This window comes from Myotis nattereri, assembly GCF_964212035.1.
Source record: "Myotis nattereri genome assembly, chromosome: 1".
NCBI lineage: Eukaryota > Metazoa > Chordata > Mammalia > Chiroptera > Vespertilionidae > Myotis > Myotis nattereri.
In genome coordinates, this window is record NC_138075.1 from 9796159 (window position 1) to 9857106 (window position 60948).

Below are 60948 nucleotides of genomic sequence, written 5' to 3' on the forward strand. Positions count from 1 at the left end.
AAACTCACAAAATGCAGGCTCCTCTTGGGGCCTTTGCATGTGCTGTTCCTGCTGCCACAATGCTCTTCCTGCAGATTTCCTTCGGAGGACCCAGCTCTGATGTCACCTCCTCCGAGAGGCCCGCCTTGGTCATCCCAGCCAAAGCAGCCCCTAATTTCCACCACTCTTTACTGTATGTTCCTATGTCATTCCCTTCAGGGCATGGGATATTATTTGACTATTGTTAGAAAACGAAACAAAATTCAGTTGAGTAAATGTTAAGACCTTATTGGCTTTATTCGGTGATTCACCAGTTGTGCAGCATCCAATCTAGTAGATAGAAAGGAGCTCCAAGAAGCTGTAGAAAATGAAGGAGTTTTACAGCTGCAACGGAGCAGACCAAGAAGTCACACCAGGCAAAAAGCGCGTAGGCTGCTGCAAGGTCAATTTCCCCGTAGAGGATGTCAGGGGCCTATCAGGCTGGTGACCTGCTAGTGCTGATCAGGCGATTCCTGATCAACAGGGTGGCAACTGCATTCTGGAAGAGCCAAAACAGTAGTTAAGTCTCGGTGTAGTGATGTGGGGCTTAGCATGCGCGACTCCAGTCCGGGCTTATTGTCTTGCTTTTAAGAATGCGGTGCAATATCTCTTACTTACATGTTGCCATCTGCCCCATTAGGATGTGAGCGCCTGAGGGTGGCTCTTTGTCTTGTTCTGCTGCTGTCCAGGTCTAGCACACAGATGCCCAATAAATGACCATCCTAGGAGCGTGGTGCTCATGTCTGCAGAGTCTCCTTATTGCAGGCTCCTCGATGGCCTCTTGCAAAAGTGGGTTCAAGGTGCTCACATCCACAGCCTTCAGTCTGGACTTGCTTCCCTCCGTTCGCATCAAGAATGTCCCGACTCATCATCATCATCATCATCAGCAGCAGCAGCAGCAGCTGCACTCCCATGGACTCACCTAACTGCTCCCCGAACAGAACCTGAGCAGCAGCCCAAGATGTGGAACAGGTGACCAGGAAGGTAATCTGGCTGAAGTGGGGGAAGGAGAGCAGGGTCCCCTCACCCTTTGGCCCCCTGGCTCCTAGTGTGGTCCCTCAGGCACCTGCAGAGATGTCGGGTTTTCAGCACCTGATTTTCCCCTGAGGACCCCACCCCCCATCCCCCTCACCAATTCTCAGGCAGGGATTCCATCCACCAGACCTGGCCAATCTGCCCGTGCCACACCCTAGCCCAGTGGTCAGCAAGCTCATTAGTCAGCAGAGCCAAATACCAACAGTACAACGATTGAAATTTCTTTGGAGAGCCAAATTTTTTAAACTTAAACTATATAGGTAGGTACATTGTTATTAACTTAACTAGAGGCCCGGTGCACAAATTTGTGCATGGGTGGAGTCCCTCGGCCTGGCTGGCAATTGGGGCCAATCAGGGCTGATGGCCAGGGGGAGGGACCGCGGGAGGTTGGCAGGCCATGGGAGGTTGGCTGTGGGGGCGCCCTGAGCACCAGGGGGCAGCTCCTGTGCTGAGCGTCTGCCTGGTGGTAGGTGCACATCATAGCGACCATCGATCAGTCGTTCAGTCTCTTTGGTTTTTATATATAGAGATTAGGGTCCTCCTAAGCTGGCCTTCGCTAAAAAATCCTCATTTTATAATAATAAAGCCACCAGCACAAAATAATTACAATTCTTAAATGATGACAAAAATACCTGTAGGATTTGCAGCTGGTTGGAAAAATACAGGTAACTTTATGCTTCGAGTAGGTACTTTTGTCACCTGCGCACGCACACACCCGCGCACAATTTGCGGACGCGACTAGCACTAACCACTGCACAATGAGACTGCTGACTGACTGGCTCACTCAACTCCTGCATGAATCACGAGCGCCTCCCCCACGCTGCGTAACCCGCGGCCCGCCTGCGCCGCATCTCCCGTCGCCCGACCGGCTGACACCCCCCACTTCTTCTAACACCACTTCTTCAAAATGGACTCGCCCAGGCCAAAAACCGACTTCTGGCATGGGCCACGAAGCTTCCATCGCACTGTACATGCGCGCCCGCACGTGCTATTTTGTGGAAGAGCCACACTCAAGGGGCCAAAGAGCCGCATGTGGCTCGCGAGCCGCAGACCGCCGACCCCTGTCCTAGACACACTGAATAGAAGTCTGCTCTTGGTGCTGGGGTTGCTGGGCAGGGTGAGTGTGAGCCAGGATCTGTGGGCATCTGCCGGGGAGAGCCTTCCCCGTAACAAAGCCGAACAGGACACAGGCTCAAGAGATGGAGAGGAAGTGAGCAAGTTCGAGTGACCTTGTTTGGACGCCTGTACCGGCCAACCCTGGGCTTCATGGTTACCTGAGCCAATGGTTCCCACTTTGCTTAACCCTGTTTGAACTGAGCTTTCTCTCACTTACAACGGAAAGAATCCCGACTGCTTCATTAGGGCCCATGGAACATGATTTAAGAACCGCTGTTCTATGGCATCAATAAAGCCAGGCAGCGTGCATTTGACGCGTTAATTCTTCCAGCTTGTTTTCATGGGTAATTAATAACTATAATAGAAACGGCAGAAATGCCTCTGCAAGAGTTTCCAGGTGTGACAAACATCACAGAAATGGATTAATATTCTAATTACATAAAGAGCTCACATACATGGGTAAACAAAACAAATAAAAAACAGTCCTCCGGTACATAAATGAGCAATAGAGAGCTGACAAGAGAAATGATTCAGGAAATAAACAATGGGAAAATATTCAGGCTCCCTAGTAACCTAAGAAATTCACATCGAAACAAGAAGATGCCATGTTTCACGTCTTTAAAAACGAGCAAAGATTCAAACAAAAACAAACCGCGAGTGCTCATCTGCCTGTGGAAAGATCGACACGCTTCCATGACAATACTTTTGAAAAGAGTTGGTCAAAAGCATGTCCAGAACAGGGCTTGGCAAATATTTTCCTGAAAAGGGGCAGAGAATAAATATTTCCAGCTTATTGAACCCCATGGTCTCTGTTGAAATTACTCAATCTACCATTGTAGTTGGAAAGCAGCCATAGGTGACGTGTAAATTCACGGGCATGGCTGTGTTCCAATAAAACTTTATTTTTAAAAACAGGAGATGGACTGCATTTTCCCTGCAGGCCATGGTTTGCCAACCTCTAGTTTTAAACATTTATTATTAGATTATTATTAAAATGATTGTTGTAAAAACATATACTTACATGGAAACACATTTTGGATATAAAGTTAAGTGAAAAATACCTGGCTGCCCAATTTCATCTCATCATAGCTATGCAAACAAGACCCATAAACAAATATGAGAGAGAGCAAATGTTCCCGAATTAGTTAGCTATGGCTACTTAAATAAAAACCTTAATTTTAGGAGCTTCAACAACCAATATTCTTTCTGGCAAGACTATGGGTTGGCTGGGCTGTTGTGTTGGTCTGTGCCAGTCCTGGAGTGGCTGGGACAGGCTGGTCTGAAATGGCCTCAGCAGCATGGCTCATCTCCGTGGCACGCGGTCACCTACCCTCCAGCAGGCCAGCCTGGGCACACTCTCCTAGGGGTGCAGACAGTGGCCCGATAGAGCCGCTGCTGCTTCTGGGTCAGCGTGCTCAGACCCCGGGGCCCCTGGAGGAGCTCCTTCCGACGGGCTGCCCACCTGGAGGCGGATGTGTGCCTGCTCCCCTTTAGCGGCCTCTCGGGGGCACTAAACCCAGTGTCCCTCCGAGAGTTTAGAGATCTCCCGTCTGTTCACATGGTTTCCCCTCTTGTTACCGCCTTGATTGGTGTGGTCCATTTGCTAGGCCTGATGAGCCAATCTTGAAACCTATTATTAACTAAAGTCCATCGTTTACATTGAGGTTCACACTATTGTACATTCTGTGGGTTTTGGGAAACGCATAATGTGATGTATCCACCATTACAGTACCATACAGAATCCTTTCACTTCCCTACCCCGCCCCCCCACTCCATTCACTCATCCCTCCTCCTTCCCCCGAAACCCCTGGTAACCACTGATCTTGTTAGGGTCTCTCTAGCTTTGTCTTTTCCAGAATGTCACATAGATAGAATTCTGTAGTATGTAACCTTTCAGATGGGCTTCTTTCACAGAGCAGTATGCATGTAGGGGTCCCCCTGGCTTAATAGCTCCTTTCTTTCTTTCTTTCTTTCTTCTTTCTTTCTTTCTTTCTTTCTTTCTTTCTTTCTTTCTTTCTTTCTTTTTCTTTCTTTCTTCTTTCTTTCTTCTTTCTTTCTTTCTTTCTTTCTTTCTCTCTTTCTTTCTCTCTTTCTTTCTCTCTTTCTTTTTACTCGTTTCTTTTTATTATTGAACATTTCCTTGTATGGATGTACCACAGTGTATCTACTTACCTTTTAAAAAACATTGTGATTTCTTCTAGTTTGGGTGACTTAGGAATAAAGTTGCTATAAAAAATTTTCATGGGTTTTTGTGTAGATATACATTTTCAACTCCTTTGGGTAAATACCAGGGAGCACAGTTGCTGGGTCATATGGGAAGAGTATGTTTAGTTTTGTAAGAAACCACCACACTGCCTTCGGAGGCGGCAGTGGGGGACAGGTCCTGCTCCTCCAGTCCTCGCCGGCCTGTGGTGCTGTCCGTGTGATGGCTCTGGCCTTTCTGACAGGTGTGAAGTGGAACCTCGCTGCTATTCCAATTTGCATTCCCTGGTGGTGACATACGCTGTTGAACATCTTTCATGTGCTTAGTTGCTATCTTTTTATGTGTTTTGCGGAAATGTCTTTTCAGATCCTTCGCCTATTTTTAAACTGGGTTGTTTGTTTTCTTATTGTTGAGTTTTAAGAGAATATGGGTCTTCCATCGGGTAAATGTTTTGCGATTATTTTCTCCCAGTCTGCAGCTTGTTTTCATTCTCTTAACAGGGTTCTTTTTCACAGAGCAGAAGCGTTTCATTTTAATGATGTCCAATTTATCAGTTTATTCTGGCATGCAACATATACTTTTGGCATCCTATCTAAAAAGTTATCACCAAACCCAAGGGCATCCTTGCTGCCTCTAGAAGTTTTATACGTTGTGTTTTACATTAAGTCCATGATTCCCCCCGCCCCCCGCCCCCGCCCGCCCCAGGTGGATGTCGAGTTGTCCCAGAACCATTTGTTGTAAAGAACTGTCTTTTCTCCATTGTATTGCCTCTGTTTCTTTGTCAAAGATCAGTTGACTATATACGTATGGGTCCATTTCTTGGCTCTGGTTTCTGTGCCTTTGACCTACTTATCTCTTTTCTCACCAATAAAAACTGTCTTGATGGTCACAGCTTTATAGAAAGTCTTGATGTTGGATAGTGTCAGTCCCCTGACGGTTCTTCTTCAGTGTTGTGTTGACTGTTATGGGTCTTTCCTCTTTCCAAATCAACCTTAGAACCAGTGTGTCATTATCCAGAAAAGAACTTGCTGGGATTTTGACTGGGATTGCATCGAACTTATAGATCGAGTTGGGTAAATGTACCTTTTTGCAAATGAAACCACGAAGGCCCAGAGAGGCAAACTGACTTGTCTAAGGTCAACGTAATTAAGACTCTTATTTTAATGATTCTGACGCACATGTTTATCATCTGTGAAACAAGTCTTCCAGTTGATGCTGACAAGGGACAGTCAGAGTTGTCATTGCCCGCACGCGCACATGTAAACTTGCAGACTGTGAGCAGTGGCTTGGAAACAATCTTGGAGATAACAGTGGAGCCCTCTTTAAGAGCAGGTGCCCACAGTGGCCAGAGCCGACCTGTGTGCGTGGGCAGCGCGCACATGGGCGATTCCGAGGCACACTGGCCCCCGAGTGTGAGGACTGGGAACACCTCCATTGACTTCTTTTGCTTATGTTCTCCTTTTAACGTATGCACAAGGGTGATACATGATTTTAACAAGACTCCAGGTCTAAACAAGTCTAACAGTTTTTTTATAAATATGAAATTAAAAAATTTTAAATGAAAGGCAAGTGTCATCATTTATGGGTCTCCTTTGTGCCATCATTGGGGCAGAGGCTTATTCTTTCTTAATGGGACATAGAGATAAGAGTGCAGCTTACAGTGGATGTCCCTGCAGTGTGCGACCTACAGTAAAAGTTGCATCCGTCGGTAGCTCACTACATACGTGAAAGAGGTCGTGAGTTTAATTAAGGGGATATTTACGAAGTTGTGGGCAGGGCGAAGGGGAATCCATGAGGGGTGGTGCAGGGTCTCAGGGCTGGCCACCCCGGGAGATGCTGCCACCTCCAAACCTGAGGGCAAGAAGGGAGCAGCTCCCCAGACCTGGGGAGAGGCTGTAAGAGAGGGCAGCCGGATGGGAGGTGCCACCCTTGGTGGGAAAGGAGCCAAAGGAATGAACACCTAACTTCACTCCATTCCCCCAATCCTGTGCCAATGCCCACCCCTGTGGGAGACACTGGGAAGCTGAGGTCAAGAAGGCACTGAATGCACCCAGTGGTCACCCTCCTGGGACCCCAAAGAGTGCGGAGGGTGGGGCTGACTCTGGGGGACACGTTCCAGCGTGCCTATAACTCTACCGCCCGTGGGCCTAAGCTCCGCACTTGGGCCCGTGGCAGTGCCAGTTGACCAGATGGACCTTGAATGCCCTTGCTGTTGAGGGGCCCACTCATTTCGCTCCACCGTCTGTGGGCTGTCACTGCCGCCCCCCTCCCCCCCAGCCAATGCTGTCCGCTGTGTGGCCAGGCCCGGCAGTGGACAGCGCCTTCCCCCTCCCTGCCCAGCACCTGCTTTGTTGGGAGATGAACATCTGCTTCGAGGCTGACACTTGGCTCCAGGGTGCAGACGTCAGCCAACAGGCCGATGATGGGCAGTGGGAACTTGGATCGCGGTGGTTTACAGCTTATAAGGGTGAGTTGTGTGTGTTTCATGTTTCAGACATGGCCCAGATGCCTGCTTGCCCCGTTGGCTTGTCAGGCGGGGCCTTGTCTGAGTTAAAGCTCTGGATCTGCCAACCAGATGTTGGCAGCTAACTCTTGTTTGCCAAATCTCCTGCAGAGACGGGATCTAAGGCTCCATGCCCATCAGAGCCAGGTCACGGCTCGGGCTCTCTCTCTCTGTACAGGCCAGGAAACTGAGGCCCAGAAAGGGAAGGTGCTGGCCCCAGGGCCCAGCACCTGGGGTGGAGCAAAGGGCTTGGGGGTTGGAGGCTGTTGCCTGCATTCGGGGCTTAGCTTGGCCTTTCGCTGTGGGATGTTGGATAACATCTTCCTGTCCTCAGTTTCCTACTCTGCAAAATGGGGCTAAGAACGAAACCCACTTCATAGGGTGGTTGTGAGAATCCAATGAGCTCTGAGCCAGGCGGGCTGTGAGCAATTCTGAGTAATTCCTGGAGCTGCCCCGCCTCTGAGCGCTCGCCCCGGTTGGCCTTCAGTGTTTGTTGAATGACCTAAGGAGTGCAGAAAGGGAGTCAGAGTCTGCCAAGTGCGGAGAACACGCTACTCATTATGTTAATTAGTGCTCTGAGGGGGCTGGGTTTCTGCAAAGCAATCCATCTCGCCACCCTTGTCTGTGGGCTGGAAAGTCCTCCCCCTGCAGGTGCCTGCTCTACCCCTTCTGCACCTGTCCCTCCAGAGCCCCGGACTGTGCCCCAGGCTGGGCTGCACAGGCTCCCAGGGAGTCTGGCTTGGGGTTTGGGATTTGGGAACTTCTGGGCCACCATTCCCACTGGGCTTCTCACCCATTATCATCATCATAACTGGGAGGCAGGTGGCTATGAACACACCTGTTCACAGGTGAGTGAGGGAGGTTCAGAGATAGGAGGTGACATACTCAGGACACATGTAGGCCTCTCCCTCCAGCCCCTGAGCTCTTGGACCTTCTGAACATTTAAGAGCCGAAGTTTCGGTGTTGGGCTGGGAGTGCAGCCTGGCCGTTTGAACCATGTTGTGATTGGCAGTGCCTGGCGCCACCTGATGGCGGCTCTGGGAACTGCAGGCGGGGTACCCAGGAAACCTTTAGTGGCCTGACCTGCGCCAGCCCCAGCTCCTCCCACCGGTGTGGCCAAGGCCCCTCCATTTATTATGGTGACAGGTGTCTCCACTGAGGCCCAGTTGAGGGGTTCACTCCCTTTGATTCGGGTTTAGAAATCTAGAGTCCCTGAGCAGGGCCTGGCTTGGCTCCAAGCAAGTGAGGACCCCTTCGGGCCTCAGTTCCCCACTTGTCAGCGAGGAGAGAGGCTGAGCTAGATCTCTAGGGAGTCCTCACTATGCTATGAGTAGGGAAAACTGATGACACGTAGATGGGGCTAATAGAGTCCGTTTGCAAGACTGAGTTGCAGGCTTTGGAGGGAGGGGCCAGACCCCTTGAGTGTGGAAGGTGCTCTGTCCACTTCCCGGGGAAGGAAGAAGACAGGCGGAAGCAGGCCGGGTCCCTCCTGGCCTCGGGTTTCGCCGGCGCTTGTCGAGGATGGTCACGTTAAAGGCTCATGGAAAAATGAGGCTGCAGCTCCAGGATGGGGTGGCTGGAGCGCGGGGTGCGGGGTGCGGGGTGCGGGCTGCTGGCTTAATCAGGTGGCCGACAGCCATTCCGTCTGCATCAGTAACAGGCGCACAGCCTCCGGAGAGCGCCCTGGGCTCGGACACTGAGCAGCTGACAGGGCTCTTCCGTTTTTGACAACAAAGCCCACCTTTGCCACGTGTTTATCTTGCTCCATTCCCTGGAGCGAGATAGACATACAGGCAAAGGTGGACTTCTTCTTCTCCCTAAAAGCCTGGAGCAGGAAAAGGCTGCACCGATTTGTAACCTGAGAAGAAGGGATGGTTTATCCCCAGCAAAGCTCTGCCTTAGGGGTCTGAGCCCAGCCCCTCCCCTGCCCGTCCTAGAGATGGGGCCTGCTTACATGGGAGTCACCCCTGCTCTCCCTCCTCCGCCCCCCCCCCCGCCTCTCTGTCACACACACACACACACACACACACACACACACACACACACGCTTCCTCCTCTCCCTGATCCTCTCTCATACCCTCCCCTTTACCAAACCATGCAGTGCAGGGGCACCATCGAGATCCTGGGGAGCAAAGGTGAAGGGTGGCTCTGGACTCCGCCCTCCCCCGAACGCTGGGTCCTCTGGGCTCTGCCCGAGCCCTTTGCCTCACCGTGATCTGGGGAAATTTGACAAACAGAAACATTCTGATAGGAAACTGACAACATCACATGCCCCCACCGTTAACATGTGACACTGGCATTTTTGCTTCCTGACTTCTTTTTTTTTTTTTTTTAAAGAAAAATCACTCTCTTCTTTTTTTTAATTAAAAACGATGCATGCTCTTTTCAAAAGTAAAGGTTAAACCAGCACCGCCCAGAACTGCCCACCGATGCTATTTTGGCGTATTTGCTCCCAGTGGCTTTGTTCTGTGTGTATTAAAGAAGCAAAACAAATAGTACATAAGTGTAGTCTCCCTCAAAACTTAAAACATGATTCTGTAGTAGGACCCCCTTTGCGCACCCCCTTACCGCTGTCAGTCTGCGGTGTGCCCTTTGAGTCCAGGTAAGAGGCATTTGCACGTATGAATTCAGAGAAACACATGGCATTGTTTTGCTTTATTTCTATCATGTTGTGCTTGTCAGTCTCCGCTTGCTCCAGTCTCTCAATCCACCCTGCACTCTATTCCTGTTGACCTGACTTCACATCACTCTCTCCCTTCCCGCTTCTCCCCTTCTCTCCTTCCCCCTCCTGCCCTCCCTCCTTTATCTCCCCTTCCACCCTTTCCTCCCTCTTGCTCCTCCCCTCATGGCACAGAGCCATGCTCCCTCCGGTCTGCTGGGTGTCAGGTGGGAAGACCTGGGAGCAGGGGCACCTGGAGCGTGAACTTGGGAGGAGCAGAGAAAAGAGCCTAGAGCGAAAGAAGGGGACAGGGGTGGAGGGGACAGGCTGGGGAGGCCGTCAGCCGCAGCACAGACCCCCCCAGGCCGACGCTGGCCCAGCCCTCAGAGCACCTGTCTCCACCGCCCCCCACTGCAGCCATTCATTCTCCGAGGCCACAAGCCACCGGTGCCACCCGTTACTCACATTCTGCTGGAAGTCGACTCTCTTTTTAACTCAAGTCCACGCATTTGGGAAAAAGCCACATCAAACACGAAATCACTGTGTTGGACTATGAAGCCCTGTGCCACACTGTGGAGGCGGGCACAGCCGCCGGCCCAGGGGCCTCTTGGTGGGATGAGGCTGCTGCCCTCTGTCACCCCTCCCTACTCTCCACAGGGCCTCACTCGGGCCCCATGGCCTGGCCTGTGTCCCCCCCCCCCCCCCCCGCCCACCTCCCCCCGCCCCAGCCTGCCTTTAGCACCCTGCAAGGGCCTGAGAACCCAGCTTCCCCACCCCAGGTCACTGGAAGCTTTTTGACCAACTCCAGTGGCTCGATTCTGCGCTTTGAAGAGGTTCAAGCGCCCTCTGCTGGCCGTTGGCTGAGTCCTTGCCTGTCAGAGCGACAACTAGGAGAGAAGAGAGGTGAGCATCTGCCCTTGTCCCTCTTGCCCCTGCTCTGTCCCATCAGCCACCACCTCCCACTGTGATCCCCTCAATTGCACTAGATGCCCACATCTGCCCTCCTGGGATGTGTCTCCCCCCCAGGACTCCCACTCCTCCCCCCGGTCCATCCGATGCCCCCAATCACCTCTGAGACTGCTCGGCACCTCCTCCTCCGGGAGGGCCCCCTATTTCACCCAGGGAAACCGATCACACTGCTCCCGGCCCCACTGTCTCTGCGAGCACCGTCATGCTTGTCATTCCGAAAGGTCCTCATCTCCTCACATGCCGTTCCCCAGGGGGACCGGGTCTCCTCTGAGCTCAGCACCCAGCTCAGGTGGGAAATGTTGGTTGACTGAATGATTTTTGTGTTGACCTATTTCAGAGGTTCTGAGCAGGACTACTCTGAGGTAGGTGTCCCGGAGAAAAATATCCTATATAATAAAGAGCTAATATGCTAATTAGACCGAACTGCAGAACTACCATCCGGACAACCTTCTGAGCCCCTTGCATGAATTTCGTGCACCGGGCTTCTAGTATATCTATAATAATAAAAGCGTAATATGCTAATTAGACCAGACGAAGCCAGGGCTGTAAGGGAAGCCCCAGTCCCAGGTGCCAGAGGGAGGCCAGAGCCGGCATCCAGGAGAAGGAAGGCCTACTCTTGCACGAATTTTGTGCATCAGGCCTCTAGTATATATAATACTTGGGACAAAAACATTCTACATACGTATGTGCTCATTGAGAAAAAAATCACACAATATATAGAAAAGTTTATGCTGAAAAATAAACCTCCCTACAACTCTTTCCCCTCCTAGATCCCTTCACAAATCGCCAGTTACCACTTTGGGGTGAGTTCCTCCCTGGCGTTTCCCAGCATTCCCCGTCACTGTATTTGAGCCGTTCCTCTTTCTTTTTTGCTTTTCATATAAATGGGGTCCTACGTACACATAGTTCTGTACTTTACTTTTTCATGAAACGACCCATCCTGAGTCCCTTCTAGGTCGGCACCTGCAGGGTTATGTCACTCCTTCTAGGTCAGTGGTTCTCAACCTTCCTAATGCCACGACCCTTTAATACAGTTCCTCACGTTGTGGTGACCCCCAACCATAAAATTATTTTCGTCGCTACTTCATAACTGTGATTTTGCTACTGTTATGAATCGTCATGTAAATATCTGATATGCAGGGTGTATTTTCATTGTTACAAATTGAACATAATGAAAGCATAGTGATTAATCACAAAAACAATATGTAATTATATATGTGTTTTCCGATGGTCTTAGGCAACCCCTGTGAAAGGGTCGTTTGACCCCCAAAGGGGTCGCGACCCACAGGTTGAGAACCGCTGTTCTAGTGGCTCTAGAGCAGCCGCGCCCAGCCCGACCGCACTGCGTCGCGGCCAAGTCTGGTTTTCTGTCTTTGTTTTTGTTTGCTTGCTCTTGGCAGTCGCAAACAGCATTTCTGCGCCATCCTCACGCCCAGGTCTTTGTGCTCTGCGTCTCAGGGCAGGCCCGGTTCGTATTTTAACAGATACAGCAAAAAGGCCCGTGAGAAGCCAATATCAGTGCACACTCCCTCAGCAAGGCTCAGGTGCACCTATTTCTCTATGTCCCGGATAGCACTGGGTGTTGTTAGACTTTTAACAAATTCTAACATATACCTGCTCATCTCCGCCTTCAAGTCCCGCTGAGCTCTGGTGGACATGGGCGTTGAGGAGCCATCAAGCAGAGAGGTTTGGGGAGGGTGCTCGGCAGGTACATGGCCTCCAGCCTCTCATAGCGGCCACTGGCAGCCCCCCCACCCCCTCAGCCAGGAGGGAAAGTCTTTCCCCAACCCCTGCTGAGCCCTTGATCCTGGACTGAGAGCCCAGGCCCCTTAGCAGGTGCCCACCCCCCGGGAGAGGAGGGGGTCCTGGGCCAACCAGAGGCCCAGTGATACCACTGGCTTCTGGCAACATTTTCCCACGTCCCTGGGGAAGAGCCCCGTGGTTTCCAAGGACCCAGATCCATCCTGCTCTCGGGAGGGAGAATGCTTTTGCGGAAGCCAGGGAAGTACACACTGGCTGTGCACAGCGAGGAGGATGCCTACAGTGGTCCACGGAGGGGCAGCTGGAGCGTCCGAGGGGCCCACCTCTTATTCCACCCCACCCCAGACCCGGAGGACTCTGGAGATGAAACTTGGAAATAGCTTGTCATCTGTATTATCTAAAAAGATAGAAAAGAGGCGATGAGGGCAATGCCAACATTCAAACGCTGCCCTTCATCCCAGATTCAGGGTCGTCCTGGCCAGGGCCCTTGGGGGGCAGGAGGTAGTATGCCCATGGTCGCCTGGGATCTTTTCACAGGCTTTAATTTCCTAAGAGCCCAGGATGGCCTCCAGGGAGCCAGGCCTTCCTTCTTTCCTTCCTTCCTCCCTCCCATCCTTCTTCCTTCCCTCCCTCCCTCCTCCCTCCCTCCTTTCTTTCTCCCTCCCTCCCTCCCTTCCTGCCTGCCTGCTTTTATTCTAATAGGCCCTACTATACAAGGAACTTAAAGCGGCTCAGGGGAGAGCTGGCCAGTTTGCTCAGTGGTCAGAGCATGGCCTGCAGCCATTCTGGTCAAGGGCATGCACCTCTGGTTGCAGGCTTGACCCTCCCCCTCCCCCCCCCCCCCCCCCGTGCAGGAGGCAACCAATCGAGATGTCTCTCTCACATTGATGCTTCTCTCTCTACCTCTCCCTCCGCCCTCCCCTCCACTCTCTCTGAAAAAAATCAACGGGAAAAATACCATCAGATGAGGATGAAAAACTGGTGTTGTGGCTGGACCGATGGGAGTGTGGGTGGATGCTAAGAGGCAACCAAACAAGGTAACTGTACTCCTGAAGCCACTGTGAAATCCCTGCTGGCCAGAACCAATATGGGGTCTCAGAGGATCCCCAGTCTCCTCACAATCCTGGGTAGAGGGGGGCGGGAATGAGCAGGGGCTCTGGGATACCTCCAAGGAGCTGGGGTGGGGACATCTCATCAGAACGCAGAAGGGGCAGGAGCATGGGCTTCCGGCCTAGGAGGCTGAGAACGTTGGCACAGACAGACGGAAACCCTGACCGATGCCAAGGGCACCCCCTTGTGGCTGTTTGGGACCAAGGCTGCGAGTTCGAAGGAGAATCCTGCCAACACGCAAAACTTGGGCTCCGAAGAGGGAGGGGGAGGGTGCACGGGTCCTGGAGGCTGGCGCTGGTCCTGACCCTGCCACTAACTCGCCCGGCTGCCCAGTTTCCTCGGCTGGGGATTGGATGCCACGCGCAGCTCTTACGAATGGAAGTGCTGACGGCAGGCCAGCCCTGGGCTAAGCACGTGCCGGTGTCACCTTGACCTCCTCCCAGGACCGGCGGGGAGGTGCTGGGGACAGGGGACAGGAGGAAACGGAGGCTCCGAGAGCGTAGGGACCTCCCCTTGGTCTCCCAGCTGCTAAGTGACAGACGCGGGGCTTGACGCCAGGTCTGTGGCTCCAAAGCCCCCTCTGCTGGTGTTCCTCACGGGCTGCCGAGTCCCTGCCAGCTCTCTCTGTGGGTCGGGGTGTCCTCTGGAGAGAAGGGGTTCCCAGGAGCCACGGGTCCTGGCAGGCAGCCAAGACGGGAAGTCAAGGACCAGAGGCAGAACCTTCCGACCCAGAGCAGCCTCCTATGCAAAGGGCACAGACGCTGCAGGAGAAGGAAGTACGGCCCCCACTCTCTTAGCCATCAAAGCCATGTTCTTCGGGCCAACTGCTTACCCGGGAGCAGACCTGGCGGGCCTCAGGCCTCAGCTCTTCTCTGCTGGCCCTGCTGCCTCGGTTTACCTGGCACACCTACATTTCAGGGGATGGCTGAGTGATGGGCCCTGGGGTGACTTGGGGATGCCAAGGATACGTGTTCCTGGGGCTGGTGCGTCTCCGAGGGCTGGTCCTCCCCAGGATACGGTGAGAAGCGGGGAGGGGTCTCCGAGCGCAGGTGGGTCTGGGTTCAGATCTCAGGCCTGCCAGTTCTAGCTGCGTGAACCTGGGCCAGTTGCTCTGTGCCTCAGTTTCCCCTCTGAAGTGTGGTTACTCAGAGGACCCAGAGCGCAGTTAGAGGATTTGGTGCGTGAGCGTGAGCCCTGCGTGTCGCCGTACAGTGAATGCTAGGCTCTTACTGGCCTTAAAGAGCAGCACTCCTGGGGCCGGGACAGGGCTGGATGGAAGGGGGGGGGGGCGGGGAGGCGGGGAGCAGGGGCCTGCAGCAGCTCCCTGCACCGCCCCAGGGTCCCAGTGGGAGTTAGAGGCCCACCCAGCATTCAGGTTTTAGACTCTCTTTTGGGACCAGACATTGGACGGTCCCTCCAGATGAGACGACCACGTGACAGGATTGAGGGGAGAAGGAGAGGGACTCGCCAGCGTCCCCTGCGTCCCCCTGGGCACTGTTCATTAATGTTTAACATCCATTTTAATTCCTTTAAAATTATTTTCATTTAACGCGTTAATCACTTCTAATATTTTAACGGAACTTGGTTAAAATTGAAAACGAGCCCTGTCATTCTGGTGACTCGCACCATCACGCGGAAGTGCTTTTCTGTGTCGAGTGAGTGCTATCATTTCTGCGCCCCCGTCTGCTTTAAAATGTCTAATTTTTTTAAAATATGAGGATAATGTCATGAAATGGAAGTGGTGTGGGGCTTACCTGAACCCAGGCTGGGCGTTTCTGGGGACTGTGTCCATTCATGAGGGACTCAGCCTGCAGGGGTGAGACCCGGTGAGAGATCTCCCAGGGCCCCAGCTCCGTGACAAGGGAAACTGAGGCAGAGGCCAGGAGTTTGTGCCAGGCCAACGCCCGGGAGTGTGGGAAACATTCCTTCATTGGGAAGTTATTTCTGAGGCCGGTCCGAGGCGCTGGGACACAGCCTGAGCTAGAATGCAAGACCTCGCTCTTGGTGGGAGTGCCCTCTGGTGGCAGCGGACAGACAGACAACAGAGAGGTAGGCACGTGAATGTCCTGAGTGCTTCATGGGGGCGAGTACGACGGAGAAGAATAAAGCAGGCAGAGGAGGAGGATGGGATGGAGGGTGAGGAGGACGCAGAGGAAGACAGTTGGGTAAAGACATAACGGAGGTGAAGGAAGGGGTGAGCCCTGCCATTGACCAGGGCCAGGGGTGGCAAAACTTTTCAGTAAAAAGGTAAATACTTCAGGCTTTGTGCGCCCTCTGCTGTCTCATAACGCCTCCATTCTGCCTCAGTGGATAGGACATAATAAAACTTTACTGAGCCAAACAGATGGCCTGTGGTTTACCAACTGATGGAGGGGAAGAGAATTCCAGGAAGAGGGAACAGCAGATGCAAAGGCCCTGAGGTCGCCGCATGCCTGGTGTTTGAGGAACAGCGAGGAGAGCAGTGGGGCTGGGCGGGGTGGTCCAGGGGAGCAGGTAGGAGAAGAAGCGGATCTTGTGGCCCCTGGAGGACTTCCGCTCTGAGTGAGATGGGAGCCGATGGGGGAGGGGGATCAGGGGCTGCGCTGAGCCAGCTTCTCTTTTAAAAAAAGAGCACAGGCTGCTGTGGGCAGACTCAGGAGCCCAGTTAGGAGACAAGCAATCCAGGCGGGGCAAGAGGTGGTGGGGGACTGTCCCAGGGGGGAGCAGAGGAGAGGGTGTCACGTGGTCAGTATGTAGTTTGCAAGTAGAGCCGAAAGGCTGTGCCTGGGTCAGAATGAGAGCTGTTTCCAGGGTGTGGTGACACTGGCTATTGGAGTCCCCAAGATGGCCGAGAGCCAACCAATAGTATTACTCTACGTTTCATTCATTCATTCATTCATTCATTCAACGGGCCTTTACCGTGTGCCTGCTGCTTGCACAGACCCATGGAGGACAGCCTTTCTTCCTAACTTTCTCGCCCCACTCCCTGCAGTGACCTCTCCTCTCCATTGCACCGAACTCACCACAGTCTCCATTCTCCAAAGTGCCTACCACCCCCGGTCTCAGTTTATTGAACTGAACCGATGAACTCTGCCTGGGAAGTGGGAGCACCTGCGTGCCTGGGGGAGTCACTGCCCTCCTCGGGGACACTGTTCCCTTGGTTAAGATCTCGGGGCCGGGTTACAAGGAGGCCAAGCGTCACCCTCCTGGCTCTGCATCCTGTTATTCTGAACGGGCCTCGGGGATATCAGGCAGGTACAGTCAGCCTGTCCCACCCACACCCACGGAAGACAGCACTAGCCGATCCTGAGTCCTGCCCACAGCCCTCGGAATCTCCACGGGGCACCCGCCAGCCATCACCAATCAAACCCGAGTTGGCAGTTGAGATTAAACGGACTTTTCATCCCTGGCTGGTGCCTGGGTCGGGTGGAGAGACGCCTCAGAGAGGCAGGCACCTGAGGACGCGTCAAGGTGATGGACGTGTGGCGGGCGGCAGGCCGTGGTGGGAATGTGGGGCCGTGCGGACACCCAACAGGGACGCAGAAGCTATTCCTTCCAGGGAGATGTGCCCAAAAGGGGCTTCACCGCGGCAGCTTTGGGACCCAGAGGGGAAGAGACGGGGGGGGGGGGGGGGGCATCGACTAGGAGGTCGCTGTCCCTGCCGATGGGCTGTGACTCCTCTGGGTCATCACGAGGTCCCCGAGGTCCCCGGCTGCGCTGAGGGCACAGCCGCGCTGGTGTTAAGCCGCCGTCCTGAGGCGAGGTCCCCAGGGCAGGAAGCCCTCGGCCTGGCAGCCAAGGGGTTTATTTCAGCCCTTAGCCTCCGGCCCAAGGAAGCCTGTTTGCTCTGACTGCAGTGGACAGGACAGGTGGCCTCGGGCTGGGCTTTGGTGGAGACACTCCCCTTATGTAAGGGGTGAGTTACATAAGCCGCCCAGACGGCTGCATCCTGCGCTCATGGAGGCGCTGGTCAGGCTGCTGTGTCCCCGAGTCTACTGGTCGGACCTACCCCTGCAGGGGGGCGGGCCGGGCGCTTCTGCACCTCTGGGCCAGCGAAGCCCTGGGAGGGAGCGAGGATCTGTGTGGGGGGGGGGGGAAGAGGCGAGATAGTTGTTAGTGGGGAGAGCAGCAGGTGATGGTTGTGACCGAGGGCCCGGCTCTGGCTGCCAGCATCCCCCTCCCAGCCCTGCCCTTTACTGAGCAGGGACCTGGGCAAGGCTCCAGGCTCTGTGCCTCAGTTTCCTTATCCATTCAAGACAGTATCCTGGCACCTGGGCAAAAAAAAATGCCTTAATACGTGTTACGGACGTCGACCAAGCGGTGAGTGCTGGGTAGGCATTTGATGACCATCCTGAGGTTGCAGGACAGGCTTTTAAAAATGCCCGTGCCAGCTGCCTACCTCTGTAAATCACTGTTTCCTGCCATTGAAACAAGGGGTGGCTGGTGCCAGGCCGCCACCCAGGGTTCTGTCTCACTGGCCGGTGGGCAGGAGGTGGCTGCCGAGTCACCAAGACCAAGCCCATCTCCCCGCCAGCAAGTGGCCTCGGACAGAGGAGCGAGCCGCGCAGGCCCACCCCGCACCCTCGGGTCCCTGACACACAGCAGGTGCGGAGCGGAGTTGCCCGGAAGCGGGGTGTCCCTGACGCTGAGTGGGGTGGGGTGACACTTGGGGTGGGGTGAGCACAGCTGGAAAGTAGACGATCTGCAGGCGGTCACGGCCGAGTTGGGAAGGGATCCTCAAATTCAAGTCCGCACAGCTTACGTGCCATTACGGAGCTTTCTAGAAGCCCTGCTCTGGTGCAGGGGAGGCAGTTGGGAAGCAGGGCCTCCTGCTTTCCAGGCACCCACAGTCCCAGAGAAACACAGACGATGGGGCCATCAAGTACCACCTCAGCAACCGCAAGGGCTGCTCTGGGCCAAGGCCATTCTAGTCACCGGAGAGGCAGAGCCCTCCTGGCGCTCACACACGGGGGCTGGGTGTGTCAGGAGGCAGCCGGAGCCGTGATGGGAGATGTGCCAGCCTAACCCCATGACCTCGGCACTGTCCCCAGCAGCGTGTGCTCAGTGGTTTGGGGCGGAAAGGATGCTTCCAGTCTGCACTGGTCAGGGTGGGCTGGGTTCTGCTGCAGAAACAAGTGACTCCCAACACTCAGGGGCTTAAGGCCACAATGGTTTGGCGCTCATCCACGCACAGGCTTCTGTGAACAGGGGCCACGCTCTCCAGGCCTTGTGGTGGCCAATGACCCAGGATGCTCCAGTTCAAGGTCACCTCCATCTCAGTCCACGCTTCCCCCACCCCCACAGCAGGGAAACGGGGTGTGGAGAATACAACCACGACTCCCCAGGATGGGCTCTCTCAGCCGAGCCCTTCATTTTGCCTGCAGGGACCCTCGGGCCAGAGCGGGGGGGGGCGGCTTGGAGCCCTGTCACTGCGGGCAGGCGTCCCCTGCGGTAGCAGCTGTCTATTGGCCAGCAGGAGGGGGTGGAACCGTCACTCCCGGGTGAAGCCTGGCCCCTCCCTGTCAGTGCTCCCAGTCTGGGAGGGGCGCTTCAGAGAGGAGTCCCTGGCATTTCAGGTGGTGGTGCCAAGGTGTGGGTTGGTGCATAGAGCACCACCATTTGGCCAGCCAGGGCACAGAAGGAGGAGGTGGTAGAAAAAAGAGAAGGGAAGGAAGAGGGAGGAGAGAAGGAGCGGACAGGCAGGAGGTATAGGGGGGCCACCAGGCTGGCTGGCTGGCACAGCGGCCTCGCCCATCCACATTTCCCAGGCAGCCTCCCTCTGCCACTGGCCTCACCTTCCCTCTGGCCAGTTGGTGGGCAGGGCCCACGGCCGGCTCTGGGCTCCCTTGCTCGCTCAGAGCGGCCCTGCTTGTGGCCCCGCCGCCGTTGGCACGGTGACAGTAGCCAAGTGTGCAGACTTGTGCCATTGTCCCCAGGCCAGGGGGAGCCATGGAGACTGGCTAATATGACACAGGAAAATGTTTGCTGATGGCAATTCTATGGGCTTTGTCCACCTCTTTCTCCATCATGACGACTCGATTTAAGTCCCTAACTGTTTGACTACAAATGCAAGGGGACCGTGCAACGCCAACCTTTTGTCCGGCCGCACTGAATGGGCAATTCAGGCTTTGTGCAGCTCAATTGAGGAAGCAAACATAAAGACAAGATTCCTGAGAGCTGCGGCTGCCTTCCCATGGATATCCCGGCCCCTCGTTAGAGAGTCCTTCCCTGCTACCTTTGCCCACGCCAGTGTGCCGCCGGCCCTCACAGGCCTGCCTCGGGGAGCGGGGTGGGGAAAGAGAGAGGAGAGGAGGGAGCCACTCAACACTCAAGGACAGCAGGGAAGGCCGCCTGCCTGGCTTACCCGTCGGTCGGATGGTCTGCACTGGAGCATGGCAGCCGCGGGCCGGGAGCCTGTGGGGAGGAGGGCCAGCCGGTCTCTGGGCCCAGCCCCGCCTCAGTCCTGGACTTTTTAAACACACCCCTCACCCCCTCGAGAAACCAGGGAACCGAGGTCAAGGGGAGGAGGGCGTGGAGGCCGAGGGGGAGAGAGGGGCTGAGGGTAGAAATTTACCGGGAAATGATTGCATTTGGGAGCTGTCTTTTTTGTGATGGTCCCCATGGTGACAATTTGTGACGGCAAAGAATGTGGGAACGGGGCGCTGCCGCCTGATTGGGATGCTTTGTATCTGGAGAGGCGCTCCTGATTGGCCTAGGGGGCCCCCCAGCTCTGGGGACTTGTCCTCCATTCAGCCCACTCGAGGGCGGCACAACCGCTTCTAGCCGGACAACCGGAGCTCGCCGGCCGCGCGGGCCTGACCCAGGTCTGCGGCGGGAACCAGCCGGACCACGTTGGCCGGCCGGGCCCGCACCCTCGGTCAGTGTGGAGGCCCAGGCGGCCGGCCCGGCTGGGTGGGGGCGTGGGGCCGGCTGGGGCCCGGGGGAGGGGCGAGGGGCTGTGGGAGGTGGCCCAGGAGGCATGAAATTGCTGCAGATGCTTCTGCAGGGGTGTTCCCGCTGCCACAGCCTGAGCTCAGCCCGCCAGGCAGGCCTGCGCTGGAGTGCCAGACAGGGTCCTGCCCGTCCCGCAGGAGAGCTGGGGGTGGAGCGTGGGGACCGAGGAGGGGGGCTGCCGCTCGTAGGGCTGGGGCGGGGGTGGGAGGAGGAGGGCACCACCAGGGAGACGGGGGCTTGGCTTGGGAGCGGAGCAGTCACCTCTGCTCAGAAAAGAAAAACCTGGCTGGCAAGTGTGCACGTTGGCAGTGTGGTGTGTGGGAGACAGTGGGCTGGGAGCGAGGGGACCTGCGCTCCAGCCCCAGCAACGCCACCTGTGGCTGGGCCACCTTGGGCACGTCACCTGACCTCCTTGAGCCTCAGCTGCAGGGAGAGGGCGACCGACCCAAGCAGACTAAGGTGTCTGAGCCTGGCCCATCCCCGATGCTCAGGACACGCTGGAATGGGTGTCCCACTGCCCGGGACTCTGTCAGGGGCGGAGGGGGCCGGGGCCACTGTTTGCAGCCACGTGGCCTTTGAGGGGGAGGGCTGAGTGGGCTGCTTGGAGAGACTCCCAACAGCCGGTATGTCCCCCAGGTCAGCTCGGTGCCCTTCCCTGGAGCTGCCCGCCACGAGCAGACCACCCTCTTCATGGAAAGCCCGGTGCAGTGGCCCCCCTGGTGATGGCATCCGACAGTGACGTGAAGATGCTGCTGAACTTTGTGAATCTGGCTTCCAGTGACATCAAGGCGGCTCTGGACAAGTCGGCGCCCTGCCGCCGCTCTGTGGACCACCGCAAGTACCTGCAGAAGCAGCTCAAACGCTTCTCCCAGAAGTACTCCCGGCTGCCTCGGGGCCTCCCGGGCCGAGGGGCCGAGGCTCCCCTGAGAAGGGGGCCTGAGGACCGCCCCGGGAGGCTGCCCCTCAATCCCGGCCCTGACGCCAGCCCTAGCAGTGGTGGGGCCTGCAAGGAGAAGGCTCTGGGGAACCCCTACAGGGAGGAGTGTCTCTCTAGGGAGCAGACCCTACAGGGGCAGAATCCAGGAGCTGCCAGGCCTGGCCAGGTGCCCATGAGGAAAAGACAGCTGCCCGCTTCCTTCTGGGAAGAGCCGCGGCCCACCCACAGCTACCCCGTGGCGCTGGAGGGGGTCCTGGGCCCCAGAGAGGGACCTCCCTACGAGTGTAAGAAACACTGCAGGGGCTTGGAGCTCTTCGGGCCCGACATGGCCCTGATCCCCATGTCCCCCAGGGCACTGGCTGAAAAGGAGCCACCCAAGTTGCCTGGGGTCTCCCTGGTGGGCCGTGTCAATGCCTGGAGCTGCTGCCCCTTCCAGTACCATGGACAGCCCATCTACCCGGGCCCTCCAGGGGCCTTGCCGCAGGGCCCCGTCCCCAGCCTGGGCCTGTGGAGGAAAAGCCCGGCCTCCCCCGGGGAGCTGGCCCATCTGGCCAAGGATGCGGATGGCCCGGGGCAGAAGGTATACAGGCCCGTGGTCCTGAAGCCCATCCCCACGAAGCCGGCCATGCCCCCGCCCATCTTCAACGTCTTTGGCTACCTCTAGCGGGGCTGCGGGCCTCGCTCCCGCCTCCGGCCTGCAGGCGTGTGGGGCCCCAGGAGCTCCCCTGGGAGCAGGGGGCTGGCAGCGGTGTGGTGTGGCCTCTTGAGCGCCTTCCCTTTATATGTGTGCGGGGCGGGGCGGGCGGGATCGGGGTCCGGCCTTCTCAGGCCGTCGCCTTGGGAGCTGCGGGGCCGGGCTCAGCGGTTCCCCCTCCAGCCCAGAGCCCGGTGGATCATCCCCCCGTCCCTGTGCAGACCTGGGGGCTTTGCCCTGGTCGGCCAGCCACCCCCGAAGCCTGAGTTACACATCTGTTATTCTGCCACCCACTCTGTAAGCCAACCTCAGTTCTGTTATTTTTGTTCTTTGTAAATAATAAGAAGGTTTAAAGAATAAAGGCGTTTCTTTTGCAGTTTCCACACCTTGGGTCTCATGAAGTTGAATGGTCCCCAGGCCTAAGAAGTGCTGGCTGCACCCAGGAGGAGGGCTGCTCATGGAGGTGACAGCTGGGGGAGGCCAGCCGTGGGCGTGGGCACTGGAGGCCAACCGCTCAATTCGAAGGAGGGAGGGGGCGGGGGGACGAGCCACCGGCGAGGATGGTGCCAGGGGGCGGAGCTGTGTCCTGCGTGGGACGTGGGGCTGGACCTCCTCTCAGGCCTCCTGGCCCCACCTGCAGGAGGGGGTGGGAGGGCAATGGTCCCTCTGTGGTGCCTTCCACTTTATTAGGACTCAGCATCCTTCCTAACGCGAGGCTCCCGGATTAGCGATGGCTACGGGACCCTCCCACCTGCCCATTTGTACCCCAGGGCTCCCCTAAGGCCCATCCACATGGACGGGCAGCCCACGCTGGGGAGCAGTTTGTGCCCACTGGTCTTGGAGGACTTCAGAGCCCCAGAGGCCGTGCGGCACAGGCAGCGCGGACAGCGAGTCCTCAGCCAGGACCCTCCCCTCAGCTGCTCTGATCTTAAAGAGCAGGGAGGGGACCAGTCACAAGCGTGTGGATCCATTCCGATGAGGCTCAGCCCCTGCACACAGTAAAGCAGAATGTAAAAAGCACTAATCGGGGCTCTGCCACCTACTAGCTGTGTGACCTTGGAAAAGTTACTCAACTTCTCTGTGCCAAAATCTCCTCCTTGGAAAAATGTGATTGAAAATAGGCCTGCTTCGCGGGTTGATGTGGGGATGAGGCCAGTACTGCTACCCAAGTGGTGAAATGCTGCACAACCGAAGGCCACCTCTCCTGGTTATCGGGCAGTGTCTGTAGGTCCTGCCATGCTGATATTTCAGTGATGCTGTGGGCTGGGCCATCCAACCTCCCCGGCCCGGAGAAACAATGGAGCTCTGGGATCTCTCTCGCTCTCTCGCTCGCTCTCAAATCAATAAGATTTTTTTAAAGAAAGAAAGTACCCCGGCCAGTGTGGCTCAGAGGTTAAGCTTCAACCTATGAACCAGGAGGTCACGGTTCGATTCCCCTTCGGGGCACATGCGCGGCTTTTGGGTTCAATCCCCTGTGTGGGGCATGCAGGAGGCAGCCCATCAGTGATTCTCTCTCATCATCGATGTTTCTCTCTCTTTCCCTCTCTCCTCTTCTCTGAAACAAATAAAAATATCTTTTTAAAAAGAAAGAAAATCCAAGAACGCAAATGTGGCACCAGGACATCCAGGGTCCCACATCCTATAAGCAAATGGTGCCAATGGGCAGTGGCTGAGCCCTCCTTCCCTACGCCTCCCACCTCCCTCTCAGCCTCCCTGCTCCAGGGGTGCCTCACTAGAGATGAAGAGTTTCCTGACAGCCAGCCCCACACCAACTGCACCTGAACACCTTTCTGCTCCAGCCCATCACTGGCTGCCCCCACCCCGCCCACCGGGGTGGATCATCCCCAGTCTGGGAGGACCGGGTTTCCAAGGATTTTTCCAGGACCACTGGAGCAAGGCAGCGTGGGACCGTGGCCAAGCACTCGGGGCTGGAACCCCAGGGACGCGCTGTGCGTGCCGTCCCCGCTGCGCCGCGAGGGAGTGGGCACAGTTCTGCTGACTCCCCTCTGGCCGTGGCTGTAACGTGTTGCTCAGAAGGCTTTTCCTCTCCAGGCAGCCCCAGGACTGACTGGTTCTCTGAAAGGCCCGTGTGTAGGAGCTGGCAAGGCCCCGAGGGCCACCGCGATGAGGAATCCGAGGCCCCAGAGGAGCGAGCTAGAGGCAGAGCGGGGCGTACAGCCAGGGCTCCCCACACCTGCCCTGCCATTCGCTTTCCCAGGCCTGAAACCAGGTGTGACCTGGCCTAAGGCTCTTCCAGACCCCGGGGCAGCCGGCACAGGCTCTCCTGCCCTGGGTCCCCGCCATGCTTTCGTCACACCGGGGAAGAGAACTCGGGGAGCCCCGCAGCGTGCGTGAAACGGGGCGCTGGTCTCAGCGCAGGGGATTCAGCTTTCTCACCTGCACCATCGAAGGTGGCCGGCAGCTCCTGCCTGCCTCACCGCACAGAGCCACATGGGGACTGGGGCAGCCCAAACCCAGGAGACCCATGTGCCCGGTCCCCAGCCCCCACCCCACCCCTACTCCCACTCCCACCACGAGCAGGGCTGAGGGCCCCAGGCCCTGGCATGTCTGGTGAGAGGGACCACGCTGGGCAAGGAGGCATCTGTGCAACATTTATTGTACCAGGAAGCCCTCTGGGCCCGAGGGTCTCCCCAGCCCCCCAACAGGCCATACCTGTGGAGGGGTTCACAGAGCAGAGGGGCAGGGGCGGGGCCAGCTCCGCAGTGAAGTTGTCCAGGAAGGCACACAGCCCTGAGCGCTCCAGCGCCCCCGCCCCACGTTCTCCCCCGCCAGCTGCCCCGCCCCGACCCAGAACGGAAGTTCCTGCCCTTCCTGATGGCAGAGAAGCTCTGGGATCTACTCGTCGATTTGCAAAGAAACAAGATTTTCCTCCTCCTCGACATATTCCGTTCTCTGCTCTGGGCACAGCTCTGGCCCAGAGACCCGGTGAGGTCACGACAGCCGCCCCAGCTCAGGGGGAGCAGCCCACAGCCTCGCCCATCACCAGGTCCCCTGGATCTGGGGACCCCGCCGTCCTGAGATTCAGTGAAACAGTCTGAGGAGCACTCCTTCTCCACGCGCCCTGGTTACTGGGTGTTCTCGTACTTCAGGTACCGAATCAGCCTGCCTGGGAGCGGCAACGTGTCCAGGAGTTTCAGACGGTATTTGCCAATGGCCTTCCGAACCTGCAGCCTGCAGAGGTGAGTCAGAGGTCTCGGCGGTTCTGGGGAAAGGACAGAGAGATGCTGACCTGTCCTCTGCAGCCTGCGAAGGGTTTGCTTCTTCCTCTGCACACACAGCCTGGACCCTCAGCACAGCCCTTAGCAAGAGGCTGAGGAACCTGAGCTGCTAAATGCCTCCGTGCAGGCCAGGCAGCTCGGCTCCAGGTGGTGCAGAGACCAGGGCAAGGGCTGGGCAGGGGCTGGGCAGGGGCTGGGCAGCTCCCAGCAGGTTCCAGGTTCCAGAATCGCACCTAGTGCCTCGCCCCGGAGGCCCCCAAGGATGGCTCCTCAGTGAATGAAGGACAGTGAGTGGTCTCTGCTGGTGGAGGGGACGGGCTGTGAGGTAAGAACAGGGACCGATACGACTAGTAATGGGGTCATTTATTTCAGCCCCAGGCACAAGGTCTGGCACAGGGAAGGTGTTTGTTGAATCAAAGGCCATTCATTTACTCACTCAGCAAACGCATGCCGACCCCTTCGCTGTGCCTGGCGCTGTGGTCAGGCCTGGTGCCGGCCAGGGACCTTTGCCAAAGGCTTTCACACCATACGCTGCCATCTGAGGGGGGACTTGACGATTGGGCAGGAATTTGCCAGGCGAGGAAGGGAGGCAGGGGCATTCCAAGCGGAGGAAACATCAGTGCCAGGCCAAGGAGGCCCTGGCCGCCCAGGGAAGACGGGACACAGAGGGAACGTGGGGGAGGACAGAGACCAGGCAGCCGCGGGGCTGCCTCACTAGGTGAGAAGGTGCCGTCGCTGCACTTCGGACACTTCCACTGCCTTTCGCTCTCCCTTAGGACAGAGCCTGCCCGCTGGGAAGCTTGGCCCCTTTCTCAGCCGGGCGAAGACGGAACTTGGGGTGGGGGGGCCAAAAGGCCACTGGTGAGGCCGAGGACACGGGACCGCCAGGACTGGGCTGGCGGCCGGGGTGTATCAGGCCACCCCTCCGAGCCTCTGTCCGCCCCTCCTCGTGAATAACGACATCAGCAGCGCAGCCTTGAACGAAAAAGCACAGGGGGAGTGCTCTGCAGGTGGGGGGTCGGCTTTAAGGCAACCGAGCAGGGATTGGTTGGGAACTGTTTGTTCTACCTGTTACTAGGTGTTTGGTTCTGCTCATTTCCCCTGGGACGCTGTCTAGTTGTAAGGGATTAGCTTTCTCTAGGGAGGAGAGGGGGAGGGGACAGTGAGGGGCAAGGCCAACATCGAAGCAGGGACTGCTCCACCCTCGGGCGGCCGCGGAGGGTCATGGTGACAGTCACCAATGACTCGTGAACCCAGTGAAAGCTTATTGAGCATCGAGGGCTGTGCCCATCAATGCCATCCTCCCCCTGTTGCCGGCCCAGGAACTTTATCAAGGGTCTCAATTCAAGTGCTTCCCAGGCATTTGTCCAAATGCAAACTCTTGCAGTAGGTTTAGGTGCAAAGGGGTGTGGGGATCAAGGAGGAGCCTGGCAAGTCAGAATCGGGCACCGGGATGGTAGGCACCTGGACAGGCAACGTGCCAGCACAGTCTCACCTGGGGAAGGCAGCAGCGGTGGGATAGTACCACTGGCTGGCTGTCAGTCTCTGTGCCACAGGACTGACGCTTGGGCAGAGCTGGGGCAGCCCCTCGGAGCCAGAGAAAGGCTGGGGCAGCCAGGACTCCTCTGGGCAGGCACCCAATTCTCATTGGTGTCAGCACCCAGTCCCACTGATTCTGCCGTCTCACCTGCCCCGTGAGCTCTCTAATGCTTAAGAGGGATTCTCAAACTGGCTTACCCAGGCTGCCCCATCTACACTGCACACAGCAGCTGGACCCTGGTCAAACCCCACCTCACTGCACCAGGCACATCACGCCCCCTGCAGGCACCTCAGGCTGGCGCAGCTGAAGGGGGCGGGACACACCCAAGCTCCTCTGCTCAGATGCGGATGCTGAGGCCCACGGCCACCTAGCAAGCTCCTGGCTCGGGGCTCAGGGGGCCTGCCTCCTACACCAGTGCTGCTCCAGGTGGGTTTGTAGACCGGCAGCGCTGGCACCGCCTGGCGGCATGCTGAAATGCAGGCTCTCAGGCCCTGCCCAGACCTGCTGAGCCAGCTCCTGCTTTTTTAATAAGATGTCCGTGTGCTTCATATGCACTCTGCACTCTAGGCCAGTGATGGCGAACCTCTTGAGCTCGGCGTGTCAGCATTTTGAAAAACCTTAATTTATCTCTGGTGCCATGTCACATATAGAAATGTTTTGATCTTTGCAACCATAGTAAAACAAAGATTTATATTTTTGATATTTATTTTATGTATTTAAATGCCATTTAACAAAGAAAAATCAACCAAAAAAATGAGTTTGCGTGTCAGAGGTTCGCCATCACTGCTCTAGGCCATCGTTCTTCCCTGGACCTCACCGTACTGCCTCTCAGTGGCTCACAAACATGGGCAACTTGCTCTGAACATCCGATATCCCTTAGGGAGCTGGAACTGTTTAAAACAGCGGTTCTCAACCTGTGGGTCGCGACCCCTTTGGCGGTCGAACGACCCTTTCACAGGGGTCGCCTAAGACCATCCTGCATATCAGATATTCACATTACGATTCATAACAGTAGCAACATTACAGTTATGAAGTAGCAACGAAAATTTTTATGGGTCACAGCATGAGGAAATGTATTTAAAGGGCCAGAAGGTTGAGAACCACTGGTGTAAAACGTCCTGGAAAGACAGTGGAAGGACTCCAGTGGGTCAAACCTGGGTTTGAATCCCAGCTCTGCCACTGACTAGCGGTGAGACCCTGGCCCAGGTGACATAGTCTCCGCGGGTCAGTCTCCTCAATTACAGAACAAAGAATCACGAAGACACTGTATGTGACTCACAGCACAGAGCCTGGCACGGAGTAGGTGATCACCAAATGTTAGTAACAGTCACATGCCCCCAGCCTGGGGCCCGAGTCGGGCAGCGAGACGTGCCAGCAGCAGCGACAGCCCTACCTGCCTTCTCCTTGATGACGGCCCAGTCCTCGTAGCTGTCAATGTGCTCCTTCAGCCGCGAGCACAGCTGCACGTTGCCCACGTAGTCCAGAAGGACGTCGATGATGGGCCCCGCCCAGCGGCTCACCTCGGGGGCAGACAGGATCTCACAGAACTGAAAGGGTGCACACACCGCGCTGGGACACCCAGGACAAGGGCACCGCCTCCGCCAGCTCATCCTGCAGGCGGCAGCCTCAGGCTGACATGTCCCAGGACAGACACTGGGTACACCCAGCTAGGATCCAGTTCCCTCCTCTCATCAACACAGGCCTCTGCTGCCAGAAATGGGCGGTGGGCAGCTTAGGCCAGTGGCATCACCTCTCTAAGCCTCAACTTCCTCATCTAGAAAATGGGTATATAACACCCACTTCAGGGGTTTATGAGAATGAAAGTAGTATGAACATCAACTTCTTTGCACACAGTAGGTGGCCCATCAATGATGGCCGTTAGCCACTGTAATGATCTCCGAGAACCGGGTGTTCTGACTTCCTTTTCATGTTAAGTTCTGACTTCTTAGGTCACCACCATGGACAGGTCCTGCTCTGACCTTGCATCTCGCCTGACCTTAGACCCACCTGCTCTCGCCTCCATCCGGGTCCTGGTCATTCAACCCCCCTTTCCAGCCACAGGCTTGCTGGGGGTGATGACCTCTGGTTTTTGCAGAGTTCCCCACCAGCCCCCTGCCCCACTGTTCCTTCCTGAAATTCCCCAAGACAGCGGACCAGAAAGGATTTAATTGTTCGTGTGAACCATTAAGTTCTGCTGCTTCTGAAACCTTCTAACCACCCGGTTCTACTGCCACCAAAGCGCACTAACCACTAACCCACACGCCCTCCCAAGGCATTCACTGCGAGCCCATGGCCGCGTCCCCAGGCGTCCCCACCCCCTACCTGGACCACGCAGGGCGCCTTGTCGCAGGCGGGCACGTCGTTGAACCTGCTGGAAGGCGGCGGGGCGGGCGGGTGCGGGCCGTTGCCGTAGGTGCAGGAGAAGCAGGGCTCGCCGTCGCAGCCCAGGTCCATGAGGAACTTGAGCAGCGACAGGTACTTCATGGAGAACATGATGGTGGCGGGGAAGGAGGTGGGGTGCGTGGCGATGTAGGCGTCGATGTTGGCGCCGTGGTCCAGCAGCAGCTGCATGATGCGCAGGGAGCCGTGGCGGATGGCCACGAGCAGGGGGCTGATGACGTCGCAGTTGGGGTCGGCGCCCGCCTGCAGCAGCAGCTCGGCGGCGTACGCGTTGTTGTTGACCACGGCGAAGTAGAGCGCGGAGCTGCGCCGGTCCTCGTAGAGGCGCGAGCGCTCGGGCGCCAGCGGCGCGTTCACGTCGAAGCGCGCACCCAGCAGCGCCTCGAGCACGTGGTCGTGGTTGCGCTCGGCCGCCAGGTGCAGCGGGCTGATGCCGCTCCTGCGCACGCGCGTGCGGCTGGTCACCGGCAGCAGCATCTGCACGATCCTGCCAGGCGGAGCGCGCAAGCGCGGGTCACGGCCCAGCAGGGGGCGCTGAGGGACCAGGCTCGGCCACTCACAACTACTCTATGTAGGGAGGCGCGGGCCTACCAGCAGGGGGCGCTGAGGAGCCGGCCAGCCTTCCCAGTTACCCCTTTTGGAAGGGTGGGCCTGCTGCTATCCCCACTTCACAGAGAGGGAAACTGAGTCTCAGAGAGCTTCAACCGCCTTCCCAAAGTCACATAGCCAGTAAGCGGTGGAGATGGGTGGCCATGAGGTGGACAGGGTGCCCCCTGTCCTGTAAGTCTCAATGCCTCTAATGCTGAAGTCTGACTCCAGCTTCTCCCAGGCTCTCTGCTCTGCCTGTGGCCTGGGGTGGGTTGGTCAGCCCCTGCTGAGGCTGGAAATCCCTGGGCAGCTCTCTCCCGCTGGATCAGCACATCACTGCCACCAACGTGTACTAACTACTAGTACTATCAGCACTGCCTTCAGCACTTGCCCTGCGTTAATCTGTTACACCCTCCCAATAGCCCTATGAGGTGGGTACTCGTATTATCTTCCTTTACAGAGGAGGAAACAGAGCCCAGAGAGGGTATGTGACTTGCCCAAGGATGCACAGCCAGTAAGCGACGGCGCCGGGATTTGAATGTAGGTAGTCCCATTCCCCCTAGAGCAGCTGTTCTCAACCTGTGTGTCGCAACCCCTTTGGGGATCGAAAGACCCTTTCACAGGGGTCACCTAAGACCATCGGAAAATACATATATAATGACATATTGTTTTTGTGATTAATCACTATGCTTTCATTATGTTCAATTTGTAACAATGAAATTGGGGGTCACCACAACATGAGAAACTGTATTTAAGGGTCGCGGCATTAGGAAGGTTGAGAACCACTGCCCTAGAGAGAGGGCCACACTCTGAACCACCCCCTTACTTTTTGTGTAGCAAGTATGTCATGGGGCTTCACCTGCTTCATGATGCATTACTTGCCTGTCCCGTTTCACCTTCCCGGCAGCCCTGTGGGGTAGCCAGAGCAGGTCTGTGGCTCCCTTTTGACTGATGTGGCTCAGAGAAATGAAGGGACTAATCAAGGGTCGTAAAGCAATTCTGGGGGCTTGGCCCCAGCACTCTTGACCCCTTGTCTCTGCTGTCTTCCCCTGGACCCTTGCCACCTGCAGGAACAAGCTTCTGTCATGATTCCAGACCCCAATCCGTCTAATCCTTGATAACAGGTGACCTCACAGCCCCATGTGGGCTCCAAGGAGGTGGCCATGGCAGGGCAAGGCGGTGCCAGCAGGCCCGTTCCCACGCCTCTCTGCCTCCTGGCACGTTGATTTCCCTGCTTCCTGGCACTCTGATGCCAGCAACCTCCGCTCGGGTCTCAGTGGAAAATGTTATTATTGTTAGTAACGCTTTATTTACCTAAAATCTGTGCCTAAAACCTCAAAAGGAAATTCACACACCAGGGGGACTAATTGCCTCCTAATTTCTGTTTGTGCGGGCACAGGAGGCCTGACCTTGCTCTGTAGAGGTGCTGGTCCAAGGCAGGGCTGGGGCCTCACCCTGGACTGAGGCCATTGGCAACAAATGCTCGCTAATAGCCATAACCTGCCCAAGCTCGGGAAAGAACAGCAAGAGGGACTGCCTGGGGCCACCCGCCAGAGGGGGCTGGTGTCTCCGGCAGGTCACAGCTGGTCTCAAGCGATCCCTCCCTGAACGGAGGGAAAGTGGCCGAAATGTGGGAACATGACTGGATGCTGCCTAGATTCCGAAAGTATCATCTTAACGACGTAGCAATACCATCTTATTGTCTGCCTCTGTAGGACTTCACCAATCTGAACACGAGTGTGTGATGCTGGACAGGTCTGGAGATCAGTGTGTCCAGCCGTCCCATTTTACAGATGGTGAAACTGAGGCACGGATGTGGGATGGGAATAAGAGTGAGGTTGGACAGGAGGTGGATAGCAAAGCCAGGCCAGAATGTATGTATGTCCAAGGCCAGACCTTTCTGTGATGCCCCAGTCCCCCTAACACAGGGGAGTGGCCATGGTGGCGTCCCCACTGCATATCCATCCATATCATCACCTCTCTCCCCAAGCCCCTTCTGTGGGCTGGAGGACAGTCTGGGGCCTTCCCCCTCCTCCCATGGGCAGGTCCTGGGACCATAGAGTGCTTGCTGCTCAAAGTGCACCTTATGAAGAGGAACAAAGATGACCATTGCCCGATAGAACCCTCAGTGTCTGAGGCCCAGTTCCCTGCCCCTCTGGAACTGATCCTGTGAGCTGATCTCATTCTCTCTCCGACCAATCAGCAAGGTCGACTGCTCTGCCCAGGTTACAAAACACAATTTAGTAATGCTTTCACTGAGATTGCTGTTGAGCATAAAATGAGATCTTACAAGCTAAGCTGAGCTGCGCCTAGTAGGCACTCAGTAAATGGTAGCTGTTGGCATCTTGGCCACCAGGGCGAGGGTAGCCCACTGCCCTGCTGCTCAAGACCTGGAGGCGTTCTGGGTCACCAGGCCACGGTGCTGTGACCTTTGTCAGTGTTCAGGGTAACTTTGACTGTGAACTAGACTTTCACAAAGGAACCAGCCGCCCACAGACGGCTCCACGGCCAATACCGCTGAGCTGCACCGTGTGAGCCCTGCCGTGTGTGAGTGTGTGTGTGTGTGTGTGTGTGTGTGTGTTGTGTGTTGTGGCGGGGGATTACCTCTTCTTGAGCCCATGTGATGCTCGTGCTGGAGCCAGCAAAGGTCCACCAGTGGAGCATCTGCCTGAGGGTGTTCCCAGGGCACAGAGGGCCCCCGCCCCGACCCAGGAGTGGCAGCGTTTCCGGGGGCTGCTGGGAGCTGCAGCAGGAAGCAGGTCCTCCGTGAAGGAGGACGGGCAGGCAGGCACACAGTGGAGCTGGCTGAGCATGCACACTGCCAGTTCTCCTCACAGTGCGACTCAGGATCACTCAGGGAACCGCTGGAAATGCAGAGTCCCGGGCCCTGCTGTCCAGGGCCTGATCCAGCAGGCCGGAGGGACCTGGGAGTCTGCTGCAGGTGACCCAGGCCCCGCACCTGAGACACACGGACGCCAACCCTCACCATTTCCCGCAGGAGACACGGGCAGCCAACCAGCTTCCTGCAGGGGCGGGGTGGGGATGAGGCCTGTGCCCACGCTCTCCCCTCTCATTTCCTGTGAGGCCTTGAGTCTGAGCCTCAGTTGCCCTTGTAGTTCATGGGGACACCAACTGGCTTGTGAGTGTGCTGTATTAGCTGCACGTTAATTTAATTTACTGAATGTTCTCCATTCTGCCTTTTCTTAGAAAGAGGTTAAATGGCTTGCAAAGATAGTGTAAATTAAAAGTAAAACAGAAAGCATATTTAAGAACAGGGAGGTCAGTCCCTTCTCGGCCTTTGGGCGAAGATCAAGTGTAAGGACAAGGAGGTCAAAGTGAGTCCCAAATGCATGTCTCGGTTATACGTCAGCTGCAAAGTGGACGCTCAGATCCTGGTTTGCTGCCACAGCGACGTTCAACCGGTGTGCCACAAGAACGTTTAAAATATGCAGTACCTGACTATTTGGTCAGGGACACGGACCTCTTTCCCCCGAGATTGTCAGATAGAAAAATGACAACAAACCAAGACAACAATAGCCGTCTGGTGTAAATGCCTCAAAATCATACCTATTTTTAAATGTCAGATCAGCAAAAAACACAACCTATTTTTTGGTGTGCTGCAGAACTTTAGTAATTAGTTATGTGTGTCGTGAGAGGGAAAAGGCTGAAAATCGCTGCTCTGCTGGGCTACACGGTCACATGGTCTGGAGGAGCCCGTGGTGTGTAGCATGCACCAATGGCTGTGGTGTAAATACTCTCACCACGGCCAGTTTTAGGCTCTCAACGTGGACAATTGGCTCGTGCAAGCCGGTACTGACCAGCTCTAGCACAGCTCTGCTTCCAGTGTGCCCTAGGACCACTGTGGAATGCTCTTTCGTTATGCCATGAATTCGTGTGTGTATGTGTGTACAGACCTGTGCACCTCTCCTCCCACCGGTCCCTCCCCGAGAAGTAAGCTTCTCTCATCTTGCTCAAAGTACCCACACATGGTAAGTGCTCAATAAGGTTTAGCTATTATCACTGGTACTATTGGTATTATTGTAGGCATCTTGCATACTGGCTTATTGCCTTAAAGGTTGTTCTTGCATCCTCACCAGAAATAACCTCAAGTCCAGATGCTTATCTGGTGCCTTGAGTGGAATTCCTATAGATGTGACATTGGGGATGGGTGAATTCCTACCATCTATAGGCTGTGTGACTTTGGGCAAATCCCTCAACCTCTCTGTGTCTCAGCTTCCGCATTTGGAAAACAGAGATAACAGTATCTACCTCGGTAGATTTGTTAAAAGGATCAATGAAAGTGGAATTATCAAAAGGATTACATTAGTTCATAATGGGAAGTGGCGGTCAGAGCTAGTGTTTGCTTTATTACTGTCATTGCTGTTGCTGTGGGCATTCGCCCTAGCTGGCCAGCTGCTGCTGAGCGCTTTTCCTCTCATCCTCCAAAGGTGCCCTCCTCTCTGACCCAGCCTTCCTCATCCTGTGGGCGGGACATTCGGAGCCCCCCCCCCCGCCCCCCGTGTGTGTGGGTTGTGGGGGCGGTGGCCGGGCCGGGGCTGACCTGTAGTTGCCCTTCTTGGAGGCGACGTGAAGCGGGAGCATGCCGTCCTTGTTGGCCTTGTTGGCGTCGGCGCCCTGCGACAGCAGGAACTCCACCACCGGCTGGTGCTCGTTCTTGCAGGCCTCGTAGAGGGCCGACGCGCTGTCGCTGGCCTGCGTGTTGATGTCCGCGCCTGGCGAAGAAGAGGCAGACCCGTGAGTGATCGGGGGGTCGCTGTCCCTGATGGGATGTCCCTGTTGGGCTGTGCTAACCTCCGTGGCACGTTGGGTCCTTAGAAAGGAGGGGTCCACCTGGAGGACCCCCAGCTCCCTTCCGTAACCCCGAGACGCTGGGGCCTGCCCGCCTGAGCAGAGGCCTCTCGCAGGTGAAAAGCTGTCACACAGTGCTGGCGTTTGGGGAGCACCTACTGTGTGCCGGGCACCGCGCTTTCCATGGTTGTGTCTTGGAATCCACAACACAACCCCGTGCGACCAGCACTACTCTCATCTCTGTGGAGAAGCACAGAGAACCTATGCAACTTGCCCCAGACCCGCCAGCTCGTAAGTGAAGAGCCAGAACTTGAACCCGAATAGTCTGATGGCAGAGGCATGGGAGATGGCCTGATGGCAGAGGCCAGGCTCGTCCCCCTCTCTCCGTGCAAAAGGAGCCTGGCCCCGCCTTCAGGAAGGCCCTCCCTTGCGGGTCTTGGAGAGTACAGAGCCCCCTAGTGAAGAAGAACCCCAACCACAAATCCCGATCTCTGCCTTCCGTTTCCAAGAATGAACGAGGAATTACTTCCTGTCTCCCTTGAAAATGACACTGCTCTATGCTGACAGGAGGAGGAGGCAGGCCTGGTGGCAGTCTCCCCCAGCCCAGGCTCCTCCACCCCCTCCATCTCCTGGCGGTGAGGGGGAGAGCCGACTGCTTGGCTTTCTCGGACTGTCCGCGGCCCCTCTTATTCTGGCAGGAAATGGAACTGAGAGGCAGTAGACTGTCAGGAAGGGCTGAAATCAAAAGTGTCAGGTAACCACAGCTCCTCCCTCGGGCCCCCTGCTTAGCTCAGGTTTTCGGGTGAGCATTCATTTCTGATGACTGATTTCTGGTCTAGCGGACCGAGCACAGGCTCTGGGGACAGACAAGGACCGGCTGAAGCGTCTGTCTCCTGGCTTACATCCTCCCTGGCCCTGGGAAGCCTGCAGGAGCCTTGTTTCCTCAGCTGCTGGTGGAATAATGGTACCCACTGATTGGGATACTGCGAGAATAAGCAAATATCTGCTATAGACAGTGCCCCCCCAAATGCATATGTTAAAACCTCACCCCCAAAGTGATGGTGTTCGAGGTGGGGCCTCTGGGAGGTGATTCCAATCTGGAGCCCCCAGGAGTGGAATTTGTACCCTAATAAAAGGGACCCCAGCCCGGCTGGCGTGGCTCAGTGGTTGAGCGTCGACTTAGGAACTAGGAGGTCACAGTTCAATTTCCGGTTGGGGTACATGCCCGGGTTGTGGGCTCGATCCTCAGTAGAGGATGTGCAGGAGGCAGCCGATCAATGATTCTCTCTCATCATTGATGTTTCTGTCTCTCTTCCCTTCCTCTCTTAAATCAATTAAAAAAAAATTTTTTTTTAAATGGACCCCAGAGAGTCTCTCACTTTTCCAATGTGTGAGGACACAGCGAGGAGACGGCTGTCTGTGACCAGGAAGTGGGCCCTCGCCAGGCACCAAATTTGCCAGGGCCCTTGGCCTTGGACTTCCAGTCTCTGGAACCGTGAGCAACAGCCCCTGTTGTCTGTGAGCCAGCCAGTCTATGGTCTGTCATAGCCGCCCGGTGCCCGGCACAGAGGAGGGGCCCGCAAAGGGCAGTTCTCCAGGGTGGAGGGGGCTGGGCACAGGGAAGGTCCGGCCCTCCGCCCCTGAGGGGGAGTGGGCGAGCAGCTCTAACACCAGCTCTCAGTCAGGCTCCCTGGAAGCCCGGACCCCGCTGGCCAAGCCGGCTGCTCGCACAGGAAAAATATTTGGATTAAAGATGGACTCAGCCCACAGAGGGAGCAGGCCATGACTCGGAGGCGACGGGAGAGCTCCGCAGATGTGCAGAGTCCGCCGGTTCCCGCCCGCTGGGGCCCTGCCCTTGGCCTGGCCTCCTTGCCTGGCTCCCACGCCTCTGCCTGCGCCCCTTTGTTCTCAAGCCGGTCCGTCAGGATCCATCCCTGGCTGTAGGAAGTGCCGTGGGTCTGTTGCCCTAACTGCTCAGGTACATGGTAAGCGGATGCTTATCTGAGCAAAGTCCCACAAGGACCATTCTCGAGGCCCAGTGGGGTGGCCGGGTGCAAAGAACATGCAGGTTGGGATCAGATGGATGCGGTCAGAATCCAGGCTCTGGCCGTGTCCAATCATTTAACCCTGAGCCTCAGTCTCTTTATCTATAAAATGGGATGAGGACATGACTATGGAGAAAACCACATTGGCCTAATCTGTGTTCATGCTTAGTACAGTGTCTGACACATAGTAGGTCTTCAACAAAGTACTCCAACTCTGCCCCAGGGTCTGGCTTACCTCTGGCCTCTCTGTTGCTAAAGGGAGGGTCACTTCCCAGCAAAAGAGAAAAAATAATCAAAAGTGTTCTTGAGGGAGATCAAAATATAAGGCTCTTTAACCACCAGGACATCTGCCATAGGCAATATTGTTTTACTTTCTCCATTAAGTGAAAAATTTTTTACAGACAAAGAGTGCAAAGACCTGAGTTCAAATCCCAGCTCTGCCACTAACTTGCTGGGTGCCTTTGAACAAACCACTTTCCCATGCTGGTCCTTGGTTTCATCGACTACAACGTGAGGAAGTGATCTAAATGCTGTCTGAGGCTCCTTCTGGCCCCGACGACGTGTGACATGGTGGAAGGAGAAGTGGCTGTGGTATCAGGAGACTAAGAGTCTGGCTGGTTCTCCCACCAATTTGTTATGTGACTATAGAGAACTCACTTCCCCTTTCCGGGCCTCAGATTCCTCATTTGTAAAACAAGGATGTTGGGCTAGATTAGAGATCGCCAATATGGGGCTGGGGTTCCACTCCACGCCCCCTCACCCACCCCCTACCGAGTTTGCGCCTAATTTCAGGCATCACTGGTGGATCTCAACAGGTTTCCCACTGAGCCTAGACACACACAACCTCAGAACCCTCTCAACACAGCACTCCAAGAAGATAATCAGAGTTTGCTCACACGATGACACCTAAGCTTGCCTGCCCTTGGAGTGGATCTCTGAGGACCTTCCTAGCTGTGCCCTTGGGGGACTCCTTAGCACTCACCGTGCTTGGCCAGGAATCTCAGTGCCTCCAGCTGCCCGCTCTGGGCGGCCACGAACAGGGGGGTGATGCCGTAGGCATTCTTGGACTCCACCTTGGCGCCGCTGCTCACCAGGATCTCCATGACCTCCAGGTCATTGCGAGAAACAGACTCATGCAGAGCTGTCCAGCCGCGGTTGCAGCGGTGGTTGGTGTCTGCGTTGTACTGCACCAGGATCCTCACCGCCTCCACGTTCTTGCGCTCACAGGCTGTGCCCAGGGAGAAGCGAGACGGTCAGCAGGGCCCCTGGCAGGACCTGGCCAGCCAAGACGTCATTCGCCTGTTTGTCCATTCATTCATTCATTCATTCATTCACTCACTCCTCCGCCATTCATTCAACAAATATCCGCTAGGCCAGCACTAAGTTTCAGCGTCTGCATAGGACAGACAGCGAACAGTAATAGTAATACTGATTAGCATCGATGTTTGTTGACGTGCGTATAGCGCTGGTTATGTGCCAGGCCTTCTGTTCTGAGCACTTTACATGATTAGCTCATTTAATGCTCCCAACCATCCCTGAGATAGGTGGCGTTATTATCCCTTTGCACGGAGGAGGAAAATGAGGCACAGAGAGGGTAAGTGACTTGTCCGAGGTCACACAGACAGTAAGGGGCAGAACTGGGATTCAAACCCAGGTTGTTGGGTCCAGAAAACCTCTGTCCCCGGAGTGTCCCGGGATGCCTGATGTCGTGTCCCTTCCCAGTGTTCCCCACGTCAGCCTTCCACCTTGCCAAGGCCCGAGGAGGAGCACAGGCCACACTCCTGCCAAAGCCCCTCCGCAGGGGCTGCTCACTTAATCTGGGGTAGAAGTTATCTCCTGAATGCAGTTCATCAAGTCTGGCTTAACCTGCCCCAACCTCCCTTTTAAGCCTCCTCTCTCTCTGGACCTGAGTGCACTCTTTGCTCTGCCGGAGTTGTCACCAGGGCGCGGGGGCACTTGTCCAATGAACCAGTAGCCCCTGGAGGCTTCTCCGGCTCAGCCAGGGGCTGAGAGAAGGAACGGGGCTGCCTGGTAGTGTTCCAGACAGGACCTCAGGCGAAGCCCCATCCCTCGAAGCCTTGGTTTCCTCGCCTGTAAAGCAGAGGTAACAAAACCTCCCTGAGAAGATGCTGTGGGAGCACAGAGCGAGGCGGTGCATGGAAGGTTCTAGCAGGGTGCTTAGCACGTAGTTGGAGCTCACACAGGACCATGAGCTTCGGCTATAACTCACCCCACATCCTGGGAGCTCTCACCCCACATCCTGGGACCTCCCACCCCGCATTCTGGGACCTCCCACCCTGCATTCTGGGACCTCTCACCCCACATCCTGGGACCTCCCACCCCGCATCCTGGGACCTCCCACCCCGCATCCTGGGACCTCCCACCCCGCATCCTGGGACCTCCCACCCCGCATCCTGGGACCTCCCACCCCGCATCCTGGGACCTCCCACCCCGCATTCTGGGAGCGCTCTCTGGGACAGCTGAGGGTCCAGGTGATGGCTGTGGTGGCTGAGTGGACCTGGGTTCTGGGGGAGACACTTCGACTGCAGGTCTGCAGTGTCTGCTGCCTACAGAATGTTCCAGGTGCTGGATACCAGATACATGGGAGATTGGGGATTGCTGTAGTTTTTGGGTGTAGAAGCCCTCTCACTTTTGCAAGACCCAAGGCTGATGTAGGCACAGACTCACTAGATGCTTTATAGGGTAGGAGTTCAGAGCATGGAGCTGTCATACCCCTTCCTGAGTTTAAATCCCAGGCCTGCCCCTGGCTGTGATCCCGGGTCTCATTGCAGGTCTCTGTGCCTTAGGCTCTCATCTGTGAAATGGATACCTCATATGTAGATGGATATGAGGTAAATAAAAGGACAGTGCCTGGCATACAGAGAGCTCTCAATACATGCCAGCTGTTAGGATTATTTGGCTTTTGACTCTGGGCACTTGCTAGGGTTGCCAATGTCCTTGGATGATGTACTGATTCAGCCACCAGTGTTTGGTTTGCTTAAGCATCCCAGAGGCACAAATTCTCTCGACACCTCTTTGTCTTTGCCTGTGCTTTTCCCATGCTGGTCCAGCTGGCAGATCCCTCCTGTTCAGGCTCAGCCCAGGTACACCCTCCTGTGGGTGCCCTTCCCCATGTCAGGGCCCCTGCCCTGTGCTCCCAGGTGCCTTGAGCCATGCTCTTCACCGCCCGGAGCTGACCGTTATGTGAGGCGATGCCCCCTGGCCTGGGAGAAGACTCAGGCATGGATGGTCCTTTCCATTCTGAGCTCTCAGTGCTCCTCGGCCTGCCTACCCCAGGGGAGGACTTGGGAAACGTTGACCGAATACAAGCACGAATGAGAGAATCAGCGGCCTAAGCCATGCATCCGAGTGAGGCTGCCCCTTCAAGTAGAGCCCATGGGGCTGGGGGCATGCGCCTCAGGAGCAACGCTCCCAATCGCCCACCTAGTTTCTGGACTCTTCCTCCGGGAAGCCCACCAGGGCGCCTCACCTTTGTAGAGAGGTGTCTCTCGGGACTTGTTGGAGATGTCGGGCTCGGCCCCCGCCTGCAGCAGGGATTGGAGGCAGTCCAGGTGTCCCCTGCACGTTGCCAGGTAAAGGGCTGTTTCCTCCTGCAGGGTGCGCTGGTCGATTGTTGCTGGGTATGCTGGGGAGGACAGACTGCATTCATCAAAGAGGGAAACACCTGCCTCTCCCCTCCGCCCCCCGCCTCACCCCAACACAGGGGTGGTCAGAGTTTCCTCCCAACTCCAAGGACAGGCTTACGTGGCTTCTGCCTCAGTTGACCACCCAGCCTGCCTTCGTCATCTTGGCCCTGGATTCACTAGTTTTCACAGGGCTGTTTCAGCGTCCTGGCCATATGCATCCAGCTCAGATGCCACCTCCTCTGGGAAGCCTTCCCTGGTTGAACCTCCTCCTTCTGCGAATGACCCTGACCTTCCCTTACAGTCCCAGCGGCCACTGCTGGAAGCTCGGTCTCATGCCGCTGTTTCTGCCCTGGAGTACGGTAGGCTGTCTGGGGCCTGTGCTGCAGAAGGTATTCCCCACCCACATCTGGCTTGGGGGGAAGCCGCGGCTCAGAGAGGAGACACGATTCGCCCAGGGTCCCACGGCTGTGGGGGACGGCCTTGGAGGGCACAGGCACAGCTGAGGTATTTTCCGCACCAAATCAGCCTCTGGAACATTCTAGAACAAGCTGGCAGCAGCTCTCCCCAGAGCCAACCCCCACTCCTTCCTTTTCTAGGAATTAGGCTTTCCTGTCCTGGGAGGTCCGGAGAGGTTGGGTGGGTGAGAGGAGGTCGTTGCGTTTGGGGACAAGTCATCTTCCCTCCCCCAACTTGGAGACTTCAACTCGGGAGTGAACCTTGCCGTGCCCTTCACCCAGGCTGTGGGGCAAACAGCACGAAGCTGTCGGAGGAGGAGCCCTCGCCCCGAGTCCCACTCCCGGACCGGCTGCACCCAGAGCGGCGGCCTCACCTCGGTGCAGGGCCTTCAGGCAGCTCAGCTGGCCGTAGTAGGCCGCCTCGTGCAGTGGCAGCCAGCCCTCCTTGTTGGCCTCGGCGAGGTTCCTCCCCGCCTGCATCATGGCCTTCAAGGCCTCTTCATCGTCTTCCTTGATGGCCTTTAGCACCGGGTCCACGGGCCTGTGAGAACCAGGGGTGGGGCCTCCTCAGAGCACAGGGGGGCACAGGCTGGGCTAGGCGGCCTCTCTCCCGGGGGAAAAGCAGGGCCTGCTGGTGGCCAGGAGCGGTGCAAGCTGTGGGGTCACCTGCCCCGCTTGTCCCTGCTGGTCTGGACAGGTGCTCCACCCTCTGGTAGCCAGCGTCCTCGGCAACAAGGAGAATGATCCTTCCTAACCCACAGGGGTGCCCTGGGAGCTCGGCCCTGACCTTGGCCCTGACCTTGGCCCTGACCTTGGCCCCTCCAGACCTCAGCTCCATCGCCGCTCCCTCAGCCTGCCTGGCCAGGTCAGCCTCTCCCTGCCTCGAGTCATAAACCTCATATAACCACTGGCCTTCACATGTTTTTGAATGATTGTTTGACCATTGTGTGTCTCCCCCACCGGACTATGAGCTCCAGGAAGATGATAACTGTGTCTTTCTTTATTTCTCATGATTTAATTCCCAGGGAAAAATCAGTGGCTGGCCCATAATAGGTGCTAAATAAATATGGAAAGAAAGAAAGGAGGGAGGGAGGGATGGAGGGAGGGAGGGAGGGAGGGAGGGATGGAGGGATGGAGGGAGGGAGGGAAGGAGGAAGGAAGGAAGGAAGAGGAAGAAGGAAAGAAGGAAGGAAGGAAGAAAGAAGGGAGGGAGGGAGAAAAGAAGGAAATAAAGGAAGAATTCAGAACCTGGGAACCCCAACAATTATTTCACACCTTCATCCCTTCTGTTCCCAAAAAGATAGTCTCTTTTTATTTTTTAATCAGAGTTTTGCTTGTTTCTTTGGGAATTTTGTTTACATCTTGTTCAAAACATTTGTGCCAATGGCCTCCCTGGAGCATCTGGAGGACATAAAGGCCTACAAAGGTGGGTGTGGGTCCGGATCAAGCCTCGCCAGGTTCACTCCCCCTGTGAGCATCCTGGGCGTTTTCACAGCTTTCATCTCCAAACGCCCGCCACGTAGGGAAACTGCTGGAAACGGCTGAGACATGACAAGCTCCTCCACTTCCACAGCTGGACACGGGGTCCCTTTTAGACAAGGCTCATTGGTGGCTGGAAGAGAATTAGGGGACCCCTCTGTCCCTGTGGTTGTCAGTGGCTGCCACTGGTGTTACACCAAGACCACGTCCGCCGAGAGGATTGGTGTGTCCAGTGCCCGCTCCAAAGGGATGGAAGACCGAGCCGCGGGCGGTGTTAGCGACACTTCACCACCTTCCCTGAGCGCAGGGCGCCCTCACTGGCCCAGCACCTTCACCTCTGGGGCCGGCTGCGCTTTGAGCAGCTCCGAGGGGGACTCTGCACTCAGCAGCCCTCTTCTTGCTCCTGCCCCTATCCTCACCCCAGAACTTTTAGCAGTGGAAAGACTTAATTTCTAGGATCAATCAATCTGATTCATCAATACATTTAAAACTCTGAATGTCAAAAAGAATTCAGGGCTAATACAAATGATAACTTCTTTGCCTAGCTCATTAAAGCGACTTCATTTATTCATTCATTCATTCATCCATTCATCACGCATGCATTCAGAGCTCCCTCCCCCGTCCTTGGAGAGTCAGTGAAGACCATGATGCCTATGACTCCCAGATGTCCTCCTGGAGAACATTCTACAGACGCGGCCCCACTTCCCAGGTGGAGAAGTGACAGGGCCCCACCCCTGTCCGAGGCTGGGATAGGCCCTGAGGGTCTCCCAGGCCAGCCCCTCTACCCTCCCACTGCTTCCTCCAGCCGGAGCGAACTTCCCCCTGACTCTCAGCCTCTCGGTTATTAATAGCTTCGGAGCTTAGATGCCAGTTCAGTGACAGACCCAGCAAGGATGATGGGTAACTGACCAGATAAGCCCTGGAATCCCCATCAACGCCATCACTGCCGCCCTGACGAGTTCCTCTCTGATGAGCGGCCAGAGCAGCCCCAGAGGGGCATGTGTCCCGTCTCCCTGGAAGGTCTCCTGGGGCCCTGGCTGAAGTGTAAAGAGGCAGCCGGCTGTTCTTGTGGCCTTGGGCGAAGGGGGGAGGGGGGCGGCATAGTGAGAACACTCTCGGGCCACCACCAGCCTGGTGTCCTCCCCCTGGAGCCGAGGATGGCTTCTCTGTGAGCTCAGCCAAAGTCCCGCCCCGAGGGTGGGAGTGGCCGCTGGGGTGTCAGGCCCTCAGAAACTAAGGACCTGAACAGGACCTTGGAGGCGCCTTGTCCTCTAACCTCACAGCGACTCCCCGACTCCCGGGCTGTCACAGGAAACCTCAGCCACGCCGAGACCAGAACCCGGGCAGTCACAGGAAACCTCAGCCACGCCGAGACCAGAACCCGGGCAGTCACAGGAAACCTCAGCCACGCCGAGACCAGAACCCGGGTCTCCTCCACAGTCAAAACCCCACCTGCAGCACACGGAAGTGGGGACTCACAAGGGGCTGGGGAGGAGCGGAACATTGGCCGTGGCCTCCTCCCCTCTCCCCAGCACAGCCGGGCAAGCGGACAGGGTGCATGCGATGGCCCTTCTTTTCCTTCTAGCTGCTTCTGGGGTCCATATGGGGAGAGAGAAGCAAACGGGACGGAGCTATTCCCCACGGACACACCTAGCCCAGCACCCCGGTGCCGGGATAACACATCCTCCGGTAATGGGTAACTCGAAGCCAAAGGAACCCTGCCCCCCGCAGTGATGACAAGGGATGGGGGAAACTGAGACAGAGGGTGTGGCTGACTTATCAGCCCCGGCTCCTCCGAACCCCTCTGGGCCTCAGGGGTTCTAGGGCCGGCTTCCCTGCTGGGTCCCCAGGTTCAGAGCCCCCATCCCCCAGCACACAGGGCTCGTTCTGGGGCTCTGAGAGGCTCATCACAGTCACAGCCTGATCATCGCTTGAGGGCCGAGTCTGTGACCACCAAGCCCAGCTCAACAGAGCACTGGGTCTCAGGGGGACACCCTAGGAAGGGGTGTGCCTGGGAGGTCTCCCCCAGAGTGCCCCCCCCCGCCTGGGGCCTGGGGGCAGGCTTCCCACCCCTCTCCCCCACCATCCCCAGTTGGGAGAGGAGCCTGGATGGTCTCAGGGGCAGCCCGGGGTCACTTACGCCATCTGGGAGGCCTTGTTGCGGTTGTATTTCTGCATGACCCCCTGGAACAGGCCCAAGTGGGCCGAGCCGCTCTCGGGAGGCGCCGTGGACCTGGAGGGTGCAGGGCAGGAGTGAAAGAGGGAAAAATACTCTGCATATGAGAAGCAGGTCATGGCCAGAGGCAGGTCCGAGGACAGAGGGAGCTTGAGGGGGAGAGACTGACAGACAGACGCAGGGCTCTGAACCGAAGCAGATGGCCCGGTCTGCTCTGTGCTGGACACAGCTGCTGTGTCTCGGATTATTTTTGGCCCTTGGAGGAAGCCCTGGGAGATTTAAATGACCATATAAGACAACAATGAGGTTAACCTCACCCCACTCCTGCGGTCCCCTTCCCCAGCCAGCCACACAGGAGGCAGATATGAAACAAGGTGACATTCTTCACCCGGGAGGATGTGAGACTGTCAGCGGCAGGTCCCGGGATGAAAGGGCTCAGCCTCAGGGCTGGTCAGGCCCCGTCCTCACAGCGATGGACAAGAGCTTCAGGGGGTAGGGGGCAGGGGAGCGGAGCTGAAACCAGGCTGGTCTTTGTCCCCACCCCACCTCGCCGGCTCCTTGTTAGTGAGGCCTGCGTCCCAGGGTTGGGAACGTATAGTAGAAAGGTGTCAGCAGCCCGGCCTGGGTGGCTCAGTGGTTGAGTGTCGACCTATGAACCAGGAGGTCACGGTTCGATTCCCAGTCAGGGCATGTGCCTGGGTTGGGTTGCGGGCTTGATCCCCAGTTGGCAGCCGATCAATGATTCTCTCACATCATTGATGTTTCTATATCTCTCTCCCTCTCCCTACCTCTCTGAAATCAATAAAAAAATATTATTAAAAATAAATAAAGGTTTTAGCAAAAGAATGTGGAGGAAGGTCCTAGGGGCCAGGGCATGGAGTCGGACCAATGTGGGTTCAAACTCAGGCTCTGGCACCTTCTGGCCGTGTGACCTCGGGCAGGTGAACCTCCCTGGGCCTTAGTCTCAGGGCTGAGGTCTCCGTGAGTGGACGGTGTGAAGTGCTTAGCAGAGGGCCACGCACAGGGGTGCTCCGTCGTGCCCACCGTTCATTTTATCATTGTTTTGCCTTTCAGAGCCTCAGTTTCCCCACCCCACCTGGCTATTCTGAAGATGGGAGGGGTGAGAGGAGGTGTGGTGGCCACTCCAGGAATCCCTCTGGGAGGGGCCCTATGAGATTGGGGAGGACATTGTTGTCAGTGACCAGCACCCTGTGGGGCATGGAGGTGCTAGAAACTTGATCCTGAGTAGGACCCACACTTCCAGGACAGGCCAGACTCTACAGACTCTGTGAGTACCTCAGCGAGGCCAGGACACCATGGGAGGGGTGAGGGGGCAGACAGAGAGAGAAGGAAGGACCCCTGATTCCATTGCTCCAGCCCATCTCAGGGGGCTCCAGGTCACTCCTTCCTCATCCTCATCCCTGATACCACCGTCACCACCTTCCCTCCCTTCTACTTGTCACCACCTCCTTTCTCCTGGGTACCCACTCCTCATTCGTTAACGTTGGAGGTGGGTGCCAATGTCACGGCCTTTTATAGACAAGGAAACCGGGACTCTGCAAGGTGGGGGACTACTCCCTTCCCCCCCTACCCCCCCCCCCACCCCCCCCCCCCAGCTACAGCTGCTGAGGGAGCAGAGCGCTGACACCACCTCCCCCGCCTTAGTCCTCTCCAGCTCTAAGGCCACCTGACAGGCCCTGCGGCTTTGAACAAGACCCTGCCCCTCTTTGTGCCTCGGTTTCCTCCTTTGCAAAATGAGGAGGTAGGACCCAGCCGGCCTGGCTCAGTGGCTGAGCATCAACCTATGAACCAGAGGCCAAGGTTTGATTCCCGGTCAGGACACATGCCTGGGTTGTGGGCTCAATTTCCAGTGTGAGGCGTGCAGGAGGCAGCCGATCAATGATTCTCTCTCATCATTGATGTTTCTTTCTCTTTCTCTCCCTCTCCCTTCCTCTCTGAAATCAATTTTTTAAAAAAAATGAGGACGTAGGGCCGGGCCAGGGGTTCCTCGCTGCTGTCGTAGCCGTGGAGTCTTTGCTGAAATGAACTCACGTGGAAAGTCCGCGTGTCAAACAGATGAGAGACCAACCCACTGGCCCTGAAACCCCGGGTTCAGCACTATTATCTGCGCTTGCTCCTGGCCCTGGCAGGCGGAGAGCACTGGGCAGGCTTTGGTCTCCACAGGATCCGGGGGTCCCAGCTGCCCTCAACATCAGCCCACGTGTGGCCTCCCATTTTGTAAATATCATTTGAATGTTATTACAGGTTACTAAGCTCCAAGGCACGTTACCCTGTGGTGCTAATGACAAACGCATCAAGGTTCTCCAAGTCTAGCATTTCACTCTGCTGTCCAGAACATCCGTGCATCAGTGAAGCAAGAACAAAACACCCCGTGAAGATCCAGCCCAGGCCGGTCAGCAGGAACAGACCAAACATTTTCCCTCCCAGAGCTGGAATGCTTTCAGCAAGGTGGTAGGCACCCGTCAGGTCCCAGACCCCACCCCAGGACGAGGCCCTCTCTCTGATGGCATCATAACAGTGACAGCAACCGTGAGACTGCGGCCGGTGGGGTGGCAGCGAGTCGGCATGCAGACAGCCCCTGGGATTGTGCCTCCTGTCCACGGCCCCGCCACCAGGATGGAGGCCGGGGGTGTAGTGCTCTCACTTCGCAGAGGAGGAAACGGGCAAACCGAATTAGTTCAGCAAGAACCTCTCAGTTCCTGCTCGCTCACGCCCTGTACCAGCACCTGGGATGCAGACCAATATGGCGCTTCTTTTTTTAATTTATGTTTGTATTGATATCAGAGAGGAAGGAAGAGGGAAAGAGAGATAGAAACATCAATGATGAGAGAGAACCATGGATTGGCTGCCTCCTGCACACCCCCCACACTGGGGATCGAGCCCGCAACCCGGGCATGTGCCCTGATCGGGAATCGAACAGTGACCTCCTGGCTCAACCACTGAGCCACACCAGCTGGGCCAGGGCACTTCTTTTCGTTGATCCTCAGGATGTTCGGGGGCCAGCGGGACGTGAGACAAGGACACGCACACACAACCGCAGAGCCACAGGGGAGGAGCTGAAAAGGGGGCAGGAGGACTTGTTCTGGGAGCCCCGACATTGCGGTTAACTGGGTGTTAGGGGCAGGCAGGGCGAGTGCTCCGAGCTACTGAGTCGTGAGTCTCAACATGGCTGGAGGGGGAGCCAGGCCCTGACTGGGTTCGTGCTCTCTCTGCTGAGGCTGCAGCGGCACTTCCTTCCCAGGCCCAGCGCAGGGGAAAACCACAGGCTGACTCATCGGACGTGAGAGGAACCTGGGGGGATGTGGGCGCAGGTCATGCCCTAGAAGAGGCCCAGGTAGGGGCCTGTCCTTCGCGTGGGCGGGCAGCTCGGGGGTCAGGAGTGCCGCACCATCGCCGTCTCCCCACTGCCCCGTCCTGCCTTCCGCCTTGGGGAGGGACTGTGATGCCTTGATGAGAGAGAGAACCATTGATCGGCTGCCTCCTGCATGCCCCACACTGTGATGCCCGCTGGCTTCTCGGTGAATGAGAAGCCTAGCTGCCCCAGGGAAGGGGTTACCTTGGCTGAACGCAGGTGGCGGCAGGCATCTTAAAGGGAGGAAGCTCACAAATTCAAGAGTCTGCCCTTGCCCACCACTGTGCCCAGACCCTATACATGTACTCTCATCTGGTCCTCAACCCACCCTATGTCAAGCAAGCACAGGTGTCATGAGTACAGTGCCTGGCACACAGTAGGCACTTGATAAACTTAAATGAATGAAACAAAACAAACCAAAGCCTTTGGAGGGGTACTACCCCATACAGTGATCACAGTGTTGGGTGGCTGCATGCCAACACCTCAGATTCCTGGAGAACCAGCCCTGCCCTCTCGGGTACAGAGAGGGGGGGCTCACACGGCATTGCCACCTCCATCCCGTTCCCACGGGTCTTTAGGATCAGCCTACCTCCCGTGAGAATTCTGTTTCTCCCTCACCCACTGACCACGCCATCCTTCCTGTGCTGGCCAGAGAGGAATCATAGAGAACAGGAATTCCAGCTGCCACGCCTGCCTTCCCACACACGCATAGCCGAGATTGGTCGAGCGTTTGCTACGTGCCAAGCCTTGCGCTAGGTACATGGCCCAAAGCATCTCATTTCATCCTCGAGTCCACTTTGTGAAGGAGATGCAATTGGCTCCCTTTTGCAGATGAGGAAACTGAGGCTCAAAGAAGTTTGCTTCGTCTACCCTGCTTGGTGAACTCCTATTCATCCTGCAGAGCCCACCTCCTTGACTAAGTGTAAAGACCCTTTCTGTGTCCCTCGGAAACCGAGACAAGCCCCTTTGCTACACCTTTCCTGTTGGGTCATTAGGTACTTCTGTGCCTTTTATACGCATTAGACTTCAAGCTTGGACAGGGTGGGGACCAGGCCTGATCCACATCCAGGTGCCAGGAAGCTGGCACCTCAGAAGTGCACGGTGAGTGTGGGTGGACTGATTCGAGTTGTTCACAGTGCGTACACATCGGCCCAAGCAAGTTCCTGCTTCATGCTTTCCTCCTTAGTCTTCTCAGAAATGCAACCTTAAATAAAATGCAGAAGTTCAAAGACTGAAGACCCCGCTTCCTGGCCCCACTCTGGCTGGTCCACCCTAGTAACCTTGGGGGCGCCCCCTGTTCTGTTCCTCTCTGGCCACAGTGCACGAACCCTACTTCTCCTCCATGGCATGGGAAGTCAGACCTGCCTTTCAGGGAGCCCTCGGAGGGCCAAGGAAGATGATCAGCAAAGAAAAAACTCAGACACAGACAACAGTACGGTGATCACCAGAGGGCAAGGGGGTGGAGGGAGGTAGAGAGGGCAAAGGGCATAAATGGTGATGGAAACACACTTGACTCGGGGTGGTGAACACACAATACAATATAAGGATGATGTATTATAGAATTATACACCTGAAACGTATATAATTTTATTAACTAATGTCACCCCAATAATTTCAATTAAATTTTTTTTGTTGGGGGGGGGGGAGAGTGACAAGATGCAGGGCTGAATTCTTCTCCCCTGCATTACCTGTACCTGGATAATCAGCGAGGGTCACATGACCTTGAATAAGTCATTTTACTTCTCTCTGAGCGCTTTTTTCTCAGGAGGCTGAGTAAGTGTTTACACTGGCCTCATGGTGTGTCTCTACTTCTTTCTCCACTAGAGGAAGGAAGAGGCCAGAATCTGGGCGCGGACTCCCGGGTGGGACTCCCGCGCTGGGAGAAGGCTGCGAGGCCCGGGATGCTGGCTTGTGCTGAAGGCTCCGTGGGAGGGAGGCTGCTCTGCTCTCTGATCCCTCCTGAGAAAGAGGAAGCTGTGGTCTGACTGACGCTGAACGAACTGGCCAGGACAGGAACCAGAGCGGCCCAGAGCACAGGTCACCATGAGTCCTTGGCTCTGGGCTTCTGTTTCTCAGGTTGAGTCCCCAGATGGCATGTCCTCAGGGACAGCTCCATAACCTGGAGCCTCCCAGCTGCCCAAGGAGGCTGCCTGCCTTCCCCTTTAGAAGGGACTCCCCAGTGACAGACGGCCCAGGCCTTTGGCCAGCCTGCCTCGCAGAGATGGTCCAGCCTGGGCAAGGGCCAACGTCGCACCATCACCTCCCTTCCGCCCTATCAGCTGGGGCTGGACACAGGAAAGGTCTGTTTATTGTTGTTGCTATTATAACTGGAGAAGGAGACTCTGTTTCAGAAAGGTGAGGTGACTTGCCAGGGGCCACACAGGGAGTCAGCTAGCTGCTGGAGACAATGAGGTCTGAGGCCCAGGCCCCAAGATAACACAGTTGCAGCAGCCCTTCCCATCGCCGTCACCCACTTCCCAACACACACGCGACTTGGACTCCTGGCGAGCAGAGCATCTTTTAAATGTATGTATTTCTTTCCTAAAAGCATCTAAGGTCCAGTGCTTAATCATGTTCCCGGCTCCCCGCCTACCAAGACGGAGTCCTTATGGCCCCCGCTGCTCATGTGGGGAGTCTGAGTCAAGATGTGTGTGAGTGCAAAAGACACCAGATTCGAAAGACTTAATATGAGAAAAAAAGAATGTACACATCTTTTTCGTGATTTTTTTTATATTGATGATGTGGAAATGATAACATTTTAGGCATAAGTTAATTCCACCTGTTTCTCTCTACTTTGTAATGTGGCTCTTGGGACATTCAAAATGGTGCATGTGGAGTCCAGCTGGCGTGGCTCAGTGGTTGAGCATCGATCTATGAACCAGGAGGTCTCGGCTCAATTCCCGGTCAGGGCACCCAGTGTGGGGCGTGCAGGAGGCAGCCGATCAATGATGCTCTCTCATCATTGATGTTTCTATCTCTCTCTCCCTCTCCCTTCCTCTATGAAATCAATAAAAAAAATATTTTTTTTAAACCACAAAAAAAATGGTGTATGTGGAATTGCAACTGTGGCCTGTCTCATACCTCTGTTGGGGTGCTGCTCTAGCTGGTCGTGCTGCTGGGAGGAGGATGGGGTCATGCTGAGACGGGGGTGCAGAGCAAGGGGGCAGGATCGCCTTGCTGGGAAGATGTCACTTGCTTCTCAGACACGTTTCCCCAGGGAGACTGCACAGATGGGCTTGGGAGCTCTGGGCAGACTCGGGTATCCGTCCACTGCACTCAAGCATGCAGTCAGCAGTGCAAGGCCCAGCCACAGCCCAGGCTCTGCAGCACCATCTCCTCGCTGTGTGGTCTGAGACTAGTTACTCTGCCTTGAGCATCAGTTTCTTCATCTGTAAAATGGGAATCTAGCACAGAGCCTCCTAGAAGGTTCGTAAGAGGGTTCAATGAGGCAAAGTGCATGTAGCACCTCACCCAGCACCTGGCGCTGTCAGAGCTCAGGAAGTCCAGATAATAAATGTAAATCATTTTGGATTTGGATTAGTAGCACTTGGGATCGGCACCTTATGAACGGCCCAGGTGACCTCTCCTGGCTTACCTGGTCCATGGGTAGAAATGGGCAGGCTGGCGGTTGGCACGTGTGGACAGGGAGGCCTCAGTGGTGGTTGGGCCCCGGGTCTTGTCGGCCAGACTCTGCTCGATGGCCATCTGGACCAGCTCCTCCTCACTCAGGCTGCTGTACAGGCTGTACTCTTCGTTCCCAATGGCACGCTGTGTGCCCGGAGCACTGATCTCCGTGGCCATCTCTTGCACCTCTCACCCCGGTCTCCAGTGGAGACACTTGGTGGGGAGGAGGAAACAGCAAATCAGAAAACCCTGTGAGGAGACCAAAACACCCTGGTCACTAACAATTTTGCAAAGCACCTATGTTTACCCACTGGGAAGTCTCTGCTATCTTCCGGCATCCACGAACCTATGAACCAGCCACCCATCTGTCCTTTTATGCATCCCCCCCATGCACCCATCTGCCCATCCAACCTTTCATGATCCTATCCATCTACTCATCTACCTATCCATCCAGTCATCCAACACCCACCCATCCCTCCATTATCCACCCTCTGTTCATTCTGTCTGTCCACCTACCCATCCATTTTCCATCCCTCCTCCCATCCATCCAACTATACATCTACCTATCTCACCAACCATCCACTCATCCACCATTCAGTCTTCCATTCCAGAAGCCTCTCGCTATGAATGCACGCACCACTGATGAGGGATTACTTGTTGAGCACTGACTCTGTGTCAGGCACTGGTCTAAGCACTGGTGATACAACAATGATGCCAACCGACAAAAATCCCTGTCCTCACGGAGCGTTCACTACAGCGCTCACATTCCTTCCTTCCAATTACCCAACAACATCTTCTCCCGGCATTTTTCCATTTCTCGGCACTGCGCGCTAGGGCTCATACACGGGCCTGTTACTTAAAAGCTCGTGAGCTAATTAAAATCAATTGTTTAAAAAAAATTGTCAAAAAAAAAATTGTGTTAATTCCAGGGACTCTCATTAAAAACAACACACACACACACACACACACACACACACACACACAAACAAACCCACACATGCCTCCAGGGAAAATAAACACTGGTTGAGTCAAACTGCTTCTAGGAAATAAAGTAAAATTAATTAAGCCTGATTTTCGTTTTGACTGGCTGACAAGCAGCGTGACCGTAGGTCTATGGTTCTGAGCCCTGGCTGAACATGAGAATCACATGAGGTCTTTTTAAAAATATCCAAAATACTAGTGCTATAATCTGGTTTGCTTGGCAAATGCTCACCCCTCTCCCTGGAGGCAGAGTAGCCCCTCTCCTCTCCCCATTGAGACTGGGCTTGGCCATGAACTTGCTCTGGCCAGTGGATGCTGGTGGACGTGATAAAGCGGCCACTTGACTTGGCTTGTGCTGTGGGGCTTGCTCTTCTGCCATCGCCGGGAGAGGAGCTCCCCCTGGAGGCACTGCCCTGCGCTGGGCCCCAGAGTGAACACACCCGGGCAGCCTGAGCCCAGCCGCACAGAGGAGCCCCGAGTGAGCAGAGCTGCAGGGCCTGCACCTGAAGCTGAGTAGCCCAGCCTGGGCGGCTTAGATCGGCCTGTGTGCAGATGAGAATAAATGATTAGAGGGGGTGCTTGGTTTGCAGCCTTCTTGTGGCTCTGGGTGAAAGCAAGCATTTGATGGGAACCCTCCAGGCCCTCACCCCAAGGCGTTTGTTGGCCCTGATATGGGCTGATCGTAGGCATAGGGACGGCACTCAGCTGTGTGCCTTTCCCTCACCAGATGCTCTGGGAGGTGAAGGCAGCAGGTGATGGTCTGCAGACAATTCCAGACTTGCCAGATCCTACCCCATGTCTCAGATGGTATTCAGATCTTTTCCATTTGTCAATTATTTCATGGCCCGAGGAAAGAGTGTTGTTGTTTTTTGTTGAATTAACTGGGATTAGTTCTGCAACACCTCCACTCCTTCCAGGAGACTTGATGCTCCCATTTTACAGATGAGGCAATTAAGGTGAAGGGAAGGGAAAGGAAGGGAAGGGAAGGGAAGGGAAGGGAAGGGAAGGGAAGGGAAGGGAAGGGAAGGGAAGGGAAGGGAAGGGAAGGGGTTGCACAGAAAAGCTGCAAAGATAGGATTTGGAGCCCAGTTTTCCAAACTCAAATCCAGTGCTCCTTCTGGGAATCCCAAGAACACTGATCCAAGTAACTGGCACACACCCGGGGCACACACGTGGGATCTGAGCAGGTGGGGGCAATGTTGCCTCCTCATCCAGCCGACCATCGGGCCTACACCTGGACGAGGTGCCCATACAGATGGACGAGGTGGGGCCGACCTTGAAGGGACGCGAGGGCTCTGCCTTTGAGAGGTGAACTCCCCTACCCCTCGAGGGCTTGGCCAGCGCTTGCTTTCCTCCCAGATCCTCCGTTTGGGAGGATCCTTGGGTAAGTTCCTCATCTACAGAATCCTGATGCACAGGACGGAGGCACTAGTGAATGCTGTTGTTATAGGGTTTGTGGGAGAATCAAGAGGGCTCCGTGTGCTCAGGCTTAGCGCTGGGCCTCACGTGGTGCCAGGCTCTTCAGGAGGGGACTCCCCGTCACCGGGCCTATGCAATTACAGGCTGGGGTGTCTGCCAGGGATGGGGGCCTCTCCCCGAGAGCAGGTGGGGCAGTTCAGCCTCAGCAGAAGCGGCAGTTCTGAAGTCGCCTGTGGGGTCAGCTTGGCCGGGTTCGAATCACAGCCTTACCGTCTATTAGCCCTGTGACCTCTTAGAACCTTAGTTTCTCCGTCTGTACAATGGGCACAATGAGAGTACCTATGTCATGGCAGGGTGAGGGTGGGGCTGCGTCAGAGGTCCTGCCTGCCTCCTCTTGTGGCCTCAGTTTCCCCTCGTCTTCACGCTGCCCAGCTTGGTTTCTGAGGCCTCTGCCTGGGGCTGGGCCAAGTTCCAGGCCTGCGTCCGGGAGAGAGGCCAGCAGTCTCAAGGGAGCCCCTGGACGGCCAGTTGGAACAAAAAATAGCCTTTCCCTGGGAAAGCGGGAGTGCAGTGGGCTTTGCCCCTTTAAGGCCTGCAGAGGGAGCGGTGCTCAAGGGCGGCCAGTCCACAGCCGGCTTGCAACAAGCAAAACTGGGGCCACCTCTTTTACCTCCTTCAGAGCGTCCCAAACAACGGCTCCAGGAGAGCCCCCGCCTGTCCCAGGCGGCCTCTGCAAAACGGGGGTAACAGTGGCTGTGACAGGGTTCCCCGAGTTAACGCCGAAACACACGCAGACCAGTGCTCTTTTATGTCGGGCCTCAGTCTCTACACCTGTGAAATGGGCATAGAAACATGGGCCCTGCAGAGCTGTGGTGAAGATTAAATAACAGCGTTTGAAAAAGTGGTCCTTCCTGCACTCAGTTCCTTCCCCTCCCCACAAATCCAGGCTCGCTGACAGCCAGGGAACTGGTAGTGGGGCCTGGCACCAGGGGAGGTGGGAGTCTGTGACGGTTTGGGGGCTGCAATGGGAAGAGTGGCTCCCTGGGTGTCTTATAAAAAAATGGGGGTGGTATGGAACATGGCTGGGAGGGCAGGGGCAAGAAGGGACTGGCAGCCATCCTCTAGGACCCCGAGCTCCCCCTCAGCCAGGGACTTGGGTCAGGAGTGTGAGTCTGGGTCACTCCTGCAAGTCGAAGGCACACAGGCTGATCTAAGCCACCCTTCCCATCCTTAGGCTGTTTATAGATGGAGCCAATACCGCTGCTCATCTCCCCTCCCCTCCCCTTCCCTTCCCTCCCCTTCCTTTCCCTTCCCTTCCCTTCCCTTCCCTTCCCTTCCCTTCCCTTTCCTTTCCTTTCCTTCTCTGCCTCGTCACCTGGCCAGTCATCCTTCCAGATGCAGTTCATGTGTCTCCTCCACCAGGAAGCCCTCCTGATTCGATGGCTGAGGCATTCTGAGGTGCCTCAAAGGGCACCACTCACATTCTGTTGCTCTGCCTGCTATGGGCCTGTCTCCCTACAGTGTCGGGAAACTTCTGAGGCACAGTTTATATAAAATTATCTATCATCCATCTATCTATCTATCTATCTATCTATCTACTTATCCCCAAAGTTTCAAGGTCTTCCAACCATCACACAGCCCTTACTCAAAGGCAGTCCTAGCAATTGGCCGCTTGGGCTCGCCTGGGGTACGTGAGGAAGTGGGCACTGGCCTGGGCTGTTCCTTGGCCCCCGGGGTCCTCAGCCCTGTCCCTGGAAATGGCCAGTGAGTTTATAACGAAGCTTATCTTTCTGATCTGCTGCCCCTCCCCTCTCCAGAAGGGTCCTGCGAACTCTGAGGGAGCACTTCTAGCTGGAGGGCTCGAGGGAGTAGCCATTGACGAGCTCTCTCCCCTTCCTGATCCCGTTGCTTTCAAACCCGAACCACAAATACAGCCGGTGCTTGTGGGTCCCTGCTCTGTTCCCGGCCACGTTCCAGAAATGCACCACTTGACCTTCTCGGTTCCCTGGGGTGGGCATGGGGGTAAGCTTCTTCCCATTGGCCAGATGGGGAGACTGAGGCCCAGACTGTAAGGGGCAGAGTGGATGGAGTCAGGCCTGCCTGCCCCTCTTTTCATCAGACCCTCTGACAATGAGAATTGGGCAGTGGCCAGGGGTTAGTTACTCTGGAAGTTTCTGCCCTGGCTAAGGGATGAGCCGGCCTTGGGAGAGTGGAATCCAGGCCACCTCGTTTGACCCACACACAGGGGCCGGTCAAAGCCCCAGGTGGGCCTTTGCCAGGGGCGGTGCTGGCAGGCCTCGCTGCTGGTGTCCAGGGCTTCGCAGCTGCTGGGAGTTTAAGCCTATTGTCCAGGCTCTAAAGATGCTAAGAGCTCCTCCCAGCATCACTAATCCCAGACTTTGATGCTGGTTAAAGCTCTGGCTCCCCGGGCGCCAGGACCTTAGGCCTCCGGGCTTGGGCCAGGGTTGCTGATGTTACCAGGGAATCTGCTCAGGGCTGCAGGCCTCAGCTGACCCCCCACACAGGCTCTTCTCCCTGGAAGCTGGGGGGGGGGGGGCGGGCGGGGGGAGCTGAGGCCCAGAGAAGGGGCATGACAGGCCCAAGGTCACCAGGTGGGAGATGATAGCCAGTGATTTGAACCTGTCAAAGCAGGCTCTGCTCCCACTCCCACGCCCCCAGACATTCTGTGCCCATCGGGAGGGAGGGGGCATCTATCTAAGACTCCATCTGAAATGGAGGCGCCATGAGTACCAGCTAAGAAAAGCCTCAAAGAATGTCAGCTTTCCATTTTATTTCTTTGGGACCCAAGCTGCTGACTCTCCAGGTCCCTGAGTCACCTTCACCTTCACCTTAGCCCCCCAAGCGGGGGACACTTCTCTGCCCTCCTGGCCCTGCAGGGTCTGGCCCAGCACAGCTGCTCCTCCCGCGCCTCCCCTGGCCCATCTCCTGCCTCCTGCGGCACCAGGCCCATCGGTGGGGTCCGGCCACATGCAGGTCTGCACACAGGATTGCAGGCCCCTGGCCCAGCTTCTGCCCAGGGCTCAGGGGACACCAGGCTCTGCCATCTATGCCAACGGCCCGGATGGGAGTGAGGTGGGGCGGGGCTTGCCAGTCCAGCCTGAGCTTCCAACAGCGCTGCCCCCGCCCCTCCACAGCCCCAGGGCAGCTTGCCCAGCCCTGTTCTGGGCACCAGGAGAACATGGCCCCTCACCTAGGCCCCTGGGCAGCAGAGGGCTCTGGAAGCTCCAGTCCCAGACTGCAGGCAGAGTGGGAAGGCTCAGGGGGACGGGCAGGTAGGGGTGCCCTCCCAAAGCCCCTCCCCACTCCCCACTCCCCACTCCCCACCCTTGGGCCCAAATGCAGGGCTGGCTGCAAATCTTTTAATGGAGATCACAGCAAAGTCATCTGAGATCTTTCTCCTTTCTGTCCCCCCGATTCCTGCCTCTATGTAGATCAGTTCCTTCTCCTCTCTCCACTTCCCTTGTCTTCCTGACTTTCCCACCCCTCTTTCGTGTCCTCTTCTTTAGAAAGTGCAGGCAGGTAAGGAGCCACTCACTTTCACATCGCCGCCACCAACTCCCCACACATTCCCCTCAACCACAAGGCTCTTCACAACTTCATTACGTTCCAGAGCATTAGTCCAAGAGCAGGTGCTAAGGATGAGAAGTCACAGTAAAACCAGTCCTGTGACAGCTGCCTCCTCCAGGCAGCCTGCCCCCCTGCAGCTCGGCAGTGGAAGGAGATTTCTGTGCCTCCTTTGGGAGGCTCTCTTGGGTCTGGCCTGTCCTTGATAGACAGGCATCTGATGACCCCTGCCTGTGCCAGGGACAGGTCCTTTTACTGCTGTGTCAGCCCCCTGGGCAGCTGCAGTAGCATTGAAGGTGGGCACTGGAGACTAATAGACCAAGAGGCCAGGATTTGATTCCCAGCGTCAACACCTCCTAGCTGTCTGGCTTTACGCAAGACCCTTAACCTCTCGGAACCTCTGTTTCCACATCTGGAAAATGGGAGTGACAATCACCTCTCACTCATAATGCCCTTGAGAAGAGTCAATGAGAAAATGTCCACAGGCACTGGGCTCAGTGCCTGGCTCGCAGCAAGTGCCCGGGGAGTGCTCACGGGAGTTCATTGTGTTGTCATCCACTGTGAGGTCTCCAGGGGTGGATCATAGGGAGGGAGGAGGAAGAGGAGACCCCCTCCCCCACGAGGCACTCATGGCACCATGAGTCAGAGGTGATTGTCACTCCCATTTTCCAGATGTGGAAACAGGTTCCGAGAGGTTAAGGGTCGTACGTAAAGCCAGACAGCTAGGAGGTGTTGAAGCTGGGAATCAAATTCTGTTTGTGCAAGAATGGATGATGCAAACTAGAGTGGTGCCAGGTGGAGGCCTCTGCCAGCTCCTCAAGGAGGGGGTGCTGTAAACAGGCCCGCCACCAGCTGTCGGGACCCATCGACTTCTTTGGAAGTGATTGGCGCATCTGCCCCTGGCAGCCTCGCTATGCTCGGCCCAGGCCGCTGATGGCAAAGGTCAGGCCTGTGGATGGTGTGCTGGCCCAGCTGGCTCTGCCGGAAGCCCTGTGAACTCCTCCGGTCCCAACCTCATGCATGAGCTGAGCTTTCCCTTCATTGAGCTACTCTCTGCCCCCTGCAAGGGGGAAGGGAGGGGCTCAGCCCCTGCCCAGCCTCGGGTCTCCATCATCTACCTGTCCACCCTCAGTCGCCACCTCCTGCCTCCTCATTCCAGTCCATTCCCTTGACTTCCTGAAGTCAGATCCCGCCTGCTCCTCCTCTGCTCGGAAACAATTAGAATGTGTCCCATCTTCTTTTGTAAAATACGTTTTTATTGAGTTTTAGAGGAAGGGAGAGATAGAAACATCAATGAGAGAAACATCATTGGTCAGCTGCCTCCTGGATGCCTCCCACTGGGGATAATGAGCCCACAACCTGGGCATGTGCCCTGACTGGGAATCCAACCAGTGACCAGTTCATGGGTCGGCACTCAACCACTGAGCCACACCGGCTGGGCTGTTCCGTCTTCTTGACTGACCTGGTGGGAACTGCATCTGCCTCCAGCTCCTCCTCCCAGCTTCACCCCGACTTCTGACCTCCACGGCCCTTTGCCGTAGCCACACTGCACTGTCCACAGAGCCAGACCCACCTTGACTTGTCTGCCTTTGCCAAGCGGTCCCTCCACCTGCAGTCCCCCTCTCCACCCCTCTGTCTGATGCCATCCTGTCCGTCCTTTCAAAGACCACCTCCTCGCTGCATGTGTCCTCATGCTTACACACACACATGCTCACACGCATACACGCACACACACGCTCACATGCACAGTATTCCTGCGTCTCTGCATTCCCACATAACATTTCTCATTCTTTACCTTGAGCCCTAGGTTTTGTTTCCAAATTCTATTTCCTCTCCTAAATCCCAGGCCATTGCAGGCCCATCATCCTGGCACCCTGGTTGCTATTGCCCCACAATACCGGGCACACATAGACACTCCATGAAATTGATGCCCCCATGCATGAAAATATCTATTCACCCGAAATAAAAGCACTTCTGAAAGTCATTTGTCTGACACACATTGCCCAAGGCCTGCGAAGCAACAATAGCATCATTGATAACTCCTTTTGCATTTCCATTTTTAGAAGTGCACTGCAGACGGGCATTCTGAGCGAGAGTCCTCACAAGGATGGATGAGTACATGCAGACGGCGGCTCCTCCGTCCCCGAGATCTGACATGAAAGTCACCGGCATGCTTCATCACCCAAGAAAGCAGGAGAGAGAGGGGGGAGGAGACGCAAGAAAGCAGCATGGCCAGCCAAACACCCTCGCTTGAGGTCTGCATGGGAGCGTGGAAAGCGTGCATTACCTGCTAGGCTCTGCCTCAGGGGGCCGTTCAGGGGGATGCAAGGATTTTCCTGAGAGTGTCTGAGTTCAGCACATGCTCCCTGCGTGTTCCTTCTGCCCTGGCCCTGCGAGTCTGGCTGCTCCGCCTGGCCGCTCTGAAATGCTGTCCTTTGAAGCGGGGAGTTTATTTCGGGCCCACCGCATGACCAATGATGCAAGCCAAACTATAAGATGTTATGGAGCTCAGATTTCCTGTTTGGAGATTGCACGGCGGAGGCTGTGGTCCTGCCTTCAGCTCCTCCAGGGCGCATCAGCTGCCGGCTTCACTTGGGAGCGCATCTCCGCGCGTTGGCCCTCACGTGACATCATCCTTTGTGATCCTTGGCATGGAGGCCATATATGGGTATGTTTCTGGAACTACCCGGAGGGAGCGAGAGGGGAGAGGGAAGCAGAGGGTAAGAGACGGACAGGCAGAAAAAGAGAATGGAGAGAGAACTGGGAGATAAAGAAACCAGAGCAAGGGAGAGGGACAGGGTGGGAGAGGTGAGAAGAGGGAAGAGGAAACATGAAGAGGATGATAGAAGAAAGGAAAGGGAAGAAAGAGGGTAATGAGAGCGGATAAGGAATGAATGTAGAGAAGGAAAGAAAATTATAAAAAACAGGAAGACAAAGGCAGAGAGAAATTGTGACCATTTAAGAGATGGAAGGGGGGGGGGGAGAAAAAATAAAGTAAAAGAAAGAGAAAAAGGAATAAGAAAAAGCATGAATTGAAAGAAAGAGAGGGAGAGAGAGAGTCGGGGGAGAGGGAGGCGAATGGGAAAGGAGAGAGAGAGGGAAGTGAAATATGAGGAAGGAGGGGAGACAGGGAGGGTGGAGAAGAGAGAGAAAGAAGGGAGGCTGGGAGCTACTTAGAGAGAAAAGGGGGAATGGAGGGAGGCAGGAAGGAAGATGGGCTGAATGAGAGAGCGGGGAGAGGGAGACAAGGATGAAGGGGTTCAGTGTAAACAGCCTTTGCAGAACTCGCCGGGGCTGCAGCAAACAGCGGAGGCTGACATTTGCAGGTGTCAGGGTTCCAGCCGCTGGCTGCTGAGCAATGAGGCTGGAGCCACAAAGGACAGCGGAATAAACGAACCAACCAGCACGTGGGCCAGCCCTGGGCAGAGGCACACAGCAGACGGGGCCCTCCCCCAGGCGAGGGAAGAGGATCCCTGGGTGTGCAAGGGAGCAAAGGGCGCCTCCTGTCAGTGTCAGGAGGCAAAGGCCGCACACAGCCCGGTGCATCGAGCACCCAGGAGCGTGCACGGGGCGTTCCAGGTGCTGACACGCCCACATACGCATCCAGATCCCCGGCCGCGGAGTCGATGGGCTGAAATGTACACTTGGTC

General features: G+C 56.2%; 2 protein-coding genes across 5 annotated transcripts; one reads left to right on the forward strand and one right to left on the reverse strand.

Annotated features, from left to right (window-relative positions):
- Nucleotides 1-13200: 13200 nt before the first annotated feature.
- FAM181A (family with sequence similarity 181 member A) lies at nt 13201-22317 on the forward strand. 3 transcript variants are annotated; one of them, XM_081100109.1, is made up of 2 exons: nt 13201-13301; nt 20944-22317. In XM_081100109.1, exon 2 carries the CDS (start codon nt 21030-21032, stop codon nt 21906-21908), a length of 879 nt encoding a protein of 292 aa, XP_080956235.1. In that variant the 5' UTR covers nt 13201-13301; nt 20944-21029; the 3' UTR covers nt 21909-22317. The 3 variants fall into 3 exon arrangements, with proteins under 3 accessions (XP_080956235.1, XP_080956233.1, XP_080956234.1); XM_081100107.1 differs by lacking the exon at nt 13201-13301 and adding an exon at nt 20110-20230; XM_081100108.1 differs by lacking the exon at nt 13201-13301 and adding an exon at nt 20114-20177.
- Nucleotides 22318-24533: 2216 nt separating this feature from the next.
- ASB2 (ankyrin repeat and SOCS box containing 2) lies at nt 24534-59875 on the reverse strand. Of its 2 annotated transcripts, none has more exons than XM_081111979.1 (10): nt 59586-59875; nt 51285-51562; nt 44281-44373; nt 41036-41202; nt 40050-40205; nt 37542-37787; nt 34267-34438; nt 29040-29604; nt 28111-28264; nt 24534-25161 (listed from the first exon to the last, which is right to left on the reverse strand). In XM_081111979.1, exons 2-10 carry the CDS (start codon nt 51488-51490, stop codon nt 25025-25027), a joined length of 1896 nt encoding a protein of 631 aa, XP_080968105.1. In that variant the 5' UTR covers nt 51491-51562; nt 59586-59875; the 3' UTR covers nt 24534-25024. The 2 variants fall into 2 exon arrangements, with proteins under 2 accessions (XP_080968105.1, XP_080968106.1); XM_081111980.1 differs by lacking the exon at nt 59586-59875 and adding an exon at nt 52527-52836.
- Nucleotides 59876-60948: the final 1073 nt, after the last annotated feature.

What these genes read in the sequence shown, in the direction of transcription:
- FAM181A (XM_081100109.1), top strand. Translation starts at nt 21,030, where the DNA reads ATGGCATCCGACAGTGACGTGAAGATGCTGCTGAACTTTGTGAATCTG.
- ASB2 (XM_081111979.1), bottom strand. Translation starts at nt 51,490, where the DNA reads ATGGCCACGGAGATCAGTGCTCCGGGCACACAGCGTGCCATTGGGAAC. An exon ending in AGAGACACCTCTCTACAAAG is followed by an intron (nt 37,788 to 40,049) that starts GTGAGGCGCCCT and finishes CCCTGGGCACAG; the next exon opens with CCTGTGAGCGCAAGAACGTG. An exon ending in CGTCATCAAGGAGAAGGCAG is followed by an intron (nt 25,162 to 28,110) that starts GTAGGGCTGTCG and finishes TCCTTTCCCCAG; the next exon opens with AACCGCCGAGACCTCTGACT.